This window comes from Corythoichthys intestinalis, chromosome 11 (genome assembly GCF_030265065.1).
Source record: "Corythoichthys intestinalis isolate RoL2023-P3 chromosome 11, ASM3026506v1, whole genome shotgun sequence".
In the NCBI taxonomy this organism is placed as follows: Eukaryota; Metazoa; Chordata; class Actinopteri; order Syngnathiformes; family Syngnathidae; genus Corythoichthys; species Corythoichthys intestinalis.
The window spans coordinates 11,980,976-12,051,811 of NC_080405.1; the positions used below are offsets into that span (position 1 = coordinate 11,980,976).

Here is a 70,836-nt window from a genome sequence, read left to right on the forward strand (position 1 = left end):
GGAGTTATTCATTCATTTAATCATCATCCATGCCGTTTATCCTCATGAGGGGTCACGGGGGCACAAGAGCCTATTCCAGCTAAATACTGGGAGTAAGCCTGTCGCGATATGCAATAATTCCATTTATCGCACGGTAAATGAAAATGAAGGCAGTAATTTTCCCGCTGCGATTTATCACCTCATATCACCTCATGTGTGTGCATACCTGCGTGCGGCAGATGTGCCGCGGACGTGCTGTTAAAAGTTCGACTTCCTTGTTACCAACAGCGCAATATGCTATGACGAGAATTCACTCTGTATTGACTTCTGGGTATGTTCGTTATATACTGTACATTTGAGTTTGTGTGACCATCATTCAATGGGTGGAGGCAGGGCCGAGTGCACTGTTAGCGTACAGCTGCACCAATGAGCGAACAGAGTGAGGAAGACGAAAAGGCACGAAAATGCTGATTTCCAAGCCAAACACCACAGTCCCGGTGTGGGAATATTTTGATTTTAAACCAAATGAAAATGGCGAGGCAACCAAAAAGGATGAACCAGTCTGCAAAATGTGTTTGGAGGTTGTTTCAACAAAGAGGGCCAACACAACAAATCTACATGCTCATTTGAAACACTATCAACGTCTTTAGTTTTCACTGCTTGGTAAGAAAACTGCATCGCAACAAGCGGAGACTACCTTGTCACGTCAATCGACAATTACAGAGGTAATCGCTTGATTTGAGAAATAAAAACGAGATCCCGCAAAATGGTGTTTCCTCACGAAAAGTGTAGTCCGCTACATTGCTGAAGAAATGAGACCATTTTACCTCTGTTTAATGTTGTTTGACACTTAGGCTAGGTTCATACTGCAGGTCTTAATGCACGAATCCGATTTTTTCGTGTTTTTCCGACTCAAATCCGATCTGGGTCACTTTCCTATGTGGTCTAAATCCGATCTGGGCCACATTTTTCCATAATGTGGCTGGGGGTCTGAACTTTCAAGTCACCCGAATCGGTCTTCAAGCAGCAATAATGTCACCAAAGCGAAAGCGGCAGGCAGGACAGGAGCAATGTAGCTGTGCATTAGTTTCTAGCTTGAACTCTGCTTTTATGCAAAAGCGGGCTCAACCACAGTTATAAAAAATAAAGAAAGAAAGAAAAGGATACGCCTTTTTTCATTCTATGCGCCGAATGAGCAATATTTCAGTATTGCTTACAAGGCCGAGACGGGGCAAAGAGACACACCCACATCATGTCACGCACACAAGTCAAGGCTTATGTGCGTGCGTGTATGCGTTCTATCAGTCCATATAAACTTTGAATAAAAGACTAAACAGGGATTATTAATGTCTGTTATTTGTGTCCTCTTTTTTTTTAAATCAAAATATGATAACCTTGGAATGACATACAGCTAGCATGTGTAATTTGTTTTGATGCTTCTGCGCATGCGGGTCACTTTGCTCAGTGCATCTCGGACTGCAAATTAGTGCGTATGCGTGATACTTGAACGGGCTCCATGGACAAAGGCAGTCTAAACAGGCACGCCAAAAAAACAGACATGACAAAAAAATCAGATTTGTGCATTAAGACCTGCAGTATGAACCTAGCCTTAGAGAAGCCAGATTTTTGCTACTGCTATTTAATTAATGTATTTTTCTCTGTTGTTGTTGAAGTGCAATTGTTTGTGTTACTACAACTTTACACCTCTGTGCCTCAATGCTTAAGTTATTGAAATGCTATTTTTTCTTTCTTGAAAAAGACAATTCTGAGTAGAATTGATATTGTCGTCTTTTGCTTAAGAGAGGCATGGTCTATTGTTTTTCGTTGTGATTTCTTAAAAAGTATTTTTGAATTTAAGCATGCAATGTAAACGTTTATTGCAAATTTAATGGGTGTACTTAATATTACTTAGTATTGTTAATATATACTGTATTCTGTGTTATTTTACATTGGTTTAAAAAAAAAATGGGGGGGTGCAATAATATCGCATATCTGTCACACTTGGACGGAATGGAGCGGACTCACGTACAGAATTCAGTCTTTTATTGAACACAAATAATCAGAGGCAGTAACAAACTGAGAGCGCTCCAGAAGGAGGAAATGACGAGTTATGAAATACAATGGTACAAACGGGACACAAGAGAGCCAGGCAAAATGCACTGGAGTAGAATACTATAACAAAGGACTTGGTACTAGGCATAAAAAGAACAAAACTGTGTAATACTATGAATAAACTGACAACGTAGAATATCTTGGATTATGAATGCGGGCTGTAGTGACGACGAAGGACGAAGACACTTTGGCACAAGACTAGGGGGAAACAAACAGTTTAAGCACATGAGGAATGGGGCACAGGTGGGAACAATGGGCAGTGTTGGGAGTAAGGCCGTTATAAATAACGCCGTTGCGTAACGGCGTTATTTTTTCAGTAACGGGGTAATCTAACTAATTACTTTTTCCGCCGTTACAACGCCGTTACCGTTACTGACCGTCAAAAGTGGTGCGTTACTTACTCTGAATAAATTGACGAAACTACCAGCCGTGTTGAGTCGACTCTCTGCTCTGTTGATTTGTCATCCGAGACTTGGGGTGCGTTCAGGTTCGAGAATAGCGCACGTACTTCTGACTCCAAGCTGTTTGTCCCTGCTCATTCAACTAGACAATGCTTTCCAAAGTTTGGTAACGTTTCTGTGTTTGCTACACCTGATGCTAGCCTCGTTCCCATCCCCCACTGTCAGCCAGTAATAATTCTGCTTCCATCTTGAGGACGGCAGACGCTTTGAAAGAGACGTGAATTGTCGGGAAACGGGCCTACCTGATTGCAGCCCCTCGAGAGATGCGATGTAAGTGATTGTGACTGGCTGAGGGTTAGAGTCATATGTCGTGGTAAGCCAATCAGAGCCGGTGATTTCACAAGCAAATCGGAACAGCGTGTGCGGCAAACACACACACGCAAAACAGGGTCAGGATGGCAGAGCATTCAGAAGAAAAATTGTCCTTTAAGAGGTGGAGATATAGACAAGTTTGTCGAAATTAAAGGAAAAAAACCTGCATTTAATGTGTAATTTATGTCCCGGGGCAAAGCTTTTGTCGACATCTGTGGTAAGCCATTCAAATCTGCTGAAGCACCTAACAAGTTAACTACCTGTCTGTTCTTCTCTATTCCACTGACTCGAATACTGCTCAGAAAATTTCAAATTCTTTGACATACAACAAGTTCTTTCTAAAGTAATGGAAATAGCTACTTTCCCTGGTAACTAGTTACTTTTATTATAGAGTAATTCAGTTACTAACTCGGTTACTTTTTGGAAGAAGTAGTGAGTAATGTAACTAATTACTTTTTTAAAGTAACGTGCCCAACACTGACAATGGGTAAACATAATCAGAAACAGGTGAGACTGCAGGAAGGGTGAGGTGGAAACAGGAGGGTGAGGCTTCAAAATAAAGCAGGAAGAGACAATATACCAAGACATGACAACACTCACCCTGACGTGACAATATCGCAATAATTTATGGGAGAATTTATCGCCCTCTAAAATTTGTTATCGCGACAGGCCTAACTGAGAGTAGGCAGGGTACACCATGAATCGGTTGCCAGCCAACGCAGTTCACAGGAAAGATTAAACTATTTAAGAAATAATGAACAGTATTGGCTGTCATGTTGTAAAACTGCACTGCCGACTACTGTCTGGCGTGAGTATTCATGTGGAATTGAGGTGCTGTTTGAACGGAGGTTGAAATTGAGCTCAGGTGGTGTCAATTCTGTAGAGGGAGTTTATTTTGTGACTGCGTAAAGGGGGCCTAAAACTAGAGACAGGAGCAAGGTGGAGCACTTTTATTTACCTTCCTTATTTCTGTTGTAGGACTAAAAGGTGTCCAGGATCAATCAAGTCAGCATGTCTCCTGCAATCACTAAAATCTGAGCAATAAAACATTGTAATTGATACCAACGACTGACTGTATTCTTTCAAAGCAAATCAGTACATTCTGGTATATTAACCAGTTAACCCTTGAGAGTCGAAGGACGCGCCGGCGCGTCCTCAGCGCACGTCGTGTTTGAAGCGCCCTCGTGTTTTAATTACGTCACCCACATGCCGTTGGTTGGTCTCGTTTTAAAGTGCGGAAGTTGCGGTTTACTCTCGTTGTTATTTGAAGTCAATCGACCAAATAAAACGTGAGATATTGTCATTTAAGTTTTATAGTTTTATTGTCCTCTCAAAAAAACATTAAAACGCTGCATGGATCATTTGAAAAAACCACAAATCAAACGAACCCTTTCGAAGTCACGGTGAAAGCACAAAATGCGTTTTTTTTTTTTTTTATAAATATAACTGCCGTGCGAGGTTCCACCGAACGAGAGGGAGGAGTGTTCTGAAGCAGCGAGGTGGCGACCGACGGCCGTTTGAATCGAGCGAGCGAGCGACTTTGTGTGACTTTGAGAATGAACGGATAACTAAATTTAGCGCAAGCAATTGTGCTTTTTGATCAACTTGAGGAAGAGGATGGTCCAAATTCGTCATCATCGTCTTCTTCAGAAGAGTCCTCGAGTGAAGATAGTGACGGATTTGAACACGTGGGTGACGCCATCGACAAGCAGAGGTAAGCCAACTCACTTTTTTTTTCTAATGCTGAAAAAGTTTCTTTTGAAAGTTTCTTTTGATATTGCAAGACAAAGTTAATTTTGATGCAATATAAGTGTTTGTTTGTGTATATAATAATAAAATGTGCATATCAGATCAAAGTATAATTTGTGGTCTTCTTTCTATTTTTGGAGTTTTTCCTTGCCAGCATGGAGGGTCTTAAGGATAGGGGATACCCAGGACTTGAACTGCATCTATTCATCTTTGTTGCTTCATTTCTAATTGTGTATCATATTGCCTCTGTAAAGCCCTTTGAGACTTCTGTTGTGATTGAGGGCTATACAAATAAAATTGAATTGAATTGAATTGAATGAAGATTGGGAATGTAGCACATATTCAGCTATGGTATTCTTTCTATTGTCATACATATAGATTTCCATTATTATTTATTTCTGTATATATTTTTATTTTATACTTTATTATTTTCATAAATACTGACTTTTTTTTCATGTACATTTATAGTGACAATGAAAGTAAAGTGAAATGAAAATGGAAGAGTGGAAAGAGGACCGACACCCCATGGAAGTGTGGGCTGTGTGATGTAGCCCTGTGTCTAATTCCAGGACGAAACTGCTTTTCGGAGTGGCATCCCTGAAAAAAAATTAACTTGTTTATTGTAAATATTTTTGAAAATACTTTTTTTCCCAATGTTATATATATATTTTTTCCCCACAATCAGTCTTCTCAATTTGTGTATGTAAATGTGTGTTCAAGAAGCTTGATTGTGTGTACATAGTTTTCATCAGGTGATGGGCCGCAATACCTAAACTCATAAAGAGATGGCCTCTTAACACTTTTTGTGTTAGATGGTATATTTTTTCACTGTTCTTCACTGTTTGGTCTGCTGTATATAACCTGTTTTGACTAGAGCATGTATAAAGGCAAAAAACGCCTATGGCTATACCTGTTGTTTATGTTGAATTGTCAAATATAAGACTATTTATTCTAAATTTTTTTGGTTGAATGTTCATCCTAACATGTTGAATAAATATTACAAAGTTTCAAAACGGTTCGTTACGCATGTTTGGTTGTCAATTGGACATCAATATTAAAAATTTTGACAAAACGATTTTGGAATTTTTGGTCTTTTTGGGCCCAAAATGATGATTTATAATTGGTCAGTGAAGGAAACAACAGTTTGGACATGAAGTTCAAGGTGTCACAAAAAAAGGGACCAAACCAGGCCATTGTAAACAATTCTTTCTTTGAAATATAAAGGCAACTTCAAAGGCATGCAAAATCAGACAAAATAGGCCCAGACCTTAAAGGGTTAATTAGGTACGTAGGTATGTTGGTTTACATAGCATTGTTTTATTTGCTGCCTGTACTAAACAGGTTTATGTCCTTAAGTACTTCCTACTGTCAAGAGCAGGCAATCTTGCACACACACATTCAGGTGCAGACAACAGAGGAAGTTGATTGGCGTGATTCCATGATTTATTTTCCCCAGGCTCCCACACCCCTACAGCTGTCCTCCACAATATGAGAACCATGTGCGTGTACTTGTTTGAGCAGCATGGTTATGACACATTCTTTCCCAGTCGCTCGCCAGCAAGCAACAAAATGATCTTCACTGTCAAAAGAAGGCCTGGGTAAAATATTGGGCCAGGTTTTTCTAGGGTTTCATTAGCAATGACTCTCTGATGGCAAATACTTGATATGCATTTATGTGTGAGTAGGTGGGATTGAAAGGGGGGCAAAGTTTAAGCGACGGTGAACTGCTTTAGAAATGTTCAAACAAAGTCACATAGCAATTTTGGATGGCGAAATGTTTTGAAGTGCAACGTGACAACCTACTTTGACTTGGCTCGTTTCGCTCACCATCTCTACTCGGGAGCAGCTCATCAGATAGAGAGGAAATGGGAATGAACATGGAAAAAAAAGAAAAGTCACTCCCCTGATAAGTGTGTTGATACTTGTCAGTGAGGAGGCTACATTGGGAGTTCCTTATTTGTGTCACATGACCTAATTTCAAGACACATGTTGTTTTTGCAGGAGAGAGAGATGGCTGGACAAGCTGTGGCACCTACAGCATATTTACATCCTCCGTTATTTTATTTTTTCCCAGGTATGTACAGGGTGTAATTTACTATTTCTACTTCAACCAGTCTTTTTTAAAACAAGTTTCTGTACTTCTACTTATGTAAAATGTGTGACTATTTGCTTGTGGCAAATGCTGGTCCACCTTGGACAGCTCACTGGGTAACAGAGGAGCACATATACAGGAGAGACAGACAATTCATACACACACATACACTATTCAGATCCTTCATTAACCTAACATGCATGTTTTTAGAATGTTAGTAAAAACTCCATACAACTCAAAACTGAAAGGCCAGCGGCATGGTTTAAAATAATAACTATTTTTACAGTGTATCACAAAAGTGAGTACACCCCTGGCATTTCTGCAGATATTTAAGTGTATCTTTTCATGGGACAACACTGACAAAATGAAACTTTGACACAATGAAAAGTAGTCTGTGTGCAGCTTATATAATACAAATCATTTTTTCCCCTTAAAATAACTCAAAATATAGCCTTTAATATCTAAACCTCTGGCAACAAACGTGAGTACACCCCTATGAAAAAACGTACATCCCTAAATGTCCAAATTGAGTACTGCTTGTCAATTTCTCTCCAAAATGTCATGTGACTCGTTACAAGAGTGCTTTCAGCATTGCTGCAGAGATTGAAGAGGTGGGGGTCAACCTGTGAGTGCTCAGACCATAAGCCGCACTCTACATCAAATTGGCGCACGGCTGTCACCCCAGGAGGAAGCCTCTTTTGAATACGGTACACAAGAAAGCCCGCCCGTCTCATCAGACCATAGGACATGGTGCCAGTAATCCATGTGCTTTGTTGACATGTCTTCAGCAAACTGTTTGCGGGCTTGTTTTTTTTTTTCTTCCCCCAAACCATTACTACTTTCTAGCTTTTCATTAGCTATATCCTCCTGTCTTTGCCTTCACAATAATAATAAATGGCACACAGTCTACAGATTAAATTTTTTCTGATTGGATTTAGTGAAGGCAGCATATCGGGGTTCAAACTTCCATCAAGACATCAGGTTCTAAGGCTTGTCTTTCACCACCACAATGAACTGAAGAAAACTGTGAGGGAATCTGCGTCAGCAGCTGTGGAAGCTACTGGACAAGAGCTTGCATTCCAGTCGGAAGTTGGTAGAGTAGCCAAAGATTTTACTCAAGTAAGAGTAGTGTTACTTCAAAATAATATTGCTCAAGTAAAAGTAGTTGTCCAGAAAATGTACTCAAGTACAAGTGAAAAAGCATTTGGTGAAAAGAATTCTCAAGTAATGAGTAAGATTGTGAGTAACTGCTTATATTATTGTTGTATTATTTTTTTTTTAAACACAATGGTATTTTTCTTCTGAGCACAAAATTATCTATATGGACAATTGTTATAATGGTACTTTACAATAACCCCATAACCACATTAAGCCAAAGAAATACAACAACGACAAAAAAAGTCATTGAATTTCGACGAGAGAAAAAATTAAATAAATGAAGCATTATTCGTTCAAAGAGCGTGACTGCCCTCTCGTGGAGAAAATAGTTCTGAGTTTGAATAATGAAGCATTCTTTCATGATTACTATTTTGAAATTAAAAGGATCATATCTCCGATTTCCCGTGGTCAATCGGTGCCAAATAAAAACTGGGAGAGAGGTTAAAATTTGCGCTTTCGAGTCATTTGAGGGCAGTGCTTTATATCAAATACTTCATTTTTTACGGTGCTTTAAATACACCACATGATTGAACAGGCAAGAACGGCAAGCTTGCGTCTGATGGAGTCATGTGATTATTGTTGCGATGTCTCATTAGTAAAATCGGTACAGCTATCACGGTAATACACCAGGCACGTCTCTTCTCTTGGCATTGTTGGCAAAAAAATTATGACTCTAATGTGTAGAATAAAGAGGAAAAATGTAACAACTCTGGTGTAGCCCAGAGTAGTCTTCCCAAATCTGCACAAGTAAAAGCAAAAAGTATAGCTCAGTATTAGTATTGCTTAGTAATTACTTTTAGAAGTACATTTTTCTCAAAAGTTACTCAAGTAAATGTAACGGAGTACATGTGAATTGTGAAGTGCGCTTTTTACAATCTGGCACCCTGAAACAGGCCAGAAGGATGCTGTATGTATAGCTGTATGAGCTGTATGGATGCTCCAAACAAAGTTTCGTTGTGCTTTTTGTAATAATGACAATAAATATTCTGAATCTGAAGGATGGCAAGACTTTTCTATTCTTCTTAAGATCTGGATGTTTTGGGACCATTTTCGCCTGACCAAAAAAGAGAAGTGGGGTCTCAGTGATGTCTGTGTCTTTAGTGTCCAAATCTATGTCACTGCCTGGATGGAAGCAAGTGTTGCCCGTTGTCGCTTCAAACATTGATCTACACTTTCTCAAGCTTTTGCTGTCTTTTCAACAATCCTATGTCCAAGGCTACAACTGTGAAATTTCAGCAGCATATTTGGTACCTATTTGAAACTTTGGTTGCCTTGTCCCTGTTTGATGATAATGTGTGCAATCAAGTAGTGCTGCAACGATTAATCGATTAACTCGAGTATTCGATTAGAAAAAAAGATTCAAATTAAATTTTGCTGCTTTGAGTATTCGTTTAATTAAAGTGGTGTTTTAATGGTTTATTCTGAAAGTGTTTACATTTAGTTTTATTGATTTGGGTGGATACGCTGCCTTCTGGTCTGCCTCATTTCGCATGGCTTAATCCAGCTGCTCTCTGTTAAGACCAACATAAGCTAAGTTTTTGTTTCAGCTAATGTTTTTTTTTTTTTTTTTTTCATGCATTCTTAATTTAGTTTATAACTATATTTAGCTGTTTTTTTGTGGGAATATGTGTGAACCATTTGTTAAGAGCATTGTAAAAAAAAAGTTAGCATTTGAGCTAGCAGACTTTTGCCATGTAAGTTAGCCAATTGTTCTTTTGTTGTACATAGGTTCTCATTTATTTATTTATTTTTTAAATACCATTTGAGGCTCAGCTCAGGTATTTCAATTTTTCATTTTCCTGTCCGATTACTCGGTTATTTGAACTAACTTGTTCATCGATTAATCGACTACTAAAATAATCGATAGGTGCAGCCCTACAATCAAGAGAAGGAAGCGATATTACCGCTGTGACCCAACTTTCATGTCATGGAAATGGACTACTGTCATTCTTACACAAGTTGACAGAATCCAACTGCATGAATTTGCTGGAGCTGGCACAAAGTCTTTCTTTGAAATTCTTGGACTGGGCTTTCCTTAACAGTGTTGTTAATAACGGTGTTAATTTTTCAGTGGTGAGCAATCTAATAAATTAATTTCGCCATCTTTGCAATGCCATTACCGTGACTGAGGATGTGAAGGGGCATGTTACTACAATTTGGTTGAATGAAACGTGAGTTGTCTGATTTTGTCACAGTTGCCTGGGAGCAATTAGAGCGTGAGGGGGGAGGAGGGAAGGGGGCGCTGACTCAATTGCAAACGCGATGATGATCTGCTAGGTGGCACAGAGCGTTACCATAGCATTAGAGTTCTCATTAGTATTAGCATATAGCGTGGCGAGCTTCATTTTAAACTCTCGGTGACCAACGTGTGACCTATGTTTCTTTTTTTTTTTTTTGAATGTAAAAAAACAGTTCAGTTCTATCTCGCTAATATGAACATTCTTGATGTGAAAGATGTCATATATTGTGTAATGTAATAACTTGTAGAACATGAATATATATATATATATATATATACATATATATATATATATATATATATATATATATATATATATATATATATATATATATATATATATATATATATATATATATATATATATATATATATATATACAGTGCTGCTCGAAAGTTTGTGAACCCCACAGCGATGGTCAGATTTTTTGTAAAAAAAAACTAAAATAACCTTATTAAATGTTAAGTTATACCCAAATCCACAATACTGACATTCCAAATAATGGACTGAAACAAAAGAAATAGTTATATTGTCATTCTTTATTTTACAAAAGTGGTTGATTTAAGTCAAACTCATATCATGTGTGCAAAAGTATGTGAACCCCTTCAGTTAATAGGATATTGCGCCTCCTTTTGCAGAGATTACCTCAACCAAACGGTTTCTGTAGTGACTAATCAGCCTCTCACATCTACTTTGGGGGATTTTTGCCCATTCTTCCTTGCAGAACGCAGTCAGTTGAGAGAGGTTTGATGGGCGTCTGGCATGAACTGCTCGCTTCAGGTCCCGCCACAGCATTTCAATGGGATTTAGGTCAGGACTTTGACTGGGCCAGTCCAGAACACGAATCTTCTTCTTTTTCAGCCATTCCTTGGTTGTATTGCTGGAATGCTTTGGATCATTATCATGTTGCATGATCCACCTTCTGCCAAGCTTTAACTTCAAAACAGATGGCGTCAGGTTATGTTCCAGGATTTGACAATATTCCTCAGAATTCATGATTCCCTGGACTATGTGGAGTTGTCCAGGTCCTGAGGATGAAAAGCAAGCCCAGATCTTGACATTCCCACCTCCATGCTTCACTGTTGGGAGAAGGTTCTTCTGGTGGTATGCAGTGTTGACTTTTCGCCAGACATGGCGGTTTTGGTTGTGACCAAACAGTTCAATTTTGCACCTACATCAGTTGATGAAAACTCTTTTTAATTTAGTCTCGACAACACAACTGTTAAAAAAACAAAAAAAAAAACTACTGAATTGATTGATTAGGAAATCAGGTTGAAATAATAGAAAATTCCAAAATGTTGAGGGGGTTCACAAACTTTTGAGCAGCACTGTATATATATATATATATATATATATATATATATACAGTATATATATATCTATATATTTATATATGGGCACTGCCTTCCCTCCCCAGGCTGGCTGGATGAGGGCCGTGGCCCTGGGTTGGTGCCTGCGCGGCGTGTCCGCTCGTCTGCGTGGCTGTCGCGTGTTTGGTGGGGCTTATGTGCGGCTGGATGTGATTGGGCGCACTCGGGTGGGGAGACCCGATCCCGGGATTGACGGTAGGGCGGCATAGGGTCGGTTGCCAACGGGCTTACACTCACAAGGGATTCACACGATTACTGGGTTCTAGATCACAGAGCTGATTTGTGTGCACTCTACCTCTCTCAGTCACTTAGCTTATAGACTTCCCCACCCCACTCCCCTTCTTTCCCTGGTCAACAGGCCCCCCACATGGTGTCAAACGGAAATACATCTAGCTGACGATAGCACCAACATATTAATAGTTAGTTTAGGCGTTCCAATGTATTTCTTGTTGTTGTTTGAGTCTCTTTTCTCTCTTTTCTTACGTTTCTTTTTCTTCTGTTCCCCCATAACCCCTTCCTGTTCGCTGCTTTGTCATGATAAACGAGGTATGTTGAATGATCACAATGGGAGTATGTCATACTCTCAATATGAAACATCAAAACTGTTCAGAACAACCAGACACTGACTTAACAAGACAGGTTTAAAAAATTAATTAATTAAATAAATTAAAAAAAAACATTTTGGACATTAATGTGATGATGTGTTGATGATTTATTATTATTTGAACTCATTTGTATCAACTGAGCACAAATAAGCTAAATTGCACGATTAACTCAAGATCGCAGTCTGAAACTATAATGACTTTTGTCAGTCACTTCTGCAGGGTTCGTTGTGTTTCAGAGCGGCTGGATCCAAATAATACACCCTCATTTGCCCTACATGCTTTATCTTATTAAAACCATATGATATACATAATATCCAAATTCACAAAGACAGTCTGCGAACAGTGAAAAATTCGCCAAATTTGAATAGTTATCAGCTATGAGACTTGAGCGGTTCTCGCCTCTTGTTCTGTAAGATTAAGCATTTGGGATGATTAAACTCCCCCAAAAAAGATGCTGACATCAAGGGAAAGAAATCAATTAGCGGCTCTGTGAGCCATGTGAGGCAAGGCTTCACTCAAAGGATGCGACATTAGGTACATCTGCACCGGCTAATGAGAGCCGAAACAAATATCTGTATTTACAAAAAAAAAATCCTCTCAGACAGGTGTTATTTCAAATATGTTTGTAGTGTGGTTGGAGAACTAACTGTCCCTGTCATTTATTTGTTTTATTTATTTTGGAACAATGCACATAAATGTACCCAGAGTAGCAAGTAGCCCCCGTCTAGGTCTTATCAGGAAACATTAAAAAAAATCACATCGCTAATATAGTAACAGTTAACAACACAATAAAACAGAACTGGGTTAAATACAATTATACATATATACATATTAAACAGAGTTTCAGTGATCGTGTTTCTGAGATTCAAACAGCCATTTTTTTTTTTTTTGCATTCACTTTAAAAGACTGAAATGATATGTCTCTTATAGACAGGGGTATAGTGTTCCAGTGATGGGAGGCTGTAAAGGAGAACACCACCTGTCTTGAGCACTGATCTCCTAAGAGGAATTATATAGTCCCCTCTAGTGGTTCCTCTACTGCTAAAGTTAGACCTGACGGCAATGAATGCAGAAAGAAGAGGTGGAGGTAAATAATGAACAATTTTGTTGACCATAAATGTGATTGAGGTCCAATAAATTATCTCAACTAACAAGCCTGCATTTGTATAGGATGTGACAATAATTGTAAGTTTTTTTTTTTTTGTCTAAAACTTTTAGCGCCTGTTTATATAATCATTCGAGTGGTTTTAGCTAAATTGGGTAACCAAAACATTATAAGTAAGGTGATACAGTGCAGGTCTTAGATAACTAATCCAATATTGGATGTCCGTAATGTTTAGGTGTAATGGTCCCGCCCACGGGTGGACTGGAACCAAAAACTGGCCCTGTCATTTCTGTCCTGGGCGGCACACCTGTCTGTGTGGGTGTAAGTACGTATGTATGTATGTATGTATGTAAGTATGTATGTATGTACGTCTCTCGCCAACTTTTAAGAACTACAAGTTTTTCTATCCATGGATCACTTTAAGAGAATGTTAATAATGTTAATGCCATCTTGTTGATTAATTCTTATAATAAACAAATACAGTACGTATGTACTGTATGTTGAATGTGTATATCCGTCTTGTGTCTTATGTTTTCATTCCAACAATAATTTACAGAAAAATATGGCATATTTTATAGATGGTTTGAATTGTGATTAATTACGATTAATTTTTAAGCTGTAATTAACTCGATTAGAAATTCTAATCGTTTGACAGCCCTAATATATATATATATACATATATATATATATATATATATCAGAGGTTGCACGCTTGCTTGGCAGCGAAAAATTAGACACGGAAGTTGTATTTTTCTCCCTCTTTTTACTCTGCTTACCGCCAACACCAACAAAACAACTCCACTCCCAAAGAAAATCACCAATCACCAACGTCACACAATGATCTTAATTGTGGTTGTCAGCCCAAAATCTTCTAAATATATATTAAATGCATCTTACCAGATATAAAATGACTACTACATAGTCTGTGGATCGTTTGGTGACCAGATTTCTTGTCGAATTACAGCAGTCCATCTCGCTTTCCTATTCGGGTCTCTCAGAATACGGTAGAACTTCAAGTCTCTCCGTCTATCTTCTCTGTTACTGCAACCAACCGCCACACACTTCTTCGCCATTTTGATTATTAATGTTAACGAGCAGAAAAACACGCCGTAATAGGAGGCATGTACGTAGCGGTAATGTGTAAACACGACGAGCTGACGGACAATATGGCTGCTCCAGTCAGGGGGCGGAGTTGTGACGTCATGTGATTGGGGTCTATAGACAAGTTTCCTGAGCGAAATACGGGCGCCGCCATCTTGGAAAATGTCTGCTTCGCACTTCCGGTCCGGTCGAGTAGCAGTGTATTAGCAGTGTATTGACGACGATAAAACTACGAAATCAAGCCAGAGCAACCCATGGAATCTTCAAAAATTGATTCAGCACGACCTAGATGACACGTAGATGAGATTGGATGGCAGTTCGTGTCACTTCGTTGATCATTCGTGGACAAAATTATTAACAACGGTCAGCCTGTGTTAACAAGAGGAATGGATTGATACTACGGCCATTAGTGACCAAAATGTGGTGAAATTACAAGTTATATTACATTTGCCGACTGCAGAAGGGCTGACATGGATTGTTTTGTTACAAGGAAATGCTACAAGGTTATGTACATATGATGTAAACACAAATAGTATGTCATTCTTTTTTTTATTGCAGGCATTGATCGCAATAAAACATTTAGACATGATTCAGTTTCTTGTTTTATTTAAAACGATTGGTGCACTCCAAAACAGGTAAATAAATCACATTTATAAAAGTATTGCAAAAATAGCATACGAGAATGTGATATCAGACCGCAGAGCTCCGGAGCCTCGTGAACAAATAGCGACATCACCGAGGCCCTCGGCGGCATTTAGATGTGCTTTTTTCCCGTCCTCGGTAATTCTAGCTCCAATAGCATATATTTAAAGATGCTACCGTTCACAAGTTCGTAGTTGGATCACGGCGATCTCGGCGAACCACCGTCTGTCACAATTCCTGCCTCTCTCGGCCTCTCCCGGGAGTCGAGCTGTCATCATCATTGTGGAACGCAAACGATATATGTTCGATATATGTCCATCAACGTACAAGTCAAGTTGTCTTCTCTTTTATAACAGCATTTCCCAGCTGTAAACAAACGAATAAAAACTTGTAACACTTGGATTTATGCGGTGCATTCAAACACGATTAGCAACAGGCGGCTAGCAGAAGTAGCAGAAGCTAGTTGTTGTAAAAATGATAAAACTTCGTAATTACAATCATCATCGTAATATCAATAGCAAAGGCAACAATTCGTTTCATGCGCCAGATTTTAGGTTTCGTATTTTTAGAGCACATTACCTTCCATAACAGCGGGGGCATGACTGCAGGAGCTGTCAGTTTTGTACATCTCCTTCCCTCCCACCTGTATGACGAGTACGAGCACCCATGGTTTGGAAATCGACATGGTACGAAGCATGGAGGCCTTGGCTTGGTTCTCCACTCGCCTACATCAAAATAACATTCCCGGGATCTTGTGTAAAGACCTTCCAACTTTGATTCCACCGCCATTGACTTCAACGGTAAACAGGCGGAAACGGAAGGGGAAGGAAGACATAAGGAAGTAAACCGGAAGTACCTCGGAAACTTGTCTATACACAGGCGACGATCTAGTCCACCAATTGGATGACGCGCTGGCACACCGGGTGCACCAATAAGAACCTCGCGTTGATGTGTCAATCACGGTTCTGCCGCCAGACCACGGTGACGCTACAATATTCTGACAGAATAGCCAACGACGTCATGCATTAAGAGAGACAATAGCTAATTAATATGCCACCCTGTGGTCTGGGGTGTGAATTGCAACCTGTCAAAATGACGGACGGACTTCAGTTTTTTCCGTCACCGTTTAAAAAAACCGGTCAACGACGGAAAATAACGCGGTTAACGCGACCCCTGTTATATATATATATACCTGTGTATATATATATACCTGTGTATATATATATATATATATATATATATATATATATATATATACATATTTATATACATATATATACACATATATATATATATATATATATATATATATATATATATATATATATATATATATATATATATATATATATATATAAATCCTGTGTATATATGTACTGTATATAGTTTTAAGCAAATTACGTCACAATGAAAAAAATTCCTCATAACTATCGCTTATTTGTATTTTTTTTTTGTTACTGTCGCGTTTTCTCCGATATGTTAGATGATAAATAATCGATCAAAAAATAAATAAATAAATAAAACCGTTTAAAAATGGTAAATATACAAAGAAAAAAACATCTCTACTACTCCTTGATGTCTGCGATATCTCCATCACGACCCTTGTTATATGACCATGTTTCACCCATATTCCCCAAATCCAGCTGTGGCCATTCACAGCTGTGTCTTGACACTTAGTGATACATGCTACATGGTGTTTTTGATCGGAACAAGTTAAGGACGCAATAATATCTCGTTAAAGTCATGGCGTCTGTAATTCTGCTCTCGCGTGCTCTCAACTCCAGATTTGCTGTTTAAAAAACTTTTTTTTTTTTTTAATTACCCTCCTGTTCAAAATTTTTCTTCCCCCAGAAAATTGAGATTTTAAGCTTTCCAATGATGTATCACACATGAATATCGGCCAATTTTGAAATTTGGCCAAATTGGGGGTCACTTATTCTTTTCAAATTTCCCCACATCAACCTGTACGTTTTTCAGACCTGTCAATGCACCTCCCTCTCATTCATTTCTGTCTCAGTTGTCCGGGGGACCGGGTGACTGGAGCAATGAGATATTTAATTGTTTGAAAAATTGAAACAAGGAATGTGCCACAGCCGAGAAACTTTTTTTTTTAATTACTATTAAACAGCAAAATATGTGTCAACCCATCGGGAAGTGCCCGGTACGCCCAATGGCCAGTCCACGTCTGGTCCCGCTTACCAGCTTAAAGCTGTTAAACAACTGTATAGAATGTACAGTGCTGGCCAAAAGTATTGGCACCCCTGCAATTCTGTCAGATAATGCTCAATTTCTCCCAGAAAAGGATTTCAGTTACAAATGCTTTGATAGTAATATCTTCATTTATTTTGCTTGCAATGAAAAAACACAAAAGAGAATTGGAATAAAAACATTATCATTTTACAAAAAAAAACTAAAAAAACGGGCCGAAAAAAAGTATTGGCACCGTTTGAAAAATCATGTGATGCTTCTCTAATTTGTGTAATTAACAGCATCTGTTACTTACCTGTGGCACATAACAGGTGGTGGCAGTAACTAAATCACATGTGCAGTCAGTTAAAATAGATTAAAGTTGTCTCAACCTCTGTCCTGTGTCCTTGTGTGTACCACATTGAGCATGATGAAAAGAAAGAATACCTAAGGACTTGAGAAGCAAAATTGTGAGGAAGCATGGGCAATCTCAAGGTTACAAGTCCATCTCCAAAGAACTGAATGTCCTGTGTCTACCATGCGCAGTGTCATCAATAAGTGTAAAGCCCATGGCACTGTGGCTAACCTCCCGAGATGTGGACGGAAAAGAAAAATTGACGAGAGATTTCAACGAAAGATTGTGAGAATGGTTGATAAAGAACCTGGACTAACATTCAAACAAGTTCAAGCTGTCTTGCAGTCCGAGGGTACAACAGTGTCAACCCGAACTATCCATCGGCATCTAAATGAAAAGGGACTCTATGGTAGGATACCCAAGAAGACCCCACTTCTGACCTAGAGACATAAAAAACCAGGCTGGAGTTGAGAGAGAAAGCCAAAAATGTTTTGGAAAAATGTTCTCTGGTCAGATGAGACAAAAGTAGAGCTTTTTGGGAAAATGCATCAACAAAGAGTTTACAGGAAACAAAACGAGGCCTCTAAAGAAAAGAACACGCTCCCCACAGTCAAACATGGCGGAGGTTCCCTGGTGTTTTGGGATTGCTTTGCTAACTCTGGTACTGGACTGCTTAACCGTGTGCATGGCATTATGAAGTCTGAAGACTACCAACAAATTTTGCAGCATAATGTAGGGCCCAGTGTGAGAAAGCTGGGTCTCCCTCAGAGGTCATGGGTCTTCCAGAAAGACAATGACCCAAAACACACTTCAAAAAGCACTAGAGAGAGAGAAAGCACTGGAGACTCCTAAAGTGGCCAGCAATGAGTCCAGACCTGAATCCCATAAAACACCTGTGGAGCGATCTGAAAATGGCAGTTTGGAGAAGGCACACTTCAAATCTCAGAGACCTGGAGCAGTTGGCCAGAGAAGAATGGTGTAAAATTCCAGCAAAGCATTGTCAGAAACTTATTGAAGGATACTGGAAGCGGTTGATCGCAGTTATTTTGTCTAAAGGTTGTGCTACCAAGTATTATGCTAAGGGTGCCAATACTTTTGTCCAACCCATTTTTGGAGTTTGGAGTGCGTAAAATGATAATGATTTTTTTTTTCATTCTCTTTTGTGATTTTTCATTGCAAGCAAAATTAATGAAGATATTACTACCAAAGCATTTGTAATTGCAATCATTTTCTGGGAGAAGTTGAGCATTATTATACAGAATTATAGGGGTGCCAATACCTTTGGCCAGCACTGTAGCTATGTGTTCCTGGAGTGAAGTAGGATAAATTGAAATAGTCATACAAATGTTTGGCAATTACGCCACACAAAAAGGCAGAAAGCAGTGACCCATGTTGGCCTTTGATGGGTGACTAAACTCCTCACCATTTCAACTTTCTTTCAGGCCTGTTGATTTGTGGGGCAACATATGACCCCCTATTATTGTTGGATGAGAAACATAATATACTCACAGAGAACATCTGGGATTTAACATTCCCTCAGTCCTGTATGTGGACATCAGCAGGCGCATACACACATAAACACACTCACACATTAATTAGAAAACTAATGGCAGAGTCAGACTCTCTTATTGCTGGCCCACTGAGTTTTCTTTTTCATTTCATGTAAGCCTCTAATTTCTCTCTTTACATTAATGGAGCTTACTCGGTGAAGTGACCCAGGGGGAAAGCGAATTAAGTCCTTTTCCTGGGGGGAAATATAGTTTGTTTCATCTGTTCGGTGAGGAAACATGTTAAATCAGGCTTTTAAATTTCAAAGAAGAGTTTGGTACATAATTCAATGATCACTTTTATTATGTGTCGCTTTATGTCTGGTCAAACGAAAGCTCAGGTCGTTTTGCAAGGGCGTCTTATGTTCTCATTCCTTCATTTCATGTCTGTCAACTCTAGCTGGACAAACTGCCGGTTCCGATTGGTTGCCTTGGAAACCAGTGTACGACTATTCTGAGCGCCACAGTAGTGAAGAAGGGAACACAGCAAACAGAAGTCACTCAAGGACCATCTCTGGTCAACCTGAGAAATTGTGAACAAAAAAGCATGCGTTTCGAAGGAGAAGCTCTGAAAAGGAGTTTGACTCAATAGGTTAAAGATGGTGTTGGCGCGTCATCTACAAACATGCACAATCACCAGATTGTGTGTGTGTTTATATTTTTGTGCTTACAAACAAGACACAAAGACTGTCGTTCACCCACATGCAACTCTGTGCGCTATCGTCACTTTAATCTATGAATTAATTACATGTTTGAAGCATGAGCTGCCACTCTTTTTCAGATATTCTTTTGGCTGTATGAATATGCATGGTCCTGCAGTTTTTTCTTTATGCATGTTGTCTGAGGACACCATCAGGGCTAATTATAACAACATTGTTCTCATCAGCCTGTTTGAATGACATCAGCCTGAATAGAACACATTATTTATGTGGTGAAATTTACAGCCGTCTACCTAATGTACATAAACACATGAAACGACATAGATTTTGTCTTTATTTATTTGATTTTCATTTTCTGTTTTGGAACTTTAATATTTCAAAAAGCAGAAACTTCTTGCGAGTAAATGAAGGGAATAATTGCCTCTACCAAGGAGGTTATAGCTTCAGCGTGGGTTTATTTGTTTTGAGTACAGTTTTTGATGTTTCAACTTGGATTTCTTTTACTAATGGAAAGATACTTAATGCAAATGTGTCTGGAGTGAGAATCCTCATGCTATGGTCTGATAAATTTCGTATCAATGTCAAATTTGAATCTGATTTGAACCCAATTTGCCATCTGTATGCGCAGACAGATAAAGCTAAACCAAGTTTGATGTGGCTGTGACCCAATTTGAATTTTACATGGAAAATCCAATTTAAAATCTTGAGACGCTTATGCAGTATCACTGTCATACCTCATAAAGTCATGTTGTAATTTGCTGTCATACGTAGCATCTTATTGCATTTTTTGCACCGTTGAGAAGACCTTCTTTTATAGATTTAAGGGGTGACACATATTAAAGCAGAGGTCTGCATATAAATGTTCTTGTTTTCTTGACAGCATAGAATGCGTTTGGAATCAAGCCGATACGGTACGACAAATAGCTTGTTGTTTTACTTGGTAATGGGTGATGGAAAACCTTTCTTACTATTTCATGGATAGTGCTTGGTTTAAAAGAAAACAATAATAATAATAATAATAAAATACATTTCAGGCTTTATAATAAATTAATGAAGATGAATCACATTTTTAGTTGTCACACTATATTTGTCCCACATTACTAAAATCAGTTCATTTGAATTAATTTTAGTGGATGACTGAATCAAAATAAGAGACACATACGACTACTGTTAATTCTGGAAGGTGTTTAACACTAGAAGTCCCGGAGAATTCTGCTACTCCTAACGGTCCCAAGCAATGGCCAATTTGGCCTCTCCTCCGAAAAAACCCAGAGGTGGCCTAAATGACCCAAGTGCTTTTGAATTAGCAAGTCGTTGTCCGACAGACAACAGCCATTCATATGGAAATGCAACCACTTGTGTTGGTATGCGGCCCAAATGGAGGGGAACACACAACAGTAGTACTATTCATGTCATATTATGTGTCAGTTCAAGTCAAGCTACATTTATGGGGTTTTGCACATTTTAATAATGTGTATTGTTTTACGATTTTACTGTCAGAAAAAAATATCCCTGACAGTGTATTTGTGGGGCCTTTATATGATAGCAATATTTGTTATGACAGTATATTTGTGATGCCTGCAGAAAATAGAACATTGAATCAGTATCATATGTAAAACTGAAATAAGAGTCTGACGAAGTTAATTTTTGTCTTTTCTTCCTGGTATTTATTGATGCACAGGATTCAAACAAGAGTAATCACAGCAAATCAAAACTATCAAGTCAAAACGATGAAATACTATAGAAAACACACATAAATGTACCTCTAATACACTCTCTATCCTCTATACTGGACTTGTTGAAAGGTTATCAAGAATTTTTTGTTTTCCTGGGACTACTTGGTATACAATGAGCAGCAATTATTTGCACTCCTTGTGATTTTGCAAGTCCACCCACTTTGAAAAGAGGTGGAGGTCTGAAATTTCAATCATAGATGCATTTCCACTCATAGAGACAATCTAAAAAAAATCCAGAAATCACATTGTATGATTTTTAAAATTTATTTGTTATATATTTTTATCTACTGGGATTCAGTTCAAGTATTTGTGCACCTGAGAATCAGCAATAATTATGACACTCAAAGAGTGAGGCTGCTTTCTCTTTCGCCCAACCCCCTCATCAGCTAAAGTAGCCTGACTTGAGCCTTTTTCGCCCAACCCCCTCCTCAGCTAACACTTATTTCTTACTTGCCTACTGCAGGTTGATAAATTTGTAGGTAGATTTGTGTATGTCTTAGTCAGTCCAAAAAAAAAAAAAAGGTTCCTTCAATCAAAGTATATATTTTCAATCAAAAACAAAAGTCACTTGAATGAAAGCAAAATGTGTTTGAATGTAAAAGTTGCCTCAAAATAAAGACAGACAAAAAAATTCTTGTGTTGGTATATTTATTTTGCTTTTGATATGTTCTTATATTTCATTAGAATCAATCACAGCTTTGAAAGCCTACTGTAGGTTGTCAAATTTGTAGGTAGATTTGTGTATGTCTTAGTCAATCAAAAAAAAGGTTCCTTCAATCAAAGTATATATTTTCAATCGAAAACAAAAGTCACTTGAATGAAAGCAAAATGTGTTTGAATGTAAAAGTTGCCTCAAAATAAAGACAGACAAAAAAATTCTTGTGTTGGTATATTTATTTTGCTTTTGATATGTTCTTATATTTTATTAGAATCAATCACAGCTTTGAAAGCCTACTGTAGGTTGTCAAATTTGTAGGTAGATTTGTGTATGTCTTAGTCAATCAAAAAAAAGGTTCCTTCAATCAAAGTATATATTTTCAATCGAAAACAAAAGTCACTTGAATGAAAGCAAAATGTGTTTGAATGCAAAAATTTCCTCCAAATAAAGACAGACAAAATTTTATGAGAATCAATCACAGCTTTGAGAGCCTACTGTAGGTTGATAGATTTGTAGCTAGATTTGTTTATTTCTTGGTCAAGCTAAAAAAAGTTCTTTCAATAAAAATATATATTTTCAATCGAGAAAAAAAAGTCACTTGAATGAAAGCAAAATGTGTTTGAATGCAAACGTAAACAAGTCAGGCTGCTGTTTCTTTACTTGCAGCCAGCCATTAGCTGGGGAAGGGACGTTGGGGGAAAATTTTCAGCCATTAGCTGTGGAAGGGGGTTGGGCGTCAGGCTACTTTCAGACACTTTTTACTTGACAATAAACTGCTAAACTTTTGAGGATATTTTGACAGTATTTTAATAATTCTAATTTATTCGGATGTATTTGTTTGAATACCCTCTACATGTTAAAAAAAAACATTTTTGAAAAGATCAGTTAACAATTTGCTGTCGATATAGATTGAGATACATAGATATTCAGAAACACTACAACTAAGCACACCAAGCAACAGTGGTAACAAGAAAAGCGCCTCACATGAAATGGCTGGGGAAAAAAATATGCAAGACTAGTAAATACCACTCTTGGTTCAGATACAAGCTATCATTCAGGCAACCTTTGCATTCAAACACATTTTGCTTTCATTCAAGTGACTTTTGTTTTCGATTGAAAATATATACTTTGATTGAAGGAACCTTTTTTTTTTGGATTGACTAAGACATACACAAATCTACCTACAAATTTATCAACCTACAGTAGGCAAGTAAGAAATAAGTGTCTGAAGTTGAATTATCAGTCCTACTTATGAAGATGGTATGTCCTGTATCGGAATTTAAACAAATACATATAAAAACAAATTTCCCATTTATTTTCAATGGCAAGTAATCAAGGTCCCTGTGATTTTTTTTAACCATTTATCATGACAGCCCAATGAGATTGTATACCGCTAACTCTCATTTAGGTGAATTAGAAAAAAAAAACTGTAAAAAATCTGACCTACGTTTTTTGGGGAGGAATGAAAAAAATCAATTCAATCAGTTATCATAAACATCTTTGATGTGAAATGTTTTATATTGTATATTTGTAATAACGTGTAGAACATGAAAAGTAACATGAGTTACTTTGCTGAGTAACAAATTACTCTTACAATGAGGTAACTGAGTTACTTCTCCCAAAAAGTAATTTAGTTAGTAACTTGTAACTAATTACTTTTTGAAGTAAGATTGACAACACTGTGCAGTACATATTCCCTTCATAATAATTAGGACTATTAGGACATTCAGTCATTGTTTCAGTGTGTTCAAAGAAACCGTTCAGGGCCGCTCCCTTCCACCTTCTCTTTACACAAATTCTGTTTCTGTTTTTCTCAAAGGTTTTCACACATTTTCTCATACTAACTTCAGACAAGATGGCCACAATTCATGCTCCATTAGATCCAGTCATTCTTAACTATATACATGATCTTGCTTTAAACTCAAATTGCAGTTCTAAAACGTTTTTTTTTTTTTTTTTGCAAAAACAATGTACACATTGGGCCATTTTTTTTCTGTTTTTCTGTGTGGAGTATAGGAGACGTAAGTTAAAAGTTTGTAAAAAGCGTAAAACTCCATAAATTAATGTAAATTAATAAATGTAGCTTGACTTGAACTGACAAAAAACTATCACATGAAGTGTGCAACCGTGGTGTGTTCCCCTCCGTTTGGGCCGCATTCTAACACAATGTATGTCTAGTGGTTGCATTTACATATGAATGGTTGCTGTCTGTCGGACAACGACTTGCTAATTCAAAAGCACTTGGGTCATTTGGGCCACCTCTGGGTTTTTTAGGAATAGAGGCCAAATCGGCCATTGCTTGGGAATATTAGGAATATTTGTCTTGGGGAAGGGCCGAGTCGGCCTCTGCTGGGTTTTCTAGTGTTAACTCTTCACACAGTACAGTACAGAATCAAAACTATAGATTCCAAAGCCATAATTGAACATAAAAGTGCCTTGTTAGGACAATATAGCATTGAAATGATAAGAAACAACAACACTTTAGTGTGAAATGAACATCTTTTGTGTTCTGATAGAAGAATCACAAATAAAGATGGTTATTTGAAAAGCATAAAACTTCAACATTTTGAACATTTTACAGGAATGCATCAGCACGGACTTGAACCCTGGAGCATCAAATTAATAGTTTGATGCCCTACCGCCCATTGGTGGATGAAGTACTCACATTTTTTTTTACTGAAGTACAAGTACTGATACAGGTGCAAAAAGATAGTTGAAATAAAACTATCTTAGTATTTAAAGTATCTAAGAAAAAACACTGATTGTTGCCTGAATATCAGTCTTGCACAGAGAGGATGAGATACAAACACATTTGAGGACGTACTTGAATACTGGACATTCAGATTAAAAAATCGATAATCTAAGAATTTAGCGAGCCAGGAAGCATGGCCATATTTTTGTCATTTCTTTTCAAACAACCCCCAAGATTTGAGAGACCCATGGAGCCAGTTTTCAAGTGTTCAAAGAGAGAGGGAAAGATCTGAAAACCCAGAGTAGGCGTATATTGGCCAAAATTCAAGATTCAAAGTTCTTTGTTTGCAAGGAGGGAGTTGAACACACCTGAGTAGGGACTTGAACCCTGGACCCTCTGATTAAAAGTGTGACGCGGTACCATCTAAGATACCACAGCCATAAATGCGGATAAATTCTGAATTCCCTTTGTCTCATCCATACCCCAAAAGTGACCATTGTTGCCCAAATGTCACTGTTGCACTAAACCAGTAGCAGGTTCAATGAGAGGGACAGGTCTGAACGCACATGAGCAGGGATGCATTGCCCAAACGTCAAGATTTCAAATTTCTGTGGAGCAACGCTTCAAATGTCCATATGTAAGGAGTTGAACACTGCTGAGGAGGGACTTGAACCCTGGGCCCTCAGATTAAAAGTCTGATGGTCTAACGACTGAGCTACCCAGAACCTGGTTGAAGCATAATCCTCTCTTTGAATGCTGGAACCTCAACTTAAAAATAAGATGAGCCTACACATTGAGGTGGCCAGCAATTTCTGCTGTAAATTGTTGTCATTTGGTTTAAACAACGCTAAGATTTCAGAGACAACTGAAGTGAGATTTCAAGGGTTCAATGAGAGGGACAGGTCTGAACACACCTGAGCAGGGATGCATTGACCAAATGTAAAGATTTCAAAGTTCTGTGGGGCAAGATTTCAAATATTCACATGGAAAGAGCTGAACACGCCTGAGCAGGAACTTGAACCATGGGCCCTCAGATTAAAAGTCTGATGCTCTACCGACTGAGCTTACCAGGACCTGGTAGAAATTTAATCCTGTCTTTTTCCTGCCCTATCAAAACCGTTATGTATAACATTGTTGCCCAAATGTCACTTTTGCACTAAACGAGCAGGAGATGCGAACACGTTATAGGAGGAACTTGAATGCTGGACCCTCAAATTAAAAATAAGATTACTCTATAAATTGAGGTGGCCAGGAACGTCTGCTCTTAATTGTTGTCATTTGGTTTAAACAACCCAAAGATCTCAAAGATCAATGAAGTCAGATTTCAAAGGTTCAATGAGGGGGACTGGTCTGAACACACCTGAGCAGGGATGCATTGACCAAATGTCAAGATTTCAAACTTCTGAAATGTAATCCTGTCTTTTTCCTGCCCTATCAAAACAGTTATGTATAACATTGTTGCCCAAATGTCACTTTTGCACTAAACGAGCAGGAGATGCGAACACGTTATAGGAGGAACTTGAATGCTGGACCCTCAATTTAAAAATAAGATTACTCTACAAATTGAGGTGGCCAGAAACTTCTGCTCTTAATTGTTGTCATTTGGTTAGGGTTAGGGTCATTTGGTTTAAACAACCCAAAGATCTCAAAGATCAATGAAGTCAGATTTCAAAGGTTCAATGAGGGGGACTGGTCTGAACACACCTGAGCAGGGATGCATTGACCAAATGTCAAGATTTCAAACTTCTGTGGGGCAAGATTTCAAATATTCGCAGGTAAAGAGCTGAACACGCCTGAGCAGGGACTTGAACCCTGACCAGCAAATTCTGCTTTTCGTTGATGTCATTTGGCTTAAACAACCCTCAGATTTCAGAAACAAATGAAGTCAGATTTCAAGAGATCAATGAGAAGGACAGGTCTGAACACACCTGAGGAGGGACATGAACCCTGGGCCCTCAGATTAAAAGTCTGATGCTCTACCGACTGAGATACCCAGGCCCTGTCTGAAGTATAATCCTGTCTTTTTCCCGCCCCATCCAAACCCTAAAGTTTAAAATTGTTGCCCAAAAGTCACTTTTGCACTAAACGAGCAGGACATGCGAACACTTTATAGGAGGAACTTGAATGCTGGACCCTCAACTTAAAAATAAGATTACTCTACAAATTGAGGTGGCCAGAAACTTCTGCTCTTAATTGTTGTCATTTGGTTTAAGCAACCCTAAGATTTCAGAAACAAATGAAGTCAGATTTCAAATGTTCTAAAAGGGGGACTGGTCTGAACACACCTGAGCAGGGATGCATTGACCAAATGTCAAGATTTTAAAGTTCTGTGGAGCAAGGTTTCAGATGTTCGCATGTAAAGAGCTGAACATGCCTGAGCAGGGACTTGAACCCTGGGCCCTCAGATTAAAAGTCTGATGCTCTACCGACTGAGCTACCCAGGCCACGGTAGAGAATTAATCCTGTCGTTTTCCCGCCCCATCCAAACCCTAAAGTTGAACATTGTTGCCCAAATGTCACTTTTGCACTAAACGAGCAGGAGATGCGAACACTTTATAGGAGGAACTTGAATGCTGGACCCTCAACTTAAAAATAAGATTACTCTACAAATTGAGGTGGCCAGCAATTTCTGCTGTTAATTGTTGTCATTTGGTTTAAACAACCCAAAGATCTCAAAGATCAATGAAGTCAGATTTCAAAGGTTCAATGAGGGGGACAGGTCTGAACACACCTGAGCAGGGATGCATTGACCAAATGTCAAGATTTCAAAGTTCTGTTGGGCAAGATTTCAAATATTCACATGGAAAGAGCTGAACACGCCTGAGCAGGGACTTGAACCCTGACCAGGAATTTCTGCTCTTAATTGTTGTCATTTGGTTTAAGCAACCCTAAAATTTCAGAAACAAATGAAGTCAGATTTCAAAGGTTCAACGAGGGGGACTGGTCTGAACACACCTGAGCAGGGATGCATTGACCAAGTTCTGTGGGGCAAGATTTCAAATATTCACATGGAAAGAGCTGAACACACCTGATTAGGGACTTGAAACCTGACCAGGAATTTCTGCTCTTAATTGTTGTCATTTGGTTTAAGCAACCCTAAAATTTCAGAAACAAATGAAGTCAGATTTCAAGGGTTCAATGAGAGGGACAGGTCCGAACACACCTGAGCAGGGATGCATTGACCAAGTTCTGTGGGGCAAGATTTCAAATATTCACATGGAAAGAGCTGAACACACCTGTTTAGGGACTTGAAACCTGACCAGGAATTTCTGCTCTTAATTGTTGTCATTTGGTTTCAGCAACCCTAAGATTTCAGAAACAAACGAAGTCAGATTTCAAGGGGTTCAAGGGACAGGTCTGAACACACCTGAGCAGGGAGGCATTGACCAAATGTCAAGATTTCAAAGTTCCATGGAGCAAGGCTTCAGATGTTCGCATGCAAAGAGCTGAACATGCCTGAGCAGGGACTTGAACCCTGGGCCCTCAGATTAAAAGTCTGATGCTCTACCGACTGAGCTACCCAGGCCCTGGTAGAGAATTAATCCTGTCGTTTTCCCGCCCCATCCAAACCCTAAAGTTTAACATTGTTGCCCAAATGTCACTTTTGCACTAAACGAGCAGGAGATGCGAACACTTTATAGGAGGAACTTGAATGCTGGACCCCCAACTTAAAAATAAGATTACTCTACAAATTGAGGAGGCCAGCAATTTCTGCTGTTAATTGTTGTCATTTGGTTTAAACAACCCAAAGATCTCAAAGATCAATGAAGTCAGATTTCAAAGGTTCAATGAGGGGGACAGGTCTGAACACACCTGAGCAGGGATGCATTGACCAAGTTCTGTGGAGCAAGATTTCAAATATTCACATGGAAAGAGCTGAACACGCCTGATTAGGGACTTGAAACCTGACCAGGAATTTCTGCTCTTAATTGTTGTCATTTGGTTTAAGCAACCCTAAAATTTCAGAAACAAATGAAGTCAGATTTCAAGGGTTCAATGAGAGGGACAGGTCTGAACACACCTGAGCAGGGATGCATTGACCAAGTTCTGTGGGGCAAGATTTCAAATATTCACATGGAAAGAGCTGAACACACCTGTTTAGGGACTTGAAACCTGACCAGGAATTTCTGCTCTTAATTGTTGTCATTTGGTTTCAGCAACCCTAAGATTTCAGAAACAAACGAAGTCAGATTTCAAGGGGTTCAAGGGACAGGTCTGAACACACCTGAGCAGGGATGCATTGACCAAATGTCAAGATTTCAAAGTTTCATGGAGCAAGGCTTCAGATGTTCGCATGCAAAGAGCTGAACATGCCTGAGCAGGGACTTGAACCCTGGGCCCTCAGATTAAAAGTCTGATGCTCTACCGACTGAGCTACCCAGGCCCTGGTAGAAATTTAATCCTGGTTTTTTCCTGCCCTATCAAAACCGTTATGTATAACATTGTTGCCCAAATGTCACTTGCACTAAACGAGAAGGAGATGCGAACACGTTATAGGAGGAACTTGAATGCTGGACCCTCAACTTAAAAATAAGATTACTCTACAAATTGAGGTGGCCAGGAACTTCTGCTCTTAATTGTGTTCATTTGGTTTAAACAACCCAAAGATCTCAAAGAACAATGAAGTCAGATTTCAAAGGTTCAATGAGGGGGACTGGTCTGAACACACCTGAGCAGGGATGCATTGACCAAATGTCAAGATTTCAAACTTCTGTGGGGCAAGATTTCAAATATTCGCAGGTGAAGAGCTGAACACGCCTGAGCAGGGACTTGAACCCTGACCAACAAATTCTGCTGTTTGTTGTTGTCATTTGGCTTAAACAGCCCCCAGAATTCAGAAACAAATGAAGTCAGATTTCAAGGGATCAATGAGAGGGACAGGTCTGAACACACCTGAGCAGGGACTTGAACCCTGGGCCCTCAGATTAAAAGTCTGATGCTCTACCGACTGAGTTACCCAGGCCCTGGTAGAGAATTAATCCTGTCTTTTTCCTGCCGCATCAAAACCCTAAAGTTTACCATTGTTGCCCAAATGTCATTTTTGCACTAAACGAGCAGGAGATGCGAACAATTTATAGGAGGAACTTGAATGCTGGACCCTCAACTTAAAAATAAGATTACTCTACAAATTGAGGTGGCCAGAAACTTCTGCTCTTAATTGTTGTCATTTGGTTTAAGCAACCCTAAGATTTCAGAAACAAATGAAGTCAGATTTCAAATGTTCTAAAAGGGGGACTGGTCTGAACACACCTGAGCAGGGATGCATTAACCAAATGTCAAGATTTTAAAGTTCTGTGGAGCAAGGTTTCAGATGTTTGCATGTAAAGAGCTGAGCATGCCTGAGCAGGGACTTGAACCCTGGGCCCTCAGATTAAAAGTCTGATGCTCTACCGACTGAGCTACCCAGGCACTGTCTGAAGTATAATCCTGTCTTTTTCCCGCCCCATCCAAACCCTAAAGTTTAACATTATTGCCCAAATTTCACTTTTGCACTAAACGAGCAGGAGATGCGAACACTTTATAGGAGGAACTTGAATGCTGGACCCTCAACTTAAAACTAAGATTACTCTACAAATTGAGGTGGCCAGCAATTTCTGCTGTTAATTGTTGTCATTTGGTTTAAGCAACCCTAAAATTTCAGAAACAAATGAAGTCAGATTTCAAAGGTTCAACGAGGGGGACTGGTCTGAACACACCTGAGCAGGGAGGCTTTGACCAAATGTCAAGATTTTAAAATTCTGTGGAGCAAGGTTTCAGATGTGTGCATGTAAAGAGCTGAACACGCCCGAGCAGGGAGTTGAACCCTGGGCCCTCAGATTAAAAGTCTGATGCTCTACCGACTGAGCTACCCAGGCCCTGGTAGAAATGTAATCCTGTCTTTTTCCTGCCCTATCAAAACAGTTATGTATAACATTGTTGCCCAAATGTCACTTTTGCACTAAACGAGCAGGAGATGCGAACACTTTATAGGAGGAACTTGAATGCTGGACCCTCAATTTAAAAATAAGATTACTCTACAAATTGAGGTGGCCAGGAACTTCTGCTCTTAATTGTTGTCATTTGGTTTAAACAACCCAAAGATCTCAAAGATCAATGAAGTCAGATTTCAAAGGTTCAATGAGGGGGACTGGTCTGAACACACCTGAGCAGGGATGCATTGACCAAATGTCAAGATTTCAAACTTCTGTGGGGCAAGATTTCAAATATTCGCAGGTAAAGAGCTGAACACGCCTGAGCAGGGACTTGAACCCTGACCAGCAAATTCTGCTTTTCGTTGATGTCATTTGGCTTAAACAACCCTCAGATTTCAGAAACAAATGAAGTCAGATTTCAAGAGATCAATGAGAAGGACAGGTCTGAACACACCTGAGGAGGGACATGAACCCTGGGCCCTCAGATTAAAAGTCTGATGCTCTACCGACTGAGATACCCAGGCCCTGTCTGAAGTATAATCCTGTCTTTTTCCCGCCCCATCCAAACCCTAAAGTTTAAAATTGTTGCCCAAAAGTCACTTTTGCACTAAACGAGCAGGACATGCGAACACTTTATAGGAGGAACTTGAATGCTGGACCCTCAACTTAAAAATAAGATTACTCTACAAATTGAGGTGGCCAGAAACTTCTGCTCTTAATTGTTGTCATTTGGTTTAAGCAACCCTAAGATTTCAGAAACAAATGAAGTCAGATTTCAAATATTCTAAAAGGGGGACTGGTCTGAACACACCTGAGCAGGGATGCATTGACCAAATGTCAAGATTTCAAAGTTCCATGGAGCAAGGCTTCAGATGTTCGCATGCAAAGAGCTGAACATGCCTGAGCAGGGACTTGAACCCTGGGCCCTCAGATTAAAAGTCTGATGCTCTACCGACTGAGCTACCCAGGCCCTGGTAGAGAATTAATCCTGTCGTTTTCCCGCCCCATCCAAACCCTAAAGTTTAACATTGTTGCCCAAATGTCACTTTTGCACTAAACGAGCAGGAGATGCGAACACTTTATAGGAGGAACTTGAATGCTGGACCCCCAACTTAAAAATAAGATTACTCTACAAATTGAGGAGGCCAGCAATTTCTGCTGTTAATTGTTGTCATTTGGTTTAAACAACCCAAAGATCTCAAAGATCAATGAAGTCAGATTTCAAAGGTTCAATGAGGGGGACAGGTCTGAACACACCTGAGCAGGGATGCATTGACCAAATGTCAAGATTTCAAAGTTCTGTTGGGCAAGATTTCAAATATTCACATGGAAAGAGCTGAACACGCCTGAGCAGGGACTTGAACCCTGACCAGGAATTTCTGCTCTTAATTGTTGTCATTTGGTTTAAGCAACCCTAAAATTTCAGAAACAAATGAAGTCAGATTTCAAAGGTTCAACGAGGGGGACTGGTCTGAACACACCTGAGCAGGGATGCATTGACCAAGTTCTGTGGAGCAAGATTTCAAATATTCACATGGAAAGAGCTGAACACGCCTGATTAGGGACTTGAAACCTGACCAGGAATTTCTGCTCTTAATTGTTGTCATTTGGTTTAAGCAACCCTAAAATTTCAGAAACAAATGAAGTCAGATTTCAAGGGTTCAATGAGAGGGACAGGTCTGAACACACCTGAGCAGGGATGCATTGACCAAGTTCTGTGGGGCAAGATTTCAAATATTCACATGGAAAGAGCTGAACACACCTGTTTAGGGACTTGAAACCTGACCAGGAATTTCTGCTCTTAATTGTTGTCATTTGGTTTCAGCAACCCTAAGATTTCAGAAACAAACGAAGTCAGATTTCAAGGGGTTCAAGGGACAGGTCTGAACACACCTGAGCAGGGATGCATTGACCAAATGTCAAGATTTCAAAGTTCCATGGAGCAAGGCTTCAGATGTTCGCATGCAAAGAGCTGAACATGCCTGAGCAGGGACTTGAACCCTAGGCCCTCAGATTAAAAGTCTGATGCTCTACCGACTGAGCTACCCAGGCCCTGGTAGAAATTTAATCCTGGTTTTTTCCTGCCCTATCAAAACCGTTATGTATAACATTGTTGCCCAAATGTCACTTGCACTAAACGAGAAGGAGATGCGAACACGTTATAGGAGGAACTTGAATGCTGGACCCTCAACTTAAAAATAAGATTACTCTACAAATTGAGGTGGCCAGGAACTTCTGCTCTTAATTGTGTTCATTTGGTTTAAACAACCCAAAGATCTCAAAGAACAATGAAGTCAGATTTCAAAGGTTCAATGAGGGGGACTGGTCTGAACACACCTGAGCAGGGATGCATTGACCAAATGTCAAGATTTCAAACTTCTGTGGGGCAAGATTTCAAATATTCGCAGGTGAAGAGCTGAACACGCCTGAGCAGGGACTTGAACCCTGACCAACAAATTCTGCTGTTTGTTGTTGTCATTTGGCTTAAACAACCCCCAGAATTCAGAAACAAATGAAGTCAGATTTCAAGGGATCAATGAGAGGGACAGGTCTGAACACACCTGAGCAGGGACTTGAACCCTGGGCCCTCAGATTAAAAGTCTGATGCTCTACCGACTGAGTTACCCAGGCCCTGGTAGAGAATTAATCCTGTCTTTTTCCTGCCCCATCAAGACCCTAAAGTTTACCATTGTTGCCCAAATGTCATTTTTGCACTAAACGAGCAGGAGATGCGAACAATTTATAGGAGGAACTTGAATGCTGGACCCTCAACTTAAAAATAAGATTATTCTTCAAATTGAGGTGGCCAGAAACTTCTGCTCTTAATTGTTGTAATTTGGTTTAAGCAACCCTAAGATTTCAGAAACAAATGAAGTCAGATTTCAAATGTTCTAAAAGGGGGACTGGTCTGAACACACCTGAGCAGGGATGCATTGACCAAATGTCAAGATTTTAAAGTTCTGTGGAGCAAGGTTTCAGATGTTTGCATGTAAAGAGCTGAGCATGCCTGAGCAGGGACTTGAACCCTGGGCCCTCAGATTAAAAGTCTGATGCTATACCGACTGAGCTACCCAGGCCCTGGTAGAGAATTAATCCTGTCGTTTTCCCGCCCCATCCAAACCCTAAAGTTTAACATTGTTGCCCAAATGTCACTTTTGCACTAAACGAGCAGGAGATGAGAACACTTTATAGGAGGAACTTGAATGCTGGACCCTCAACTTAAAACTAAGATTACTCTACAAATTGAGGTGGCCAGCAATTTCTGCTGTTAATTGTTGTCATTTGGTTTAAACAACCCTAAGATTTCAGAGACAAATGAAGTCAGATTTCAAGGGTTCAATGAGAGGGACAGGTCTGAACACACCTGAGCAGGGATGCATTGACCAAATGTCAAGATTTCAGAGTTCTGTTGGGCAAGATTTCAAATATTCACATGGAAAGAGCTGAACACGCCTGAGCAGGGACTTGAACCATGACCAGGAATTTCTGCTCTTAATTGTTGTCATTTGGTTTAAGCAACCCTAAAATTTCAGAAACAAATGAAGTCAGATTTCAAAGGTTCAACGAGGGGGACTTCTCTGAACACACCTGAGCAGGGATGCATTGACCAAGTTCTGTGGGGCAAGATTTCAAATATTCACATGGAAAGAGCTGAACACGCCTGATTAGGGACTTGAAACCTGACCATGAATTTCTGCTCTTAAATGTTGTCATTTGGTTTCAGCAACCCTAAGATTTCAGAAACAAAGTGAAGTCAGATTTCAAGGGTTCAATGAGGGGGACTGGTCTGAACACACCTGAGCAGGGATGCGTTGACCAAATGTCAAGATTTCAAAGTTCTGTGCGGCAAGATTTCAGATGTTTGCATGTAAAGAGCTGAACAATGACTTGAACCCTGACCAGCAATTTCTGCTGTTAATTGTTGTCATTTAGTTTAAACAACCCTCGGATTTCAGAAACAAATGAAGTCAGATTTCAAGGGTTCAATGAGAGGGACAGGTCTGAACACACCTGAGCAGGGATGCATTGACCAAATGTCAAGATTTCAAAGTTCTGTTGGGCAAGGCTTCAGATGTTTGCATATAAAGAGCTGAACACGCCTGAGCAGGGACTTGAACCCTGACCAGGAATTTCTGCTCTTAATTGTTGTCATTTGGTTTAAGCAACCCGAAGATTTCAGGAACAAATGAAGTCAGATTTCAAATGTTCTACAAGGGGGACTGGTCTGAACACAGCTGAGCAGGGATGCATTGAACAAATGTCAAGATATTAAAGTTCTGTGGAGCAAGGTTTCAGATGTTTGCATGTAAAGAGCTGAACACGCCTGAGCAGGGAGTTGAACCCTGGGCCCTCAGATTAAAAGTCTGATGCTCTACCGACTGAGCTACCCAGGCCCTGGTAGAGACTTAATCCTATCGTTTTCCCGCCCCATCCAAACCCTAAAGTTTAACATTGTTGCCCAAATGTCACTTTTGCACGAAACGAGCAGGAGATGCGAACACTTTATAGGAGGAACTTGAATGCTGGACCCTCAACTTAAAAATAAGATTACTCTACAAATTGAGGTGGCCAGCAATTTCTGCTGTTAATTGTTGTCATTTGGTTTAAACAACCCTAAGATTTCTGAGACAAATGAAGTCAGATTTCAAGGGTTCAATGAGAGGGACAGGTCTGAACACACCTGAGCAGGGATGCATTGACCAAATGTCAAGATTTCAAAGTTCTGTTGGGCAAGATTTCAAATATTCACATGGAAAGAGCTGAACACGCCTGAGCAGGGACTTTAACCCTGACCAGGAATTTCTGCTCTTAATTGTTGTCATTTGGTTTAAGCAACCCTAAAATTTCAGAAAGAAATGAAGTCAGATTTCAAAGGTTCAACGAGGGGGACTGGTCTGAACACATTTGAGCAGGGATGCATTGACCAAGTTCTGTGGGGCAAGATTTCAAATATTCACATGGAAAGAGCTGAACACGCCTGATTAGGGACTTGAAACCTGACCATGAATTTCTGCTCTTAAATGTTGTCATTTGGTTTCAGCAACTCTAAGATTTCAGAAACAAAGTGAAGTCAGATTTCAAGGGTTCAATGAGGGGGACTGGTCTGAACACACCTGAGCAGGGATGCGTTGACCAAATGTCAAGATTTCAAAGTTCTGTGGGGCAAGATTTCAGATGTTTGCATGTAAAGAGCTGAACAAGGACTTGAACCCTGACGAGCAATTTCTGCTGTTAATTGTTGTCATTTAGTTTAAACAACCCCCAGATTTCAGAAACAAATGAAGTCATATTTCAAGGGTTCAATGAGAGGGACAGGTCTGAACACACCTGAGCAGGGATGCATTGACCAAATGTCAAGATTTCAAAGTTCTGTTGGGCAAGGCTTCAGATGTTTGCATATAAAGAGCTGAGAACGCCTGAGCAGGGACTTGAACCCTGACCAGGAATTTCTCCTCTTAATTGTTGTCATTTGGTTTAAGCAACCCGAAGATTTCAGAAACAAATGAAGTCAGATTTCAAATGTTCTACAAGGGGGACTGGTCTGAACACACCTGAGCAGGGATGTATTGACCAAATGTCAAGATTTTAAAGTTCTGTGGAGCAAGGTTTCAGATGTTTGCATGTAAAGAGCTGAACACGCCTGAGCAGGGAGTTGAACCCTGGGCCCTCAGATTAAAAGTTCTGTGGAGCAAGGTTTCAGATGTTTGCATGTAAAGAGCTGAACACGCCTGAGCAGGGAGTTGAACCCTGGGCCCTCAGATTAAAAGTCTGATGCTCTACCGACTGAGCTACCCAGGCCCTGGTAGAAATGTAATCCTGTCTTTTTCCTGCCCTATCAAAACCGTTATGTATAACATTGTTGCCCAAATGTCACTTTTGCACTAAACGAGCAGGAGATGCGATCACGTTATAGGAGGAACTTGAAGCTGGACACTCAATTTAAAAATAAGATTACTCTACAAATTGAGGTGGCCAGGAACTTCTGCTCTTAATTGATGTCATTTGGTTTAAACAACCCAAAGATCAATGAAGTCAGATTTCAAAGGTTCAATGAGGGGGACTGGTCTGAACACACCTGAGGAGGGACTTGAACCCTGGGCCCTCAGATTAAAAGTCTGATGCTCTACCGACTGAGCTACCCAGGCCCTGTCTGAAGTATAATCCTGTCTTTTTCCCGCCTCATCCAAACCCTAAAGTTTAACATTGTTGCCCAAAAGTCACTTTTGCACTAAACGAGCAGGAGATGCGAACACTTTATAGGAGGAACTTGAATGCTGGACCCTCAACTTAAAAATAAGATTACTCTACAAATTGAGGTGGCCAGCAATTTCTGCTGTTAATTGTTGTCATTTGGTTTAAACAACCCTAAGATTTCAGAGACAAATGAAGTAAGATTTCAAGGGTTCAATGAGAGGGACAGGTCTGAACACACCTGAGCAGGGATGCATTGACCAAATGTCAAGATTTCAAAGTTCTGTTGGGCAAGATTTCAAATATTCACATGGAAAGAGCTGAACACGCCTGAGCAGGGACTTGAACCCTGACCAGGAATTTCTGCTCTTAATTGTTGTCATTTGGTTTAAGCAACCCTAAAATTTCAGAAACAAATGAAGTCAGATTTCAAAGGTTCAACGAGGGGGACTGGTCTGAACACACCTGAGCAGGGATGCATTGACCAAGTTCTGTGGGGCAAGATTTCAAATATTCACATGGAAAGAGCTGAACACGCCTGATTAGGGACTTGAAACCTGACCATGAATTTCTGCTCTTAAATGTTGTCATTTGGTTTCAGCAACCCTAAGATTTCAGAAACAAAGTGAAGTCAGATTTCAAGGGTTCAATGAGGGGGACTGGTCTGATAACACATGAGCAGGGATGCGTTGACCAAATGTCAAGATTTCAAAGTTCTGTGGGGCAAGATTTCAGATGTTTGCATGTAAAGAGCTGAACAAGGACTTGAACCCTGACCAGCAATTTCTGCTGTTAATTGTTGTCATTTAGTTTAAACAACCCTCAGATTTCAGAAACAATTGAAGTCAGATTTCAAGGGTTCAATGAGAGGGACAGGTCTGAACACACCTAAGCAGGGATGCATTGACCAAATGTCAAGATTTCAAAGTTCTGTTGGGCAAGGCTTCAGATGTTTGCATATAAAGAGCTGAACACGCCTGAGCAGGGACTTGAACCCTGACCAGGAATTTCTGCTCTTAATTGTTGTCATTTGGTTTAAGCAACCCGAAGATTTCAGAAACAAATGAAGTCAGATTTCAAATGTTCTACAAGGGGGACTGGTCTGAACACACCTTAGCAGGGATGCATTGACCAAAAGTCAAGATTTTAAAGTTCTGTGGAGCAAGGTTTCAAATGTTTGCATGTAAAGAGCTGAACACGCCTGAGCAGGGAGTTGAACCCTGGGCCCTCAGATTAAAAGTCTGATGCTCTACCGACTGAGCTACCCAGGCCCTGGTAGAAATGTAATCCTGTCTTTTTCCTGCCCTATCAAAACCGTTATGTATAACATTGTTGCCCAAATGTCACTTTTGCACTAAACGAGCAGGAGATGCGAACACGTTATAGGAGGAACTTGAATGCTGGACCCTCAACTTAAAAATAAGATTACTCTACAAATTGAGGTGGCCAGCAATTTCTGCTGTTAATTGTTGTCATTTGGTTTAAACAACCCTCAGATTTCAGAGACAAATGAAGTCAGATTTCAAGGGTTCAATGAGAGGGACAGGTCTGAAAACACTTGAGCAGTGATGCTGAACACGCCTGAACAGGGACTTGAACCCTGGGCCCTCAGATTAAAAGTCTGATGCTCTACCGACTGAGCTACCCAGGCCGTGGTAGATGTTTAATCCTGTCTTTTTCCTGCCTCATCAAAACCCTTATGTATAACATTGTTGCCAAAATGTCACTTTTGCACTAAACGAGCAAGAGATGCGAACACGTTATAGGAGGAACTTGAATGCTGGACCCTCAACTTAAAAATAAGATTACTCTACAAAATGCGGTGGCCAGAAACTTCTGCTCTTAATTGATGTCATTTGATTTAAACAACCCAAAGATCTCAAAGATCAATGAAGTCAGATTTCAAAGGTTCAATGAGGGGGACTGGTCTGAACACACCTGAGCAGGGATGCATTGACCAAATGTCAAGATTTCAAAGTTCTGTTGGGCAAGGCTTCAGATGTTCGCATATAAAGAGCTGAACACGCCTGAGCAGGGACTTGAACCCTGACCAGGAATTTCTGCTGTTCGTTGTTGTCATTTGGCTTAAACAACCCTCAGATTTCAGAAACAAATGAAGTCAGATTTCAAGGGATCAATGAGAAGGACAGGTCTGAACACACCTGAGCAGGGACTTGAACCCTGGGCCCTCAGATTAAAAGTCTGATGCTCTACCGACTGAGCTAACCAGGCCCTGTGTGAAGTATAATCCTGTCTTTTTCCCGCCCCATCCAAACCCTGGAGTTTAACATTGTTGCCCAAATGTCACTTTTGCACTAAACGAGCAGGAGATGCGAACACTTTATAGGAGGAACTTGAATGCTGGACCCTCAACTTAAAAATATGATTACTCTACAAATTGAGGTGGCCAGCAATTTCTGCTGTTAATTGTTGTCATTTGGTTTAAACAACCCTAAGATTTCAGAGACAAATGAAGTAAGATTTCAAGGGTTCAATGAGGGGGACAGGTCTGAACACACCTGAGCAGGGATGCATTGACCAAATGTCAAGATTTCAAAGTTCTGTTGGGCAAGGCTTCAGATGTTCGCATATAAAGAGCTGAACACGCCTGAGTAGGGACTTGAACCCTGACCAGGAATTTCTGCTCTTAATTGTTGTCATTTGGTTTAAGCAACCCTCAGATTTCAGAAAGAAATGAAGTCAGATTTCAAATGTTCTACAAGGGGGACTGGTCTGAACACACCTGAGCAGGGATGCATTGACCAAATGTCAAGATTTTAAAGTTCTGTGGATCAAGGTTTCAGATGTTTGCATGTAAAGAGCTGAACACGCCTGAGCAGGGACTTGAACCCTGGGCCTTCAGATTAAAAGTCTGATGCTCTACCGACTGAGCTACCCAGACCCTGTCTGAAGTATAATCCTGTCGTTTTCCCGCCCCATCCAAACCCTAAAGTTTAACATTGTTGCCCAAATGTCACTTTTGCACTAAACGAGCAGGAGATTCGAACACTTTATAGGAGGAACTTGAATGCTGGACCCTCAACTTAAAAATAAGATTACTCTACAAATTGAGGTGGCCAGCAATTTCTGCTGTTAATTGTTGTCATTTGGTTTAAACAACCCTAAGATTTCAGAGACAAATGAAGTCAGATTTCAAGGGTTCAATGAGAGGGACAGGTCTGAAAACACCTGAGCAGTGATGCTGAACACGCCTGAACAGGGACTTGAACCCTGGGCCCTCAGATTAAAAGTCTGATGCTCTACCGACTGAGCTACCCAGGGCCTGGTAAAAATTTAATCCTGTCTTTTTCCCGCCTCATCAAAACCCTTATGTATCACATTGTTGCCCAAATGTCACTTTTGCACTAAACGAGCAGGAGATGCGAACACGTTATAGGGGGAAATTGAATGCTGGACCCTCAATTTAAAAATAAGATTATTCTACAAATTGAGGTGGCCAGGAACTTCTGCTCTTAATTGATGTCATTTGGTTTAAACAACCCAAAGATTTCAGAGAAAAATGAAGTCAGATTTCAAGGGTTCAATGAGGGGGACAGGTCTGAACACACCTGAGCAGGGATTCATTGACCAAATGTCAAGATTTCAAAGTTCTGTTGGGCAAGGCTTCAGATGTTCGCTTATAAAGAGCTGAACACGCCTGAGCAGGGACTTGAAGCCTGACCAGGAAATTCTGCTCTTAATTGTTGTCATTTGGTTTAAGCAACCCAAAGATTTCAGAAACAAATGAAGTCAGATTTCAAATGTTCTACAAGGGGGACTGGTCTGAACACACCTGAGCAGGGATGCATTGACCAAATGTCAAGATTTTAAAGTTCTGTGGAGCAAGGTTTCAGATGTTTGCATGTAAAGAGCTGAACACGCCTGAGCAGGGACTTGAACCCTGGGCCCTCAGATTAAAAGTCTGATGCTCTACCGACTGAGCTACACAGGCCCTGTCTGAAGTATAATCCTGTCTTTTTCCCGCCCCATCCAAACCCTAAAGTTTAACATTGTTGCCCAAATGTCACTTTTGCACTAAACGAGCAGGAGATGCGAACACTTTATAGGAGGAACTTGAATGCTGGACCCTCAACTTAAAAATATGATTACTCTACAAATTGAGGTGGCCAGCAATTTCTGCTGTTAATTGTTGTCATTTGGTTTAAACAACCCTAAGATTTCAGAGACAAATGAAGTAAGATTTCAAGGGTTCAATGAGGGGGACAGGTCTGAACACACCTGAGCAGGGATGCATTGACCAAATGTCAAGATTTCAAAGTTCTGTTGGGCAAGGCTTCAGATGTTCGCATATAAAGAGCTGAACACGCCTGAGCAGGGACTTGAACCCTGACCAGGAATTTCTGCTCTTAATTGTCTTCATTTGGTTTAAGCAACCCTAAGATTTCAGAAAGAAATGAAGTCAGATTTCAAATGTTCTACAAGGGGGACTGGTCTGAACACACCTGAGCAGGGATGCATTGACCAAATGTCAAGATTTTAAAGTTCTGTGGATCAAGGTTTCAGATGTTTGCATGTAAAGAGCTGAACACGCCTGAGCAGGGACTTCAACCCTGGGCCCTCAGATTAAAAGTCTGATGCTCTACCGACTGAGCTACCCAGGCCCTGTCTGAAGTATAATCCAGTCTTTTTCCCGACCCATCCAAACCCTAAAGTTTAACATTGTTGCCCAAAAAGTCACTTTTGCACTAAACGAGCAGGAGATGCGAACACGTTATAGGAGGAACTTGAATGCTGGACCCTCAACTTAAAAATAAGATTACTCTACAAATTGAGGTGGCCAGGAACTTCTGCTCTTAATTGTTGTCATTTGGTTTAAACAACCCAAAGATCTCAAAGATCAATGAAGTCAGATTTCAAAGGTTCAATGAGGGGGACTGGTCTGAACACACCTGAGCAGGGATGCATTGACCAAATGTCAAGATTTCAAACTTCTGTGGGGCAAGATTTCAGATGTTTGCATGTAAAGAGCTGAACAAGGACTTGAACACTGACCAGCAATTTCTGCTGTTCATTGTTGTCATTTGGTTTAAACAACCCTCAGGTTTCAGAAACAAATGAAGTCAGATTTCAAGGGTTCAATGAGAGGGACAGGTCTGAACACACCTGAGCAGGGATGCATTGACCAAATGTCAAGATTTCAAAGTTCTGTGGGGCAAGATTTCAGATGTTTGCATGTAAAGAGCTGAACAAGGACTTGAACCCTGACCAGCAATTTCTGCTGTTAATTGTTGTCATTTGGTTTCAGCAACCCTAAGATTTCAGAACAAAAGAAGTCAGATTTCAAGGGTTCAATGAGAGGGACAGCTCTGAACACACCTGAGCAGGGATGCATTGACCAAATGTCAAGATTTCAAAGTTCTGTGGGGCAAGATTTCAGATGTTTGCATGTAAAGAGCTGAACAAGGACTTGAACACTGACCAGCAATTTCTGCTGTTCATTGTTGTCATTTGGTTTAAACAACCCAAAGATCTCAGAGATCAATGAAGTCAGATTTCAAAGGTTCAATGAGGGGGACAGGTCTGAACACACCTGAGCAGGGATGCATTGACCAAATGTCAAGATTTCAAAGTTCTGTTGGGCAAGGCTTCAGACGTTCGCATATAAAGAGCTGAACACGCCTGAGCAGTGACTTTGAAACCTGACCAGCAAATTCTGCTGTTCGTTATTGTCATTTGGCTTAAACAACCCTCAGATTTCAGAAACAAATGAAGTCAGATTTCAAGGGATCAATGAGAGGGACAGGTCTGAACACACCTGAGCAGGGACTTGAACCCTGGGCCCTCAGATTAAAAGTCTGATGCTCTACCGACTGAGCTACCCAGGCCCTGTCTGAAGTATAATCCTGTCTTTTTCCCGCCCCATCAAAACCCGAATGTATAACATTGTTGCCCAAATGTCACTTTTACACTAAACGAGCAGGAGATGCGAACACGTCATAGGAGGAACTTGAATGCTGGACCCTCAATTTAAAAATAAGATTACTCTACAAATTGAGGTGGCCAGGAGCTTCTGCTCTTAATTGTTGTCATTTGGTTTAAACAACTCTCAGATTTTAGAAACAAAGTGAAGTCAGATTTCAAGGGATCAATGAGAGTGACAGGTCTGAACACACCTGAGGAGGGACTTGAACCGTGTTCCCTCAGATTAAAAGGCTGATGCTCTAACGACTGAGGTACCCAGGCCCTGTTTGAAGTATAATCCTGTCTTTTTCCCGCCCCATCCAAACCCTAAAGTTTAACATTGTTGCCCAAATGCCACTTTTGCACAAAACGAGCAGGAGATGCGAACACTTTATAGGAGGAACTTGAATGCTGGACCCTCAACTTAAAAATAAGATTACTCCACAAATTGAGGAGGCCAGGAACTTCTGCTCTTAATTGTTGCCATTTGGTTTAAACAACCCAAAGATCTCAAAGATCAATGAAGTCGGATTTCAAAGGTTCAATGAGAGGGACCGGTCTGAACACACCTGAGCAGGGATGCGTTGACCAAATGTCAAGATTTCAAAGTTCTGTGGTGCAAGGTTTCAGATGTTCGCATATAAAGAGCTCAACACACCTAAGCAGGGATTTGAACCCTGGGCCCTCAAATTAAAAGTCTGATGCTCTACCGAATGAGCTACCCAGGCCCTGATTCAAGTTTAATCCTGTCGTTTTCCCGCCCCATCCAAACACTAAAGTTTAACATTGTTGCCCAAATGTCACTTTTGCACTAAACGAGCAGGAGATGCGAACACGTTATAGGAGGAACTTGAATGCTGGACCCTCAACTTAAAAATAAGATTACTGTACAAATTCAGGTGGCCAGGAACTTCTGCTCTTAATTGTTGTCATTTGGTTTAAACAACCCAAAGATCAATGAAGTCAGATTTCAAAGGTTCAATGAGGGGGACTGGTCTGAACACACCTGAGCAAGGATGCATTGACCAAATGTCAAGATTTCAAACTTCTGTGGGGCAAGATTTCAAATATTCACATGTAAAGAGCTGAACACGCCTGAGCAGGGACTTGAACCCTGACCAGGAATTTCTGTTCTTAATTGTTGTCATTTGGATTAAGCAACCCTAAAATTTCAGAAACAAATGAAGTTAGATTTCAAAGGTTCAACGAGGGGGACTGGTCTGAACACACCTGAGCAGGGATGCATTGACCAAGTTGTGTGGGGCAAGATTTCAAATAGTCACATGGAAAGAGCTGAACACGCCTGATTAGGGGCTTGAAACCTGACCAGGAATTTCTGCTCTTAATTTTTGTCATATGGTTTCAGCAACCCTAAGATTTCAGAAACAAAGTCAGATTTCAAGGGTTCAATGAGAGGGACAGGTCTGAACACACCTGAGCAGGGATGCATTGACCAAATGTCAAGATTTCAAAGTTCCATGAAGCAAGGCTTCAGAAGTTTGCATGCAAAGAGCTGAACATGCACTTGAATCCTGACCAGCAATTTCTGCTGTTAATTGTTGTCATTTGTTTTAAACAACCTTGAGATTTGAAACAAATGAAGTCAGATTTCAAGGGATCAATGAGAGGGACAGGTCAGAACACACCTGAGCAGGGACTTGAACCCTGGGCCCTCAGATTAAAAGTCTGATGCTCTACCGACTGAGATACCCAGGCCCTGGTAGAAATTTAATCCTGTCTTTTTCCTGCCTCATCAAAACCCTTATGTATAACATTGTTGCCCAAATGTCACTTTTGCACAAAACGAGCAGAAGATGCGAACACGTTATAGGAGGAACTTGAATGCTGGACCCTCAACTTAAAAATAAGATTACTCTACAAATTGAGGTGGCCAGGAACTTCTGCTCTTAATTGTTGTCATTTGGTTTAAACAACCCAAAGATCTCAAAGATCAATGAAGTCAGATTTCAAAGGTTCAATGAGAGGGACAGGTCTGAACACACCTGAGCAGGGATGCATTGACCAAATGTCAAGATTTCCAACTTCTGTGGGGCAAGATTTCAAATATTCGCATGTAAAGAGCTGAACACGCCTGAGCAGGTACTTGAACCCTGACCAGCAATTTCTGCTGTTAATTGTTGTCATTTGCTTTAAACAACCCTCAGATTTCAGAAAGAAATGAAGTCACATTTCAAGGGATCAATGAGAGGGACAGGTCTGAACACACTTGAGCAGGGATGCATTGACCAAATGTCAAGATTTCAAAGTTCTGTGTAGCATGATTTCAAATATTTGGAGGTAAAGAGCTTAACACATGATTTCAAATATTTGGAGGTAAAGAGCTTACCACACCTGAGCAGGGACTTGAACTGTGGTCTTTCATATTAAAAGTCTAATGCTCTACCAACTGAGCTACCCAGGCCCTGATTCATGTATAAGCCTGTGTTTTTCCCGCCCCATCCAAACCCCAAAGTTTAACATTGTTGCCCATAGGGCAGCGGTCTCAAACCGACTCCACAAAGGGCCGCAGTGGGTCCTGGTTTTTGTTCCAACAGATCCAGCACAAACAGTTCAACCAATGAGGTTTCTACTAACATAAGCAGCACCTGACTGCAATCAACTGATTACACTTGTAAGAAACCAGATTGGTGAAAAGGTATTTGTCTCGTTTGGTTGGAATTAAATCCAGTACCCCCTGCGGCCCTTTGAGGACCGGTTTGAGACCACTGCCATAGGGTCTCCCGAATGACACTTAATTTATTTTACTTTACATTCACATATTTCTCTTTTATTTACATCATTGTCTGATTAAATATTATGTTCTACTTGATATATACTTACAAACTTTAACATGTTAAATATTTCAAATAATCATACTTCCAAATTTGTCCTTTTTTTGTAAACCCCCCCCCATTCCCTCTGTCTTAGCAGAGAAAGGTTTGACCCCGCTCTGGCGAACTCAAGGCTACACTACATACTGTACGTACCCTGAAGCGGGAAATTAAAATTTGTCATTGTTATAAACTCTAAACATGGCAAGTAATCCAAAATTGGGTGTGCAGAAAATAAAATAATTTGATATGAAGATCATAGAGGTGAACGAGAAAAAATAATGAAGTTTTTAAAAGGAGGACAAGAAGCCAGACAATTAGGGCTGGAGTTGTCTGTGTATGGTGATGTCGGAAAGTGAACAACAGCCGTGAACACTCAACGTTTACATTCACGATCACCCTGACCAAAGCCCGATTCAAATCTGTCACCGGCCGCTTGCAGCCTATTGAGCTACGGTATGACAAGACATGCTGCATGCGTTGAGCCGAGGAGAGAGAAGGTGATGGGAGATCAGGGATATATGTTAGTCTGTGGGGAGCAGGTGCGCGAGGCTGAACAGACTCGGGTCCGGCGACTGGATATGTCTTGGGTTTACAACCCACAATGTATAATAGCAAACGCTAATACGAATCTATCACCGAAACAGCACAAACGAGCAGCAGTGGTAGTTATACTGTTTTGTTGCTTAGCAGGCAGGCATAGCACTCTCAGTTGTATTGTATTGGAGCCTAAATGGGACAATAGATGGACATTGTTTGTTTATATGGTCACATCACATTACGGTCTGTTAAATTTAACTGCCCATCTCAAATTCAATAATTTGAAAATTTACACTGTCATAGCTTGCAAAGCGTCAAAAGTACTGCATGTGTTGTCGTGACAAGTTGGTGGTAGGGGTGGGGTGGCCCCATAATGGTCTCTTGTCCCCAGGTCCCTGCAAGTCTGTTGACTGCGCTGATTTCACTCACCTGATTTGACCTAACGTTTAAGGTGTCAAAAGATGCCCTCCTGTTCAAATTTTTATTCCCCCAGAAAATAGAGATTTTCCCCCAGAAAATAGAGATTTTAAGCGTTCCAATGATATATCACACATGCATATAGGACAATTTTGAAATTTGGCCAAACTGGGGGTATCAGAGCGGAACTTCAAATCAACTGAATGGTTTCTGCCATATATAAAATGTAAATTTTGTTGCTGACACTGCGTTTCGGGGTCATCAACATGTTTTGCCCCCCCACCCGCAAAAGTCAAAATCCGCCTATGATGTTGCCCTTTGGAGAGCGGCTTTCTTCTTTTGTGATCCAAGCCAATAAGCTGACATCAGGGCGACTGAACATAGACAGTAATAGCTCAGAGAGCAGCCTGAGCATCACTAAGGGGAGAAGGCGAGTCTATCGGTGATGGCTAAGTAGCCACACTGGAGCCAACAGAGTCACACCACAGGGCTTAATTCAATTGTACGAAAAGCGTGATGAAGGCACAGTGGCACAGTTTGGGGGAAGAGCTGGAGACAGAGGAGAACTGAAACTATACAGCATGAGTGCACAGAATCAGATTGCCATGCTCTTTCAGTGTTGGGGTGGCGTAAAGGGTATGCGGACGATGACACTCATCTAACCTGATTTAAACGACAGAAGCGTAAGGAATGAGGTCCTCAGCTCGTCTGTCCACTGACTTCACCAAGCAGCGACGAGTGTGTGAGAGGAGACGAATTGGTCATGCTTGGAGTGAAATGCTGCTTAATGGTCCAGGGTTCTGCACTGAGTAACTGTGACTGCCTAGTGATGGCCAAGGGATGTCTGAAAGGCTAAAAAGTTATATGTTTCCATTGAGTGTGTGCTTTTTTAATTTAGTCACAACTTACTGCTGTATTCTTCACACATATTGTGATTGACAGAAAGAGAAAGAGGTTAATTTTGGAGGACAGATGCTCAACATTGCATCCGAGCACTCACTGAAAAGTTGCCTAAGAGGCATCCGCACACGAACCTGTTAAGTGCGCATTTATAGATCTATACAGTGCTCTGTCTTATAGTCAATCAGACACTGACTCCAACATAACAAAATGACCTTGTGGAGTTAAAGCTTGCCTCGGAAGCTGGATGCCTTCGCTTCATGTCTTCAGTCTTGGATTAAACTCCACTTCTTCCTTTTTGCTTTGGTTTTCCACTCTCACCACATTACTGTTATTTGTGTCACTGCACCGGCAAATAGAAGGTCACACAAGCGCGTGCGCAAATTGATATACTGTATGCACTCCAAGCCGCTTGTGCGAATGCTTTAATATTGCCACAATGACGGCGTGCATTTAGGTGATTGTGTGATTCATACACGCTTGTATGCTGTATGTTCCTGAAGTGAAGGCAAAATGGATGTACAAAGTGGGTATGTATACTGTATGTGCACATGTATGTTCACATGCTGACTGTGACAGGAGCATATACAGGTCAAGAGCACCATCTGTGCACATTTAATACTTAATTAGCCAATGAATTATGTATCGTAGGCCATAAATGGATTGGAGGTTCGTTCAGCACACCTAAGATTTTTCTCACTCTCAACAACTTTTGTATGTTCCCTATTCAGCATAATTAACATTGAGAAGGGGAGATAGTCAACCTAGATACTACAAAAATAATGTCGTGCTATTGATAGAGGGCGAAAACGAAGGATGTTCTTTCCACTCGTTTCAACGCACAAAATACAATGTACAACTGACGGCCGCAACCTTGCTACTTCACTATCGCTACCCAGTTTACTCATTCATATCCTTCTATACATACGTATTTACTACAACGTATGTTTTACATGAATAAAAGGGATAAATGTATATTTACTCAATGGTTCAAATGTCATATCTGCCATAAAAATGACACGTACATAAAGTAGTGGGATTTTATTCCAAAGCACGTGAAATGATACAAAGATTAACAGTTGAAAATACATCTGAACGCAAGAATTTTAAAAAGCTATTTCATGAAGGTCAAAGCGTATCGCCCAACATAAGCGTTCGTTATGTCAACATGTTGTGAGCCTTGTGGAAACACAGAAAACATCGGTGGACCGAGCGGAAAACACACAATGTGTTGAGATTCAAAACGGAGGAGCTTTGTAATACAGACGCATCCCGGAGCTGTCAACTCGTGACACGCTCACAAAGCGCAAGACCTAATTTTAAGCCAAACAGGAAATAGTCGCCGCAAAAACAGGAGAGGACAGCGGTGCAATTTAATTGGGCCGTGAACGTTCGCCGTCGTTGCAAAGCGCCACTGTAAGCTCCATCGATTATCAAAGGGCTCCGAGCTCAGACGGGGAGTCTACTGATCTTTCCCGAGCTCAGACATGAAAAGCCCCCAGTGACAGCTCATAGCCTGGGATAGATCATGGCGCTGTGCTTTGGGGCTGGGGTGGGTGCGGGGGGGAGGCTTCAGTAGTGCCTGCTCTACAGGCCTGGTTTTGTTTTCTTGTTTTCACTTTCTCAAAGCGGCACTCCGTCAGGGACGACGACAAGGATATGTTTTCATGTGAACCTGGGACCAACGACGGCATGTGTGAGACACTTGGTAAAACAATGGCAGACAAGCTTTTATTATGGCGATGCCTCATTACTTTTTAACCATTGTAATCATACGCGCTGCTTCTCATACATTATTCACAGGTGAGCAAAATGACAGCGAGGCTCGCCGAATGCAAAAACAAGCACAAAAATAGGAAGCACCTGTGTTAAAAGTGGCACTACACTTTCCATTAACTTTCATGCATTGATTGTTGTGTTGGGTTGCAGCACTTACATCGATGACTTGCTTTCATCCTGAGTGTTGCCTTCAACTTAATTAAACCAATTTGACAAGCAACACGCAGTTAGCGCATCCTCCTTTCATCATTAATATTTGGTGGAAGATTGGTTAAATTTAAATAGAACACCGTGTTGCTAAATAGAGGTCAAGCACTAAGTGGTGAGCCTCTGTTAATTAAAAGATGCCTGCCAGAGAAGTTTAATTGAATTTCATAGGAACTGATGATGTTTGTGTTTCTTACAGGGACAAGTTGTTTTTCATTTTGCAATGATCAGTGTTGGCAAAAGTACTCACACTCTGTCCTAGCGTCAAAGTACAGATGCTTGTGTAAAATTAAAATGATTTGACTACTTAAGTCAGTCTCTCAAGTATACTTAATAGTAAATGTAAAGATTAATATTGTCACCTCTGGGGGTACGTTACTGAATTACATAGATTGGATTTCACTGGGCCACAACCTGTAGTCTTTATGTTTGACAAAAAAAAAAAAAAAAAAAGCACCACACTCAGTTTTAATCCAAGTTTAAATCTCCCGCTATTGGCCAGTGATGCCAGAGTCAGTAACCAGAAGTGACATAAGAGAATGGAGTGTTTTTCGCACGCAGTGCTCTCTTCTATGTAATTTCATAAATGCAGTGGCCAGCTTTTTAGTTTGTCCAAGAAAAATATCAAGCACAAAACAGGTAAAGGTTTTATAGGAACAATGGTTAATGCGTATGGTGTGGGAAACGGCCGACATACAGTAAGCCTCGATAAATTACCATCTGACCAAGTAGTGGGAGCCGGGTGGATTGAACAGATCAAGAAAGTGGAGTGGAGGTTTACTGAAACTGCTTTGACCAAATGGCAAATGAAGGTTTTCCAATGAAGACGTGACATTGGAACTGAAACAACAAGGCATTCCGAGGTATCGTTGGCCTTCCGCCAAAATTCTACCGGTAAATTAACCTGATTTTCATATTTTCGGATGATAATTTACCATTTTTTTGCAGTCATAAGGTGCTCCGTATCAGGGCAGCAACATACGCTAGCATGGATACACAAAAAACATGATAGGCTAGCATGATACATACAGTGTATCACAAAAGTGAGTTCACCCCTCACATTTCTGCATATATTTAAGTATACAGTATATTTAAAAACAAAGGGTGTTTGCTTGCTAGTGTACAGTGTGGAACTTTGACACAATGAAAAGTAGTCTGTGTGCAGCTTATATAATAGAGTTCATTTATTTTCCCCTCAAAATAACTCAAGACGTAGCCATCAATATCTAAACCCCTGGCAACAAAAATGAGCACACCCCTTAGTGAATACGCACATCCCTAAGTGTCCAAATTAAGTACTGCTTGTCATTTTCCCTCCAAAATGTCATGTGACTCGTTACAGGAAAGCTGTCAGCATTGCTACTGGGACTGAAGAGGTGGGGGGTCAGCCTGTTAGTGCTCAGAAATACGCCACACTCTACATCAAAATAGTGTGCATGGCTGTCACCCCAGAAGGAAGCCTCTTCTGAAGACGGTACACAAGAAAGCCCGCAAACAGTTTGCTGAAGACAAGTCAACAAAGCACATGGATTACTGGAACCATGTCCTTTGGTCTGATGAGACGGGCGGGCTTTCTTGTGTGCCGTCCTCAGAAGAGGCTTCCTCCTGGGGTGACAGCCATGCACACCAATTTGATGAAGAATGTGGCGTAAGGTCTGAACACTAACAGGCTGACCCCCCACCTCTCCAATCTCTGCAGCAATGCTGACAGCACTCCTGTAACGTGTCACATGACATTTTGGAGGGAAATGACAAGCAGTACTCAATTTGGACATTTAGGGATGTACGTATTTACTAAGGGGTGTACTCACTTTTGTTGCCAGGGTTTAGATATTGATGGCTACGTCTTGAGTTATTTTGAGGGGAAAATAAATGAACTCTATTATATAAGCTGCACACAGACTACTTTTCATTGTGTCAAAGTGTCACACTGTACACTAGCAAGCAAACACACTTTGTTTTTTAGTTTGTCCAAGCATTAAAACCCATTAAAGGTTTTATAGGAACTGCAGCGGATGAGGTTAGTGAGTCTCGTAGCTCGTGAGATGAGTTTGCGTTGCCGTGTTCGACCGCTCATGTCTCTAGTACAGGGGTGCCCAAGTCCGGTCCTCGAGAGCCCCTATCCAGCTTGTTTTCCATGTCTCCCTCCTTGAACACACCTGAATCAAATGATCAGCTCATCACTAAGCTCTGTATGAGCCTGATAATGATCCTGATTATTTAAGTCAGGTGTGTTGGAGGAGGGAGAAATAGAAAACGAGCTGGATAGGGGCTCTCGAGGACTGGACTTGGGCACCCCTGCTCTAGTAACTCTCTAGTGTCCCTGCCGGAAAAGCGCGCAACAAAGACTACCCCCACCCCCCGGAACACAACATACCCCACATTAGTTCCATGGGTGAATTATGAACATATAATGGTCACCACAGAACAATTGTTAATGCGTGTGGTGTAGGAAACTGCTCCAACACGATCATTGCGGACATACAGTATTCCTCAATAAATTTCCATCTGACTAAGTGGTGAGAGCCGGGTGGATTGAGCAGATCAAGAAAGTGGAGTGGAGTTTTTCTGAAACTGCTTTCACCGAATGAGAAATCAAAGTTTTCCAATGAAGACATGTGACATTGGAACCGAAACAACAAGGCATTCCAAAGTAAGGCTTGCCGCCAAAAATTCTACAAGTAAATTAACACCTGATTTTTATATTTTCAGATGATAATTTACCATATTTTTGCAATCATAAGGCACTCCGAATTAGGGCCGCAACATATGCTAACGTGCACGCAAAAAAAAAAAAAAATAAAATAAAATAAAATAAAATAAAATGATACGCTAGCATGATACATACACTAGCAAGCTACCACGCTAGCAAGCATGTTAGCATATGTTTTTTTTTAAAAGGCAGCTAGAGCAAAATTGAATTTGTGATTTATTGAAGTACTTTTTAAATGATGTACTCACGTTACCTTTTCATCAGTCATTTACTAATCCGTCAAAGTCCTCAAATTTCGATTTGGCAAGTTTGCCATCCAACACGCCAGGTTCACTCTCATAGTGATGACGGCTTTTGCGAAAGCTCCTGCTAGTCTTGGTAAAGCTGTGTTTGCTTCCATGCCACTCGCAACTTTACTTTGAACACAGCTGTTAACACCGATATCCAGCAGTTGGAGTTCGTTCCTCAAGCCTCCCAGACTGATGGTAAGCTGCGAGGCAATATTCACAAAGGCTATGAAATGGGCCGATTACAGATAAGCAGGGACTGTCATAGGTGGAAAACAAAAAACAACATAAACCTCACTCGGGAACAAGATACCTTGCAAGGAATACAGGCTGCTTATATTGAAAAAAACAATAACCCAAACCATTTATTAATTACTTTTAATTTTGCTCAATGTGTGTGAACTGTTCACCCATATTTCTGGATACTGTATTTGTATTAGTTAATCAGGTTGTAATTTATGAGTGTTGTGTATGCATGTTGTTCCTAAACACACCGTGTGACAGGCAGCGGAGAGAGAGGGAAGTGTGGAAGAGTTGGTGGGGGGGTAATGGTTTTCTTTTTTGTTTTGTGTTGTTGGCGTCGGCTACGGCGGACAGTAGACGTGTTTGTGTTCTTCTTGTTACAAAATGAAATATTTAATTTATAAGTTTTTTTTTTTTTTTTAATGTATAGGTGACTCGTTTTCTTCTCATCCAGCCTGGTTAGAATATGCACCCAGTCTGCCAAGAGAAGAGCTCAATGAAGTCACACAGTGAAATCTCTAGAATCAGGTTCTCCGGGACTTACTTCCTCCAATGATCCACTTTCAATGTTGCATTCAGACTCATTGCACGAGTCTTGACTACTGTTTTCACTGACTCGTATTCCTACCTTCCTTTTGATATGTCTTCGTTTTCAACCATGGGGAGGCACTGCTACGAAATTATTTTTACTGTTTATTTTTCATTGTTTATTTTATTATTATTTTTGTTTCACAATTTCTATAGTCATGGATCTGTGTGAGTCTTTATAATTTTTGGATACCTTTCGACAAGATTGAATTATTTAACTAGTGTGAAATGTTGACTTCAGACTAATTACAACTTCCATTTTAATAAATCTGCACAATGACTAAAAACAACTTTTTTTAAATAAAGCTTTGATAACATTGTGAACTGACTAACAATTTACAGTCAATTGAGATAATGATAGCGCCTCAAGATATATATACACAGTAGCTACACCCTCTTTTTTAAAGCTGTAATATATGAAATACTGGTGTATCAAAACTGTCTTACAGGCTCTCCTGAGCTGATTTATAAGGCAGGTTGTAATTATTTGGCCATCTGTAGAGCACAATATCGACAGCACAAGTCTTCCAGTGAGTTGACGAGCGCCACCCTGAAGCTGCACAGCTTCGTGAAATAAAACATCAATCAATTAGGCACTGTTTTAAAAAATGTGTTGATGAGATGTCTAATGAATTCACAGTCATATTTCCTCTGTGAGCTTTCACAGTGAGTTGCCGTGGCTGTCTCCCTTTGGGAGAAAGTCATGAGTGAAAATTGTGTCTTACTGTCTTGCAGGCTACATTGGAAAAAAAATATCATGGCAAAATACTGGCAGCTGTGGTTGCCAGAATTGTGTCGTTTAAAAAAAAGTGTCAAAACAGTGTTAAACAACAACAAACTCAATACATTTTAACTGTTGTTTTCATGCAAATGACTAACAAAATAAGAAGGAAAAAATATTCACGTATTTAATTTCCATAATTTTGAGTTAAAAAAAAAACTACCACTAAATGTTCAGTTACTGAATTTTTTTTACTGTTTTTAAAATGAATTTTAGGGGGTTTTGGGCAACATTCCGGCAACCACATCTGGCACTGCAGTATTTTACTGTTAAAAACGCACCCCTTTTTTTTAGCACCCCTTTTTTTTAACAGTGCAGTTTGACTGCAAACTATAGCTGATGTAAAATTTTAAATTATTCCTTTGTGTTCGTATGTGAGGTCATCTAGCAAGGGCTAGTAGTACAATAATGTTGCCCCCCGATGGGATGTAAAGTCAGCATGAACACTGCACCGAACTAATTTGCTGGATAAAAATGTCAGCACTTTACATTCAGCATGAACAACATATCCAACCACCAACTAGTGAGTGGTTCTGGCAATGTATTAGATATTTGGTTCACAGTTCGCAACAAACTGCAACACATGAGGAGGATGGTTTTTTTTTTTCAAGATCGTGGTGAGTCACAGCAAAAGCACATGTTTGCACTATGCACTGAATACTGTACAGTGGCACCTCTACTTACGACATTAAGCGGTTCTGGAAGTAGTCCCTTAACCTGAAAATTTCGTAAACAGAGAAGTGTTTTACATGTAAATGTCCTAATCCGTTACAAGCACTACTGACATGTCACATTAAATTTGATAATTTGGGTAGAACTGGAATAAAACAACAGCCAAACAAATTCAATTTTCCATATACCTAACCTAACCATTAATACCTGAAATGAGGTAGACAATAAAACAAATGCAAAGAAAAAAAAAATCTTATCTTCCAAGTGAGGCAATGTCCTCCTTCACAAGATTGATGGTGCCTATCACCTATCTCGCTCTTCGTGACACAAAAACGCGAGGGGACCTCTGCTCTAATGTTCTACTAATGTAATGAACCGTCTGTGGGATTTTAAAAAAACTCTTCATGGGATAGCAGCGCCTTGCATGGCAGCAGCACCATTTTGTGTGAATGTGTGCGTGAAAGGGTAAATGTGTGCTAATGTAAAGCACTTTGGGCATGGTAAACATGTCGATAAATGTGCTTTATAGACAAGTTTCCTGAGCCAAACATGGGCGGTGGCCATCTTGGAAAATTTCTGCATCAAACTTCCAGTTTGGAAAAAAAACTCACGAGTTGCCGTTCAAGTTAACAGTGTGTTTGTGAAGTCAAAACTGCAAAATCAAGCCAAAGGAACCCAAGGAATCTCCGGAAATGGATTCAGCATGACGTAGATGAGACTTAGATGAGATTGTATGATTGTTCTTATCACTTTGTTGATCATTCGTGGACAAAATTATAACAACCTGTCAGCCTGTGTTGACGTGAGGTATAGATTTTTACGGCGACCACTTGAGTGACCAAAATGAGGTGAAATTACAAATTATTTTACATTTGCCAAATGCAGAAGGGCTGACACAGATTTTGTTGTTACAAGAAAATACTACAAGGTATGTATATGTCAACAAAAATAGTATGTCATTCTTTATTGCAGATATTGATCGAAATAAAACATTCGGACAGCATGATTCTATGTCTTGTTTTATTTAAAACGATCTGTGCATGTGCAAAACAGGTCAATAAATCACAATTTATAAGATTATTAGAGAAAATAGCATACGAGATTGTGATATCAGTCAGCAGAGCTCCGGAGCGGCTTGAGAGCCTCGCCAAACTTTGACTCGACATTACGCAGACCCTCGGCGGCCTACAGACGGGCTTTTTCCCGCTGTGCTCGGTAATTCTAGCTCGTATAGCGTATTTTAAAGTTGCTGCAGTTAAAAAGCTCGTAGTTGGATCTCGGGATCGACCTGACGGTCCGCCATGAGGCGAGGCACCGTCTCCAGCAGCCCCAGCCCCTTGGCCGCCCACGGGGAGAACGCACGTAGTCTCGCTATATGTCCATCAACGTACAGTAAGTGAGCCACATCAACTTATCTTCCCTTGCCTATCAATGTTTTCCACCCGTAAACAAACAAACCAAAAACTTGTAACACATGCTTTTATGCGTTGACATAATTGTGCCATCTACACGTACTGATTAGCAACAGGCTAGCAGCAGATGCAGTAGTTGTAGTAAATAATATTAAAGGTAATCAAAATTACAATCATCATCTTAATAACAATATCAAAGGCAGCGAGTCGTTTCATACGCATGATTTTAGCTTTAGTATTTTTTTAGCGCCAGACACATGAAAATGCAAATATACTTTCCATAACACAGTGGAGACATGGCTACAAAAACCCTCAGTCTTTGTGGTGGCACGAGCTTGGTTCCACATCTGCCTTCATAAACATGTTGTCCTCCCCTGTCGTGATGATATCAGATGGATGTGGTATTTCCAAATTGTCTTTTTAAGGGATTTTGATGAGTAATGTTACTCCACTCCACCATTGTTTTGAATGGAGAAATTCTAAAACGGAAAAATTGCGAAATTAAGGAAGTAAAGTGGAAGTACCTTGGAAACTTCCCTATAAGTACTCTCCATTTACCATCCTTACGAGACAAAAACACGAGCTCATATGGCTCAGACGTCAACCCGCTATAGCAAAAATAACTCTTGCGCCTGTGCACGTCATCATACTGCGACACCCAAATTGAAACGATTACGGTAGGCCATTACGGAGGCATGATGGGAAAGATTATGACCAATAGGGCAGCAGGATCTGATGGTGCGACGTTTAAAAGCAGGAAGTACATACATATCTTTTACAGTATTGTATAGTATTTTTGCCTCTCGCAACCTGAAATTTCTTTCTTAACAAGAGGCACTATTTTCCTGTTTAAACGTGTTGTAACCTGAAAATAACGTTTCTTGAAATGTTCGTAAGCAGAGGTCCCACTGTATTTGTATGGGGTGGAGTGGCAACTCTGTGGACTGTGAGGAAGCCTGAAGTGAGCAGGTACTTGCATACAGTAATTGAGGGTGCGGTATGACGTCACATTATCACCCATTCTGCTTGCAGAGCGGTTTGATGACAAACGCGGGTGCAATCAATGACAAACTACATAGGTGCCAAACTCAATTCAGGGCAGACACTGATTTTGACCTTACAATGCATAAAACATTAGGCGGGGAAACTGGAATCCTGTGAGATGTCACCTTTCGAAAGGATTTTCTACAGTTTGTCGCACTTGCAATGGCCCCGAATGATATTAGCAGCAACAGCTGCTGACCGGCCGCAGTTTAACAGAATCAAAGTGCAACCCCGCTATCACTCTTAGATGTGTAAGAACGTAAAATTAAATTAAAGGTGAGTTTGAAAAGCTCCAGTTCAACCCTGCATTTTTTTTCTTTGCTGCACTCCTCCACTCACCGTGTGAGTCAACCGCCTACTTTGCGAGGCTTTCAGCCACCAAGCACTGAGTGAATCATGACGTGAATCATTAGATTTGGCCAAACTTTGTTGAAGAAGTTGGAAATGCTAATACTATGTGGAAACGGAGAAGCAAGACAAGACAGAGATGACCCACTTAGAGCAATTATCTCTAACGAAGAGACAGAAGAGTCGTGAGCTGGGGAAAACACACAATCCTAAATGCGTTAAATTAATCCAGATAATTCAATAGGCGATGATAAAACGCCACAATCAAGCCCCCTCTGGCTGTAGTGTTTGACTGATAGTGCATGGGGCTGCTTTATGCAAACACTTCTGCACTTGCTTCCCGCTTGCTGTCAAGCGGCGCGGCCAGCGTCGGTGCTGCTAGGTTATGTTTGTCCGCGCAAAGTGAAGCTCATAACACATTTGCATGCTCGCATTAATACGCAAACACATACACACAAGGCCCTCTATTGTCACCCTCGGACATTTCCCTTCTTCATGTGAGATTCATACGGTGCGCTCAACCATGGTTTCCTCCCTCTGGGTGTATGCAAGTGCAGTGTCTGAGGTTTAGTAACAAGATCATTAAAATAATCAAATTATGATAAGAGCGACTCAGTGGTGCTGAAAGGAGTTGTTTTGAGTCCATCAGAGGCAATGCTGGCAGTGTGCGGGGCGGCGTCTGAGCGAGGAGCATCATCAACATTAGCTGGCAGCATGGGAACAAGCCTGCGGTGGCTTTGAGCAATAATAACATTAGTGGCACTTTCTCACAATAACAACAGTGTAGTAGGAAGTTCCCATTGTTTTGGAAGTTAAGCCCTGTACTTTGAAGCCTCAAAGCAAAAGGGAGCCGCGCACATCAGATCGCCTTAATGTGTTGTCAGGGCGGACGTGAGGCTGGCTCATCTGTAAACAGCAGCTAGTGTGGAACTGTATACCTTACATTTGCTGCCAGAGAAAACGCAAAGACAAGAATTTTCGGAGTGGATGTCAGCAATTTTAACTCCACGCTAAATATTTGTTTAATGAGAAAAATAAACTCCACCTTTCATTACAGTTGTCTCTCCTCCCCCATTTGCTTCTCCACCGAGGCTCCGTCTTATTACGATTGCGGTTTAATCAGAAAAGGAATTAAAGGCATAGTAATTGGTTTATAGGGGAGTGTAATTGTCTTATTGTGCATTTAAAAACATTGCTTCGGGAACTTTGAAACTTGTGCAGCGTTTCCCCCTCGCTCATCATCGTCTGTCTTGACTGTACAATAAAGCTATTCATTTAAAACAATAACCACCGAGTTATTATCGTGTATGAAAATGCCTGCAAATCAATTGTGTTTATGACATGATTGTTCATTAGATATGTAAATTTGCACATCAGTTCTGAGAACTCTGCTATTTTAATTACAGTTGATGTATTTTCATTTACAAAGTAATAAAGTGCTTCATTCTCCATCCCCCCCACACTTCTCTCTCCATCTCTTCCCTTTGACATTGGCTGTTTCAGATTATGATCGATCCAAATTTTAATGCTACTGAAAACTTAACGCGAGCAATTATCTATAGTGACTGACACAGTTTAGTGGAGGAAGATTAGAGACCGACATATCTTCATTTGTCAAATATCAAACCGACTTACTCGAACGATTTCAGAATGAAATGCTGCTAATCAGTGCTGACAAACGCATGCTGCTTGTCTAGAGGATAATGAGTCTGCCAGAGTGAAGAGGAGAAACAAACAGCTGAGAGAGACATTACGACCCGACAACATGCAGACACTTCGTGTACAACTGCAAGGGCTCAACTGTGGATACAAAGCCATTACCTCCTTTGTAGCAATGCTGTTAAATAAGAAAAAAAATCAGGATTGATTTCCTTTTTTCGCTCCTAGGAATTTTATTATTTGGGGGGAATTTATAATCATACACAGGGGCGGAACTTAGGGGGTTGCTGGGAGTGCGACCGCACTCGGGCCTCTAAGGCTTTGTCAACACTAGGAGGGATAACTTTCTCTCGATTATTTTGCAGACTTTTTATACCTGTCCGCACTATGTTTAAAGTGCGTTTAAGAACCCCCCCTCCCAACTTTTGCGAGGTGCGCCTCATGGAGCAGCCTCATGTGTTACGTCATTGTCCGCGCCGTTTACCTCTGAACCAGAAAATTATTACTCGCCCGTGGGAAAATTCAAAATTACTACACCTTCTAGACCAGGGGTCGGTAACTTTTTTCTGAGCAGTGTTTTATCATGAATGCATGTGAACGCATCATGCGAGAGCGAGAGTGAAAGGATCGAGGGCGCGCTCAGCTTTTTTGAGCTGTCACCGAGTTGTGATTGAAATAAATCTTTAAAAAAAACCACAACCAGAAGGGCGTGTGCGTAGCAGTGGCCGAGACAGATGGAGCCTTTCAGGGCATCCATTTCACGAGTCTCGCTCTTCTGGAAGTGGCGACAATTTTGACAGTCGAAAAAGTCATGAAAGTGAAACTTACTGTAGGCCTCTGTGACTTGGGGTACCACACATTTCACTTTGCGTGGTTTAATTTTCCCATACACATTTTCATATACTCAAGTCCAGCCGGCATTGAGTTGGGAGCAGCCAGCCCCGCTGCTGGCTGATTGGAGACTTGACGCATGAGACGAGCTCTGGAATAATGTTCATCTCCATGTAGTCGTCCGCGTTGGAATGAGCACCAATGGGCATCGAATTGAAGTATATAATTGCGACATACATTTTAATGTCCAAGAAAAAATGTGTGAATGCATTATCAGCTCATCACAGCTCGTTCATATCAAGCGAGCTAACCCGTTCAAAATTTGAAATTGCAAGTTGGCAGAGAGCCAGATGCACTAATCGAAAGTACAAGATACAGTATGGCTCGCTAGACATAGGTTCCTGACCCCTTGTTCTAGACTCTAGATCAGTTTTTTTCAACCGGTGCGCCGCGGCACACTTGTGTGCCGTGAGAGATGGTCAGGTGTGCCATGAGAAATTATCTAATATCGCTTTTCCTTTTTTCAAAATAATTCATAACATTATGACGGTGGCCCCTGATGGTATTTTGAAGAAACCCAGCATAGTGAACAGCACACAGATGTTGTTGGGCGGAGTTGCAGTAGGAAGGAAAGAGTAAGTGGAAAGTTCTCGGTCGTTTCACCTCGTGCGAGTTATTGCTTGTGTCACGTTCAAGAACCGCTGAGATTTCTAGCCATCAGCCACCTTGCTGTCCACGACAATGTGTTCTAATAAAACGCAAGTGGAGGATTGACGATCATCACATATGGATAAAATGGAAAGGACACTTTCATGTATATCGACACTTGACGAGTTTAATCAGATGATGCACAGTAGATGTGCTGGGGTCCACTTTGTCGCAGAAAGCAAGGTGGCTGATGGCAATAATTACGAGCAGTTCTTAACCCAAGACAAGCAATTACTTCGCTCACCCGCACGCACAAGAACCTTCCTTGTGACTCACACGGAAGTCGTGGTGGCAATCATGGATAAAAAGAACAACTTTGAAATCCAAATTGAGCCCTGCACAAGATTCTGACCCAGATGAAGGCCCTAGTATAAGTCGTGGTAAAAAAATAAAAAAATCTTAAAAAGTGAAGACGGAGAGCTCAAAGGCAAAGCAGTACAATGAAAGCTATGTTTCATTCAGATTTACATTCACCGGGAATGAGACAAAACGTACTCCATTATGCGTCATCTACCATCAAATATCACAATGAGTAAGTATAAATATTGAAAAAATATATCATTAATCAATACAGAAAGTCATACTGGAACATTATTTATTTGTGGTGTGCCGCAAGATTTTTTCTGATGTAAAAACATTGCGTGACTCAGAAAAGGTTGAAAAACACTGCTCTAAAGGATAAAATGTAAACAATGGCTGTGGAAAAGAAAAGAGGAGCAGGAATGCCACGTCTTGATCGTCCGCGTTTATTGTTCACAATGCCGTAATGCCACACTAAAAATGGCAATGGTGCGCCTAATGACATCATTTCCTTTGTATCCGATTGTTACACGGAGACATCTGTCTATAATAAGCGGCGGGTAACATTGCACGTTTACCTACCCCGTGCAAGAATTTATACGGAGAGCAGGTGCTTTAGTGTAGCTGACATGCCGTATAGTCTAACTAAATACACGTTTAAGGCCATTATCCGTCCTAGTGTAGACATAGCCAAAGGTTCCCGGTTTGTGGGCATAAAGTGGGTGTGGTCGGATGAGGGGATGGTCAAACATTCATTTTGGCAGCATCTAAAGCAGGCCTATCCAACCTATTCCACAAAGACCCACTGTGGATGAGGGATTTAATTCCAACCAGACAAGATGACGACACTTTTTCACCAATCTGGTGTTTTACAGGTGCAATCATTGCAGTCATGTTCTGCTTGTTTTAGCAAAAACCTCATTGATTCACTGTTTGTGCTGGATTGGCAGGAACAAAAACCACGACCCACAACTGGCCTTTAAGGACCAGGTTGGAGACCACTGATCTGAAGGATAATCTCCACTTGTTTTGCTTTTTTTATTTTTTTTATTATTATTTTTTTTTTAAATTATTATTATTATTATTTTTTTTTTTATCTTTGCTGTACTTGCCTTTGTTGTGACCTGTAAAGGCCGAGTTATGCTTCCGCGTCAGACCTGCGGAAGGAAGACCCGATTTACGACCCTGCACCGTAGCCTCTCTGGGTCCTTCTTTTTTTCTGGCTTTGCGTCACGTGAACGCGTGTGACGTGGTGAAAATGGACTATGATTGGTCTGTTCAAACTGTTGTTTCCGGTTCAGCATGAAATCACCGCCATTCTCAAACATTATTTTTCTACACGCAAAAATGGACCAAGCCGACGAGAGTATCAACGGAGAACAAGTACGACAACTTCTACAATGTCTCGTCAAGACCTTATGAAGATTGCCAAATGGCAAGCAATTCGTGGGAGGAGATTGCTGAAAATACGGAGCCGGAGGTCAGCCAGCGATCTAATTAAAAAAAAAAAAAAATGGAAGAACCACCGAGACAAGTACAGTATGTGTGTGTTCGGAATCGAATGGTCACACGAAGCGGTGACTCAGTCGGCCAAAAACTGCCAGCTTTTTATCACTTTATGTCGAATTTTTGGTCGGTGCACTTCATCATTTATTGTGTACATATGTTTGCTGTGAGTCTGTGACTTATTTACATGTCACACTTCAAGTATATGAAGAATAAAGCACAGGTTTGGTGTCAAAAGAGTTGTTTTGATGTTTAATTTTCAACAACAAACAGTTCAGACACGATACATCATCACTGATTGAGAGTGCCTCGGTGCTTTAATGATAACATTAACATCAATGCTTCCAACGCAGTTTGGGAAATTCCATAGACGCCAGAAATCTGCTATGGCTTTCCACTGGCTGGTAGTAGGACACGGCAAACAAATCGGGCTGGAGGGCTTTGCAGACCTCGGACAAAACGCTGGACGCAGTGCTCGACGCCAGTTTAAAGCTAGCCGCTACAGCTAGCTGGTTTCCACCCGAGGTTAGAGCTCTATGCGGCTTGGTGCAGTTGGACAGACCGCCTCGAAACTGTCTTCTGCGTCGCCTGCGCCTCAACATTTGTATGATCAACACTTATTCAATGTCGATGAGCTGAAGATCCCCATTCAAGCGTTTCATCTTGCATTGTTTATTTTTTCTCGGTTAGAGACAAGAGGAAGTCAACAAGCATGCCCCAAAACCGTACATACATAACGCCACACCCCTCTAGTGGTTTGGCGGGGAATTACAGAGCAACGCGTCACCTGGCCGGAGAACCATCGAATGTCAAATGACGCCGTAGTCGCTGCGCCGTCACAGCAACGTGGGAGCATAACTCAGGCTTAAAAATTGGTATACACATCTGTCCTGCATGAGGCTAATGTCTTTCTTTGATACAGCCCTTCCTTATTTTTTTTATGTGGAAGTGAATGTGCAGAAAATTGACTTTTTATTTTAATTCTTGAAGGCATCTGAAGCTCATATTTAATGGATATTTCAAAACGTCTATTTGTTTGAGTCTTTCTCCAATTACGAAAGCTTCTAACCAAAGAAAATTAATTCTGAAACTACTATACTTGAACAGTTTGAATATTGTCTTATTGTTATTATGAATAATAGTTTTTGTACAGGAGAAATTGACTCTATATTCACTGCAGCAATAATAGGAAAAATACAATGCATCTTCATTATTGGAATGAGAGAAGTCTTATTTAGGTTTGCAGATAACTGTGAAGTACACTAACTAAAACTGAGACAGAGAGATGTTGCCACGACCGGGCAAAATTGACGGAAGGCGGGAAGAACAAGACAAACTTTGAAGAAGAAAGTAAATTAAAAGATCCTCCTCGGTGTGTCCAACTTTGGAACCATGCTGAGACAAACTCAAGTATGTCTCACCTGGGATGATGATGATGATGATGATGTGTTTAATTGCACAGCTCTAAAGCCTGATTGATACTTTTCCAACGCACACATATATTCAAGATTATAGACATTCAAAATGCAGCTGTGTGTTTTGCCCGCCTCCACTTTGGACCCAAAATGTCATGAGGGCACATAAACACGTACACACACATGCACACAGGTGGACCATGGGGGGAGACGTAAGAGCACTCCCGCTCCACTGAGTGGAAAACTCAATCTTCTTATCTCAGCAACTTTGGACGGACAGGCACAGTGGAGGTGTGTGTGTGTTGTGCATGTTTGTGTGTGTGTGTACAGTACATAGAAGAGATAGCCAAACAGTGGATCACACAAACAAAAGTGGAATCGCATAGTTTGTGGGACAATTTTTAACAAAGACATTACAGTATGGTAGATTAACAGGTGTCTCATTGTTTCATTTTTCAAATTGCATAATCCGTACATAGTCCGACTTATTTCATTAACCAGAGAGTAGTCGTTTTTCCCACTGCTTCACCCGCTCACCTGCCCGTCTGGCGAACAGCAGGCCTGACATGCAACAGATTTACATCACTGTACATCAGTGAGTTGGTTCACCAGCGAAAGTAGCCGTGACTGTCGATGTGTTCGGACCACCCACTATCATCATTAGCATCTGAAAGCGCGCCAGTTGTGTGGATTATCACAGCCAGGCTATTATCTTAACCGTTAAAATAGCAACGCCTTCATTGAAAGGATAATCAGCAAGGTATTATGTGCTAGGATAATAGCACTGTGTAAATACTAGAGATGCACTCCCGGCTAACGCGCATCAACCTCTCCACCAATTATTATGAGCAGAGTTCATGCCGCATTGTGTTAGAGCCTCGTGCCGCCACAGATCTGATTATGATAACGGCAGTGTGTCTTCCGATGATGATTATTCCGACAATTGCCAAAATGATGAGGGTGGGTTTATCCAGGTCTTAGCATACCTTTGTCTAGGTATGTGAGCGTGCAAATCTCCATAAGCGTGAGGTGCAGAAAGTAAGATTGCTTGGAGAAGAATTTCTTCCCATCTATTTAAATTCATCTGTGTGTAACACACTCACTCAGTCATATCTAATTGTAGACACTTGGTCCAAACTGGAATAAAAGCCGTCACTGGCAAATGTACATTAGTATGACGGTTTCCGTAATAACCTCCTCTTAGCTGTCGGAGTCAGGCAAAGACATCATATAATGTCTTTATCAACCTTAAAAAGTACTGAGACAGTGTCAGCAACAATGGTAGGATTTGGTACCTGAGACTTTCAGAGTAATTGTGAATAGTTATTGGAGGCATACTAGTTTGTTTTTTCAAGCATTGCTAAAAGTGCCCTTGAGCATCGCAAGGAAAACGATATGGCATCTGAGTGCTTTAATATAAAAATATAAAATAATCACTTGTGTTAAAATGCAATGGATCCATACATTAACCTCTTTCTACCTAAAATTGTAGTTTTTTTCTGTTCGGTCTGGTAGGAAGCTATTGCTATTGTCAGAAAGGCCAAAATAGAACGACATTACATTGCAGTGTATACTGTGTGTGTATGCTTTTGATAATGTACATACCAAATCAATTTTGCACACAAGTTGCAGAAATTTCTTATATTTTTTTCCTTACATCTTACAAATAATAGTTCTCCTGATTGCTGATGGTTACACCAAAGCTGTGATGCAGATGGATCTCAGCTGAGGGGATGGCCCAGTGTTAGTGTTCAAGGTTAGCCTCCGCTTGGATGAACAATTTTGATTTTAAGGCTAATATGAGAAAAATAGTTATAATGGGCCTGACGACCTCGAAAACCAATGTCACGACATTTGATACCAAGTGTAATATCCGTTGTGGGATTTTTTCAAGGCCAAATTCTGGATTCAATTTTAAAAACTTTTTCTCATGAAAGTGGTGAATATTTTTGGTATCGACATTAATCTGGCACTCTGAGGCGAATTGTGGCATATATTGTTATTTGTTGAGCTGCAATGGACAGGTAAGATGTAAATGAATGTGTGGAATGAAAGAACGAATGCTTCAGAGTGCCATGAGAACCTACAGCATCGAGGCTCCAGGCACTCAGTGTTTTCTTGCGGCTGACCGAAGCTCACTATTTTCGAGTAAAAAGACAGAGAGGATCGGGGTCAGATCCATGTTCTCAGGCAAAATGTAACAGAATTACCTGAAATGTGGTATTGTGAGGTGGATTGACTGGCGCAAACCCCCCTAAAATGCACAGATGAACTAAAAAAATGCTTTGGAAGACATGCGTTTTGTTGATTTCAATAATTTTATATTTTTCACATTTCATTTTCTTTTTTTTTTTTAATTTAATTCGTAAATAATGTGAAACCAACGATAAAAATGATGTTTCATTGAATTATACATATATATAGAAATGTGAAATACATATAATAAACAAATAAATATTAGGGCTGTCAAAATTATCGCGTTAACGAGCAGTAATTATTTTTTTAAATTAATCCAATTAAAATATTTGATGCAATTAACGCACAAATGCCCCGCTCAAACAGATTAAAATGAGAGCACAGTGAAAGGTGTACTTGTTGTGTTTTTCGGAGTTTTGCCACCCTCTGCTGGCGCTTGGGTGCAACTGATTTTATAGGCTTCAGCACCGATGAGCATTGTGTAAGTAATTATTGACATCAACAATGGCGGGCTACTAGTTTATTTTTTAATTGAAAATTTTACAAATTTTATTAAAACGAAAAAATGAAGAGGGGTTTTGATATAAAATTTCTATAACTTGTCTCTTAAGAAACTACAAGTCTTTCTATCCATGGATCGCTTTAACAGAATGCTAATAATGGTAATGCCATCGTGTTGATTTATTGTTATAATAAAGAAATACAGTACTTATGTACCGTATGTTGAATGTGTATTTCCATCTTGTGTCTTATCTTTCCATTCCAACAATAATTTACAGAAATATATGGCATATTTTATTGATGGTTTGAATTGCGATTAATTTCGATTAATTACGATTAATTAATTTTTAAACTGTAATTAACTAGATTAAAAATTTCAATCGTTTGACACTCCTAATAAATATATCATAAAATACAAGTGTTATAGACTGTCTTAAAAAAATTAAATGGAAAAGCAGGACCCAGGATTTAACCCTTGATCTCAGAACTGTGAACGGACAAGCTAAGCACTCTTCCTCCATGCCGCTCTTTTATTTGAAGTTATTTAGAGAAAAAGGAAGTTTAATTCATCATTACAAGTGTAAAGTTGTTCCACTTTTGTTTCTAATGACGCTTAAATTTGAATGACGTAAGTCAACTCCTGTGCTAATAGGTGTATTTAAAACTTCAAATATTTAATCATTTTTGCATTTAAAATCACAAGTTACCATAAATAAATAACATAAATATTACATTATTACATTACATTATTACATATATTATAACATAAACAAATAACATGCTTGTGCTTGACAGCACTAGTATCAAATTTGATAAAATAATGGGACAGGAAAAAAAAAACAAAGGATTTTTTTTTTCACCCCAAAAAATGTGAGTTAAACCACGAGTTAACTATGAAAAACTGTGATTAATCGCAGTTAAAAAATGTAATCGCTTGTTTGTAAGTAGAAATGGTCGTAAGTCAGCAGGATTTTCCATAACAATACATTATAATTCCATTATTTCGTTCCACAGCCCTAGAACCTACACTAAATCCTTAATAAATGCTGCTTGTACTATTGCAAATAGCAATTACACAGAGCAAAACAAATAAATTATGAATAAAAAATGGAATAGTGATATAATAATAGTAATAATAATAATAATACTCGTAATAATGTAACAATTCAAATTCTAATGTGGCAGATGTATTTCTGGGAGGTGTACCTGAATGCACCGCGTGGCTGACGTGTCAGATTGAGGGATGACTTTTCAATTTCACTCCACTTGTTCAGCTGTGTGGAGAGTCGGCATGTTGTGTTGCACAAGTTCTGGAATAAATGATTAAAAACCTGAGGAAGCTGGCGATTTTGGGGAGATGTTATCACAATAAAAATTGTCACCTTAACTTATAAAAACAGGCGAACGGAGGTTGGAAAAGGACCGTCGAGATCGTAGACATTCTATGGCCATATTTTTGAGCCAGTTCAGGGACGCGTGCACCACAATCATATTTTTCTATCATTTCCATCTTCATTTCAATGTCCTCACCTTTTTCTGTTTTTCACCACCAGCACAAACATTGTTGGAACCCATGTTGATTTCTCTCACAAGAAAATCCGCCGTGCGTCCATCTTGTGGGAAAACAAAGAAACTTCGGCGCTGTCATAAAACGTCGTATTTCGAGCATGTCGTCGAATGTACAGACAAATGGCAGTCAAAGTCAAATTTTTCGTCGGATGTCGAAAAGATCGTGTGTCGACGCGAGATACCACTATTTTTGATAAAAGCGTGAGTTTGCTGTGTTTTTGTAACCCCCCTACACAGTCCTACACCCAAAAGAATTACTGTAAGTAGTTTTGACTCTGAACACATTTTAAATGAGCTGTTTTACTTCAGTAGGTTTTTGAACAAGTCCTTTTACTAAAGTAAAATTTCATCAAGTTAAAAATACTTTTGACTGTGTAGATTTTGTTTTTGTATGCTTTCCACCCCTGCTCATATGCTGTCAAAGTTGACACAGCGATCATATCCTACCTTGTGACAAAATGCACCATAGTTAGTCTATACATTTTTTTTTTCAACCCAACAGACAGGGTTCAAATGCAGGGTGAGTGCACATTTCATCAAAATTCTGTGACCAAACGTGTCAGAAGTGGTATGCTAGTGTGATGAAGAGTGCCATCATTGCACGCTCACATTTTCTGGCATGTTTTGGTACAAAAGAGTGGGAAAAAATGTATATTAGAAAACTAATATCATCCAACAGTTATTGAGCAACAGAATCCATCCCCAGTGCCTGGTAGAAATATCGTAAGCTTTTTTTGCTGTGGCCTTTTCCTTCTTATTAGAAGAGGGTAGCATTTTTGTCGCTCCTTCTCACCCCACTCCTCAACACTGAGGGCAAGAACGCATTAAGCCTCCACTTCAGTTGATGTCAGCCCCTTCCCTATCAGCTTCCAAGGAGGGATAATCAGGATACAGTGTTACAAAGTGAAAAGTCAAGAGCCTAATTTAGGAGCCCTCTACAACACAGGTTGTTACACCTCTTTATCGCATTCACTTCTAAGTCTTGACAGACCGCTATGCACCCTCAACAGTGACACCAAAACAGATGCAGAGGAGCAGACGGAGAATGGTGGGGTGACAGATGTATCTGGAATTTCCACCAAATGACGTTGTCAGTTGCCTCATGTCATCAGTCAAACTCACATGGTAACAAACATCCCCTAGCCCCCGAGTGTTGCAATTCTACATGAGTCAGACACAGCTGGTCTGCTTGCTGCCTACAGTACGGTATGACCTTTAAGGCTCCACTGTTCAGGAATAACTCACAAACTCAGAAAGGCCAATAACAGTACAGATTCAAAATCATAACCTTCTCATTCTGAGGTGGAAGCACAAATGACTCATTAGCTTTTGCCACGCCATGTGGCCAACAACCCCCAAACAACATAGTGGTTGATTCGTGTCAATTTTTTATTTGTTAATTTATTTTTTTATAAAATAAAAATGCTTTCATGAATGCATGAAGCTGAGAGATAAAATCCCTAGCGACAGATGCAGTTTTAAACTGAAGTGGGGGGGGGGAGTCAGACAGGCAGAGTGAGAAAGCTGTCGCCTGATCCAGGTGTCAGACAAAGTGGTACAGAGGCTGATGGAAGAAGAGAGAAGTATGGAAGAGAGATAAAGGGAGTCTGAGATCTGTGTGTGCGTGTCCCGTCAGTCACACAGAGAGGGGTACAACGACAGACCACAATGGGGCCTTCAGTCCTTGGTTGAAAGTTGTAATTTAGCATGAAGAGCATTGAAGTGGCAAGCCTAAATTTAGCTGCATATATACATTGTGTCGTGTTGAGAGGATAGCAATTAAGAGCCAATTAACTGAACTACTGAGGTCAGCAGCGGCAGAGCACCAATGGTGGGTGGGCATAATCCAAAGAGACAAGAAGGTTTAAGGAGCGATAGGGTGCAAATGTCACCCTGTATCTTTTGAGCAAGACAGCTCTACTAGAGTTGAAGGTGTCCACTTATTCATACATTTTGATTTGTTTAGTCACATGCCACACGGATCTGATTTTTTTCATGCAGTGTAAACAGTCCAAATATTTTTTTTTAAATATGTTTTTCGTATATGGATATATTGGATAAGTATGCAATGTATCTGCAGTATGAATGCTCATCCATACACATCCAACTTATACTGTATGTTATCAACCAGTGTAAACATCACCACCACAAAGAATGAGCGTACTCGTTCGGTGCTGGTGCTTTGTTGGTTCGTTTTGCGTGCTTCCCAAACACCAGTCTGCTTTCTATGTGCAAAGTATACAAATTGGTGCCACGTCATTTGTCACCAGAATACATTGGTACATCAATAATTAAACCATACAGGGAGCGTCGAGTCCGCCAGAAAAGCAACGCTGAAGAAGATACGAAGAAGGAAGCCCACAACAAAGATGGAGAAGCTCGTCGCGTGCGTCCAGCTGATTAGCCAGCGTTTGTATTTTTGCACCAAAATCCAAGAACCACTCTTCATTCTGCTCAATGGTTGGATTAGGTATGAATTTACACGTCTTTACCTGCACAAGAACACCGCCTCACGCCCCTGCGCTGTCGATGAACCCGCCCCTAGCTCTTTGATGTAGTTAGCCTTTCGCTGGCTCTCGTCTGACAAAGCAATGAGTTGGTACC

General features: G+C 40.3%; 25 non-coding genes across 25 annotated transcripts; all 25 read right to left on the reverse strand.

Moving 5' to 3' along the window:
- Nucleotides 1-26,684: 26,684 nt before the first annotated feature.
- On the reverse strand, nt 26,685-26,757 carry trnak-uuu (transfer RNA lysine (anticodon UUU)). Its single transcript has one exon. It is a non-coding gene; the product is annotated as a tRNA-Lys (tRNA).
- A 373-nt stretch (nt 26,758-27,130) lies between these two features.
- Nucleotides 27,131-27,203, reverse strand: trnak-uuu (transfer RNA lysine (anticodon UUU)). Its single transcript has one exon. It is a non-coding gene; the product is annotated as a tRNA-Lys (tRNA).
- Nucleotides 27,204-28,212: 1,009 nt separating this feature from the next.
- Nucleotides 28,213-28,285, reverse strand: trnak-uuu (transfer RNA lysine (anticodon UUU)). The gene has a single exon. It is a non-coding gene; the product is annotated as a tRNA-Lys (tRNA).
- Nucleotides 28,286-29,070: 785 nt separating this feature from the next.
- On the reverse strand, nt 29,071-29,143 carry trnak-uuu (transfer RNA lysine (anticodon UUU)). The gene has a single exon. It is a non-coding gene; the product is annotated as a tRNA-Lys (tRNA).
- A 506-nt stretch (nt 29,144-29,649) lies between these two features.
- On the reverse strand, nt 29,650-29,722 carry trnak-uuu (transfer RNA lysine (anticodon UUU)). The gene has a single exon. It is a non-coding gene; the product is annotated as a tRNA-Lys (tRNA).
- A 373-nt stretch (nt 29,723-30,095) lies between these two features.
- trnak-uuu (transfer RNA lysine (anticodon UUU)) lies at nt 30,096-30,168 on the reverse strand. The gene has a single exon. It is a non-coding gene; the product is annotated as a tRNA-Lys (tRNA).
- A 373-nt stretch (nt 30,169-30,541) lies between these two features.
- Nucleotides 30,542-30,614, reverse strand: trnak-uuu (transfer RNA lysine (anticodon UUU)). The gene has a single exon. It is a non-coding gene; the product is annotated as a tRNA-Lys (tRNA).
- A 508-nt stretch (nt 30,615-31,122) lies between these two features.
- trnak-uuu (transfer RNA lysine (anticodon UUU)) lies at nt 31,123-31,195 on the reverse strand. Its single transcript has one exon. It is a non-coding gene; the product is annotated as a tRNA-Lys (tRNA).
- A 373-nt stretch (nt 31,196-31,568) lies between these two features.
- Nucleotides 31,569-31,641, reverse strand: trnak-uuu (transfer RNA lysine (anticodon UUU)). Its single transcript has one exon. It is a non-coding gene; the product is annotated as a tRNA-Lys (tRNA).
- Nucleotides 31,642-32,650: 1,009 nt separating this feature from the next.
- On the reverse strand, nt 32,651-32,723 carry trnak-uuu (transfer RNA lysine (anticodon UUU)). Its single transcript has one exon. It is a non-coding gene; the product is annotated as a tRNA-Lys (tRNA).
- A 506-nt stretch (nt 32,724-33,229) lies between these two features.
- On the reverse strand, nt 33,230-33,302 carry trnak-uuu (transfer RNA lysine (anticodon UUU)). Its single transcript has one exon. It is a non-coding gene; the product is annotated as a tRNA-Lys (tRNA).
- A 373-nt stretch (nt 33,303-33,675) lies between these two features.
- Nucleotides 33,676-33,748, reverse strand: trnak-uuu (transfer RNA lysine (anticodon UUU)). The gene has a single exon. It is a non-coding gene; the product is annotated as a tRNA-Lys (tRNA).
- A 1,244-nt stretch (nt 33,749-34,992) lies between these two features.
- trnak-uuu (transfer RNA lysine (anticodon UUU)) lies at nt 34,993-35,065 on the reverse strand. Its single transcript has one exon. It is a non-coding gene; the product is annotated as a tRNA-Lys (tRNA).
- Nucleotides 35,066-36,397: 1,332 nt separating this feature from the next.
- trnak-uuu (transfer RNA lysine (anticodon UUU)) lies at nt 36,398-36,470 on the reverse strand. The gene has a single exon. It is a non-coding gene; the product is annotated as a tRNA-Lys (tRNA).
- A 274-nt stretch (nt 36,471-36,744) lies between these two features.
- trnak-uuu (transfer RNA lysine (anticodon UUU)) lies at nt 36,745-36,817 on the reverse strand. Its single transcript has one exon. It is a non-coding gene; the product is annotated as a tRNA-Lys (tRNA).
- A 1,244-nt stretch (nt 36,818-38,061) lies between these two features.
- trnak-uuu (transfer RNA lysine (anticodon UUU)) lies at nt 38,062-38,134 on the reverse strand. Its single transcript has one exon. It is a non-coding gene; the product is annotated as a tRNA-Lys (tRNA).
- A 307-nt stretch (nt 38,135-38,441) lies between these two features.
- On the reverse strand, nt 38,442-38,514 carry trnak-uuu (transfer RNA lysine (anticodon UUU)). Its single transcript has one exon. It is a non-coding gene; the product is annotated as a tRNA-Lys (tRNA).
- A 508-nt stretch (nt 38,515-39,022) lies between these two features.
- trnak-uuu (transfer RNA lysine (anticodon UUU)) lies at nt 39,023-39,095 on the reverse strand. Its single transcript has one exon. It is a non-coding gene; the product is annotated as a tRNA-Lys (tRNA).
- Nucleotides 39,096-39,692: 597 nt separating this feature from the next.
- On the reverse strand, nt 39,693-39,765 carry trnak-uuu (transfer RNA lysine (anticodon UUU)). Its single transcript has one exon. It is a non-coding gene; the product is annotated as a tRNA-Lys (tRNA).
- Nucleotides 39,766-40,072: 307 nt separating this feature from the next.
- trnak-uuu (transfer RNA lysine (anticodon UUU)) lies at nt 40,073-40,146 on the reverse strand. Its single transcript has one exon. It is a non-coding gene; the product is annotated as a tRNA-Lys (tRNA).
- Nucleotides 40,147-40,742: 596 nt separating this feature from the next.
- On the reverse strand, nt 40,743-40,815 carry trnak-uuu (transfer RNA lysine (anticodon UUU)). Its single transcript has one exon. It is a non-coding gene; the product is annotated as a tRNA-Lys (tRNA).
- A 597-nt stretch (nt 40,816-41,412) lies between these two features.
- On the reverse strand, nt 41,413-41,485 carry trnak-uuu (transfer RNA lysine (anticodon UUU)). Its single transcript has one exon. It is a non-coding gene; the product is annotated as a tRNA-Lys (tRNA).
- Nucleotides 41,486-42,636: 1,151 nt separating this feature from the next.
- Nucleotides 42,637-42,709, reverse strand: trnak-uuu (transfer RNA lysine (anticodon UUU)). The gene has a single exon. It is a non-coding gene; the product is annotated as a tRNA-Lys (tRNA).
- Nucleotides 42,710-43,440: 731 nt separating this feature from the next.
- trnak-uuu (transfer RNA lysine (anticodon UUU)) lies at nt 43,441-43,513 on the reverse strand. Its single transcript has one exon. It is a non-coding gene; the product is annotated as a tRNA-Lys (tRNA).
- A 915-nt stretch (nt 43,514-44,428) lies between these two features.
- Nucleotides 44,429-44,501, reverse strand: trnak-uuu (transfer RNA lysine (anticodon UUU)). Its single transcript has one exon. It is a non-coding gene; the product is annotated as a tRNA-Lys (tRNA).
- Between the last annotated feature and the right edge of the window lie 26,335 nt (nt 44,502-70,836).